Source organism: Molothrus ater, chromosome 33 (assembly GCF_012460135.2).
Source record: "Molothrus ater isolate BHLD 08-10-18 breed brown headed cowbird chromosome 33, BPBGC_Mater_1.1, whole genome shotgun sequence".
In the NCBI taxonomy this organism is placed as follows: domain Eukaryota; kingdom Metazoa; phylum Chordata; class Aves; order Passeriformes; family Icteridae; genus Molothrus; species Molothrus ater.
This window is the reverse complement of record NC_071660.1, coordinates 1,112,802-1,183,373: the sequence shown is the minus strand read 5'-3', so window position 1 is coordinate 1,183,373 and position 70,572 is coordinate 1,112,802. Positions and strand designations below refer to the sequence as shown.

Sequence of the window (70,572 nt, the reverse complement as noted above, 5' to 3'; positions counted from 1 at the left end):
CCTGTCCAGGGCTGGGTGTTCACCACCTCTGCCCCTGGGCACTTCCCATGGCCAGCAAAGCCCCCTCTGCTTTTGCCAATGGCTCGAGCCATTAACCTGGGACATTTCAGGCCCTCACAGCTCTGCTCCCCAAAAGCGCAGAGGGATGGGTGGTGCCTCAAAACAACTCCATCCCACTGAAAATGGCTCAACTCCACCTCCAAACAACTCAATCCCACCTCAAAATTTTGGGGTATCTCCTGAGCCCCAATTACTCCCAGTTGTGGATGTTCCTTGTCCACAAACTTCACCCAGTTGCTGCCATCGGGGAAGTGACAGTGGGCTTTTCCCCAAAAATGGAACGCACCTGTGTGGGAAAGGAGACAGGTGAGGGGGTGCCTCCCCTCACCCCCCAACAGACCCCATCACCCTACAGCAGGCTGAGGGCTCAAGGGACCACCCTGGATCCCCCATTCCCACTCCCCTGTGCCCCACGGCCACCACAGCACTGGCTGCTGGGTGGGGACACCCCTACTGTCAGCCCCCCAGGGAGGGATGGGGGAGGTTGGGGACCCCCCCCAGCAAGGTTCTGCTTACACTCACCCCACCCCCCCTCCAGAACCCCAAGAACAGCTCAGGAGATCCAGTGATGGGGACAGGAAGGGACTCCCAAGGGAACTCCTTTGCCTCTGTCCCCCCTCCTCTTACCCCCCTCTCAAACACTTCTCCCATCTTCTCTGTGCTGCTCCCCCTCTCACCCAAGAGCTCCTCACCCACAGCCAGGGTGGGGTCCCAGCACCCAGTGTGGGGTGACACACAGGGGACTCACAGGTGTCCCCATTCCTGATCCATCTCGGGGCCAATTCTGCCCCCTCCCATCACAGTACCCCTGTGGGTTCCCCCAAAATTCCTCCACATCCAAACAGCTCCCCCTTAAATGGGATCAGGGTGAACTGGGAAGCTTTATTGGGAGCACTGGGAGCAGGCACTGGGCGGGGGCAGAGCGCCAGCGGGGCTGGGGGGGACACGGGACCCCCCCAAAATCAGCGGAGCGGGGACGGAGCGGGGGGTCCCAGCTGGGCCCGGGCCCATGGGGAGGGGCTGCGGCCGCCGCCGGCTCAGGAGCTCTGTGGGCAGAGAAAAGGGGGTGACACCGGGCTGGGGGCCCCGGCGGGAGCACACACGCTCCGGGGGAGGGGGGACACGACCACCGGCACCCCCCTCACCTTCTTGCACAGGTAGAAGCCGAGCCCCAGCACCAGGAAGACAAAGCCCAACACGGAGCCCCCAATCCCCATCAGCATCTTGCTGCGGGCGGCGTCCGGTGGTATCTCTGGGGAGTCCGCAGGGGTCAGGACCCCCCAAAACCTCTCACAGACACCCCAAGCCCCTCCAAGCACCTCATACCCCTCCAGCCCACCTCAGACCACAAGACCTCTTTCCTATCCCCCTCCAACCTCCCTAGTACCACCCAAGTCCCCTCCCCATCCCTTCAGGACCCCAAACCCCCTCCCAATTGACACCCATCTTCCAATGATCCCCCAAACCTTTTCCCAGTCCCATCAGGACTCACCAACGTCACTGCCAGTAGATTGAAGCACACTCAACTCCCACCCCAGCCCCATTTTTACCTCCCCAACCTGCTTCCAGCCCCTCCAGCTCCATCAGACTCCCTTCCAGTTACATCCAGCACTACCAGGATGTTCCCTCTCAGAAGCCACCAGGAAACCCTTAACCGCATCCCAGTCTTCCCAGCATCCTCCAAAACTCTTATCTGCCCTCCCAGGCCATCCAAACCCTTCTCCCAGTTACCCTCTGCCTCCCTCAAACTCCCTCCCAATTACTCCCAGCTACCACCAACTCCCCTCTCAGTCCCTCCAGTCTCACTCCCCCTCCCTCGGTGCTGTGGGGGCCGGGCCGTACCCCAGTGCCGGCTCAGGGGCTGCTCCAGGCTGACGTGCTCCACATGGCAGCTGTAGGTGAGCCCGCGCTGGGGGGGGGTTTCCAGCAGCACCAGGAGCTGGTAGGTCCAGTCCCCATTGGGGACCACATCGGTGGCCAACACAGAGAGCTCCTGCTGGCCCTGGAACCACCTCACCTGGATGGCAGCAGGGTAGAAATCCATCACGGAGCAGAGCAGGTGGCCGGGGCCGGGCTGGGAGCTCGAGGGCACCAGCGAGATGGACACGCTGGGGGGCACTGGGAGAGAGCGGGGACACTCCGAGATAAAATGCAGGTGAAATGGGAGACACGGGGAAGGACTCAGGTAACACTGAGAGGGACTGGGGAGAGACTGGGAGGGGGTTGGAGAACGCTGGGAGGGCACTGGGAGAGAGGATGGAAGTCTGAGAGTGGACCGAGAAGGACTGGGAATGGAATGGAATGAACTGAGAGGGACTGAGAATGAAGTTCCTGGCACTGAGAGCGATTTCTCTGGCATTGGGAGGGCCTGAGGCGGCACTGGGAGGAACTGGGAATGAAGAGTGCGGCACTGGGAGGCCGAGTCCAGCGCGGGGCACTCGGCGCTGAGGGTCTGCCTGGCAACTGATGAGTCATCAGAGAGACGCGCTCTGATTGGCTGGAGCAGCTCCACGAGCCGTCGAGATGGACATGCGGGGGGCACTGGGAGAGGCTGAGACGGACTGGGAGAGACTGGGATGGACTGGGAGAGATAGGGAGAGCTCCGGGACACTGCGGGTTGGGCAAGAGCCCACGGGAATGGGCACAGGAAGGGCTGCATGTCTGGGATTATTCCCAAGGAAGGTTTGAGGGGCTCCAGGGTCACTGCCAGGGCAGGGGCCGAGGGGGGACACGCTCTGCCCCTCGCTCACCTCGGCGCTCCACGAGGAACGGGGTGGACAACTCGTAGTTGTGTCGGCAGTGCCTGTCCACCGCACCCCGTCTGTGCTCCATCCATTCGGGGTCGCTGTTCCAGTGCCTGGCAACCTCCTCCCCATATGGGGTGTCCCCCACAAAGTGCCCCACATCGCTGTCGAAGTGCACGTACTGCTCCCGGTTGTAGATGAATCTCTTCACGAACCTCACCCGCTCGGTGCCGTTAATGAAGTGACACTCGGACTGAACCATCTCCTGGAACAGCCCTGTGTGTGCAGGTCACAGGTCAGAGGGTGCCCCTTCAGCAGCCCCCGGCACCCCACAGCAAACCAAGATCTCAGAGGCAACCCCGGATCCACACTGTGCAACCCGTATGCCCCACGTGCCACCCCTTGTAGGCCCTTTCTTCCCGCGGCCGCTCTTCGTCTTTTCCATTCTTCTCCGTATTTTCCTCCCCCTTTTCCATAACTCCTCGGTCGCCAGCACCACCCCCCACATCAATTCGAGGGTCCCACCTCCCCCTTTTCCCTCCACGCCCCACCGTTCCCACCCTCCCAACACTTCCCTTCCCCCTCCCCCGCTCACCCGAGAGCTCCGCGCCCGCAGCCGGGGGGGCTCCCAGCACCCCCAGTGCCACCAGCAGGGCCCCAGCTGCCGCCCCTCGCCCCATGGCCGGGGCCGGGCAGGCTCTGACACTTCCCCCCTACCCAAATTCCCCTGGCGGTAGAGTCTGGAGGCGAGGGCGGAGCACGGGTGGAGTCCAGGTGAGGAGCTCTGGGCGCTGTGGGACCGCCTGGCAACTGGGGAGTCATCAGCGCCGCGCACTCTGATTAGCTCTCTAAATGACTGAGGAGAGGCCCAGGAGCTGGAAGAAAAATCGGGAGAGAACCGGCACAGGCGCAACAGACCCAGCCTGGGCACAGGGAGTAAATTTATTATCAACCAAATCACAGAAGGACAAGGAGAAGAGAAAGAAATCTTTCCAACACCTTCCCCACACCCAACGGGGATCACCAGGACCACGGATCACCAGGGCTCTGCACAGCGGGGGTCACTCGGGGATCCCACACTCGGGGCACTCGCAGGGCCTCTCCCCAGTGTGGATGCACTGGCGGGTGACGAGCTTGGAGCTCGGGCTGAAGCCCTTCCCACACTCCCCACACTCGCAGCGCCATTGCCCGGTGTGGATCTTGCTGACCTTGATGCAGTGGGAGCTCTTACTGGAAGCTCTCCCTGAATTCCAAGAACTTGTAGGGCCATTCCCTGAGGTGAATCCTATGATGGGTAATCACGTCAGATTTCCATGTGAAGCTCTTCCCACATTCCAAGCCCCAGCAGGGATGTTCCTTGGTTTGGATCTCCTGGTGCCAGATCAGGTGGGAGCTCTGGCTGTAGCTCATTCCACATTGCAAGCACTTGTAGGGTGTCTCAGCTTGAGAGACGATTTAAAAGAGGACACTCTGGAGTGAGTGTTGTCCCCTCTACAGGGTTCCAATTATCCCTTTCCACCAACAGGATATGAATGCTAATAAGTGAAATTTAAAAAAACAAAAAAAAACAACCAAAAAAAAAAAAAAAAAACAAAAACAAAAACAAAAAAACAACTCCAACAGTTTATTAACAAACAGAATGCCCACAAGGCAAGAATATTAATTTTTAAAAGTAAACAACTGCTAGATATTAAATTGTCAGCCCTTAGTCCCCCCACACACTCTGGGATGAAAGACCCAAAATGCCAGAGAAATCACCGCTCGCGACACGGGGTACAGGCGGCACCGGCTTCTCCCGCAGGGGAAAAGCCGACCAGGGGCCGTCCCGAAGGAGATGAAAGCCCGGGGCTCGCCCGGCGTTGGGCTCCTCCCCAGCCGGGCTCCGCGGGCACGGTCCCGGCAGCTGAAGCAGCGGCGCTGCAGCCTCGGGCTGTTTTCTCTCCCGGCTCGGCCCGGCTCGCAGCGGCTTTGGGCGGCAGCGGCGCCGCTCCGCTCCTGCCCGCGCGGAGCCCCCGGGCTGCGGCACAGCCGCTGCTCAGTTCCTCCAGGCACTCCGAGGCTCGCGCTGCAGCCTCTCCCAACCAAGGAAAGGGAAAATCCTTTCTTTGCCTGGCCCAAAAAAGCTTTTCAGCCACACAGAAAACCACGGGGCACAGAGAGAGCCGCGGAAAACTCGAGCAGCTAGATGCCAGCGCAGCCGTTGGGGATTTTTTTTTTTTTCTTTTCTTTCCTTGTTACTTGTGGAACAATTTTTTCCCATTGAGTTGCTAAGAAGCACTAATGGCTATGTGCTTAAGATAGTGGGAGGGGGAACTCCTCCAGTTCTTTTGGGAGTTTCTCTGGGGGTGGGGGGTGAACGACAGAGATAGAAGCAGGAGAAAAGATTGGGTGGTTTGGGACGCTCTCTCTCTCCTGGGCTTCGGAGGAGGAGAGTCACACCTGCCGCTTGGAGAAAGGAATTTGCTGCCACCACCACAACCCAGCAGGGAACCTTTCTTCTGCTGCTGGGCCCCACATCCCCCTGCCCTGCCAGGACACCCCGCAGGTTCCAGCTATTGCCGTCTGGTTAATGGGATGTATTTCAAAGTGACAAATGCTTTACTTTATATCTAAACAAATATCTTTATCATCACTTACATTGCCTTCACATATACACCCCAGTTGTCCCCTCATTGAGCAAGGTTCTAAGTTAATAGTTCACCACCTTTCTTCAACCTTTAGTGCCCACATTCTGTGTTCAAAAGGATATAGCACGGTCCCCTCGTGATTTAGCCCTAAAGGTACAATTGGATTTATCAAGCTCACTGACGCATCATATATGGTTAAAACAAAAACTGTTACCATATTTGTCATGGAATCATAAGTAAAACTAACTAAAACCCACAGGATTGAAGTTCTTTTTTCTAAATCTGAGGCATTATCCCAAACAACTTTACAAATTTTGGCAAGGAATATGCCTTCTCCCTGTCCCTAATGACTGAGGCCACCACTGATTGCATCCACAATTGTGCCTGTGTACACCCAAGGGCCAAAGAAAATTTCTCGCTAGGTGTGCCTAAGGTATTAATTATCAGTTGATTATCTCGTTCATCCACATTTTCCCATTCTGGTAACATTTTGGACAATTTCCACTGGCTGGTACCTAATGCCAACAAGGAGGATTGTAAGAGTTGTAATTTAACCATATCACTGCCAAGTTCTATCAATTTGTTCATTAATACTTCTGAGTCCATTGTATTTAGAACCCCTAGTCCTGTTCTCAATAATCCAGTAAGGTCATTCTTCTGTCTGCACATATAAGGCTTACGCTTCTGCAGCCAGGTGGTCCAGTCCATAAAAGAGGTCCTTAAAAATGGAGCACACTCAGACTGAATGGCAGAGGCATCCACCTGCATTGCCATCTCTACCTGTTTCAATGACCACTTTGGATTAATTAGCAATTTTTGAATTCCAGTCTTCTTAACAGCATATGTTCCAATTTTGGTAATTATGGGAAAACCATGGGTTCTAAAGTGATTTGAGTAGCCATGGTTTCTCTCAGTGTTGGCACTGGTTGAGTTATTTTAACCTTATCCATTTGGGAAACAGTACAAAATTGAGTTAAATTATAATCAATCTTAAAATCCTTGATTGCACAGCCTTCTATTTTGAGTCTAAACTCTGGACAATTGGTTAAGCATTTGTCACAGCATTCATCACAGCATTCAGGAACAATTAGAATAAGTTTCATGGGTTTTTGATAAAATTTATGAAACCCATCCCAGACAAACACATATACACATCCCCAAATATCTTTCCCTTCCCACACAGATGCATTTGTCACTCTTAGCATCTGATCCAGAGACTTACAGGGGTTGGAGTCATAGGTTTTCCCTTGGCACTTACATATACCAGTCACATTATATATCAGCAGTGCTGCATTAGCTGTGGCTATAGTGGTAATCACAAATGCCACAACTCACCAGGCTACACCTATTTGATTATCCGTTACAACTAGAAACTTTTCCATTCTTCTATGCTCATCATTTCACCCACACCCTATTTATTTTCCCAAAAAAGTTTTAATTTTGGTTTGTTGTCACTTGGTACAGCTTTCCAGAGTCCCTCAGGAGCCTTCTTCACTCAGGAATGATGGATCCAGGCACTTTGTTCCTTAATCTTGATTGCAGTAAAAGTTGTGAGGAGCACTTGGAATGGTCCCTCCTACTGTGGTTCCAGAGTCTTTTCTGCAAAAGACTTAACATATACATAATCCCCAGGCTGTACATAATGTACGGGTCCATCTAATTCTCTGCTTCGAGCCCCATCCACATGTTTCTCAATTTCTCTAAGTTGTTTGTTTAGGGCCATCACATATCTGTGTAGGGTTTCTTCTCCTACTTGAGTGGGTGCTGTACCTTGTTGATATCCATATGGCCTTCCATGCAGTATTTCAAAGGGACTCAGTTTTTCCTTTACTCTTGGTTTGGTCCGGATTTGTAATAATGCTAATGGAAGAGCCTGAGGCCAAGGCAACTTCACCTCTTGTCCCAGTCTTATTACTTGCTGCTTAATCAAATGATTCATTTTCTCCACTTGACCACTTGACTGAGGATGATACGGAGTATGAAGTTCCTAATATGCTTAAATGGAGGCTAATTTGCTGCACAATTTTTGAAATAAAATGTGGCCCCCTATCTGAAGACATGGTGGCTGGGACTCCAAAACACGGTATTATTTCTTGTGACAATGCTTTGGTTACCTCCCCTGCTTTGGCAGTTCTAGTAGGGAAAGCTTCTGGCCACCCTGAAAAGGTATCTGTTAACACCAACAGGTATCAGTATCCCCCTCTCCTGGGTAGTTCTGAAAAATCAATTTGCCATTGTTGCCCAGGTCCATATCCTTTTCCAATTTGCCCAAGCTTTGGTTTAGGAATATTTTTGGGATTAATTTGGTGGCAAAGGCTACATTGGTGAGTCACCTGAATCACTGCACTTTGCAAGTTTCTGGCGAGGATTCTGTCTTTCAAGTAATTATACAAAGCATCTATCCCCCAATGTGTTTTCTCATGTTCCTCTTTCACTAATGACCACAGCATATAAGAGAGGATCACAAGCCTTCCTTTCCCTTCATCTGTAATAGTTCACCCCTCTTGATTATAACTTCAGTTTTCTTTCTCAATAAGCGTCTTGTCCTTTTTACTGTACCTTGGCTTACATTCAATAGAAATTTATCCATCTGGGATGGAGGCTGCCTCAACTCTCTCAGCAATTACCTTATCTTTAGCTGGTTCTTTTGCCTCTCTGTCTGCCAGCTCATTTCCTTCCTCCAATTCAGAGCTCACTTTTTTGTGTGCCTTGATGTGCATGATGGTTACCTTTTCAGGTTGCTGGACTGCCTCCAACAGTTTTATTATCTCTTATGCATGTTTAATGCTTTTTCCTTGTGAGTTCAACAGTCCTTTTTCCTTCCTTGTGCTCCATGCCCAAGGACTACCCCAAATGCATACCTTGAATCTGTGTAAATATTGATTTTCTCTCCTTTTGCCAGCTCTAAAGCCTGGGTTAAGGCAATTACTCCAGCCTCCTGTGCCAAGGTGTTGGTTGGTAATAATCCAGACTCTATTACCTCTCAGCTTGTGGTAACTGCATACCCAGCTTGCCTTTTTCCACTGATGACGCAGCTGCTTCCATCAGTGAACCAGGTCTCAGTGTCCTCGAGAGGAGTGTCCTTCAGATCCGGGTCTCTGGAGTAGGTAGCTTTGATAGTCCCCAGGCAGTCATGGATCACCATTTCTCCCAAACTACCACTGAGGAAAGAAGCTGGGTTCCCAATGTTAGTTACCACAATTTCTACATCATCTTGTTCCACCATTCTGGCTTGGTATTTCAAGAATCTCTGTGGGGAGAGCCAATGTCCCCCCTTTACTTCCAGCACTGCAGACACTGTGTGGGACACCAGCACAGTCATCCTCTGGCCCAGGGTGAACTTGTGTGCTTCCTGGATGTTCACTGCCACTGCCACAACCGCTCTGGGGCACCCTGGCCATCCCTTAGCTGCTGCATCCAGCTGCTTAGAGAGGAAGGTGACTGCCCTGCAGTACGAGCCCAGATCTTGTGCTGGTATTCCCAAAGCAATTCCTGCTTTTCGTGAGAAAACAAGAAGAATGGATTACTCACATCTGGAAGTCCCAGGGCTGGAGCTGACACGAGGGCCTTATTCAGTTGGCTGAAGGCTCATGTTGCTTCTTTCGTCCATTGGAGATCTCTGTTCCCTTCTGTAATCAAGGCATATACGGGTTTGACTAACAGTCTGTAATTATAAACCCACAGCCTGCACCACCCAGTTATGCCCAAAAAGGTTCTCAGTTCTTTTACTGTCTGGGGCATTGGGGTCTGGCATATTGCCTCCTTGAGATCCCGTCCTAAAGTTCTTTGTCCAGCACTAACCTCGTAGCCCAAATAAACAACTGTTTGCTTCACCATCTGGGCTTTCTTCTGGGATACTTGATACCTCTGTAGGCCCAAAAAGTTGAAGAGACTTACCATCCACTCTATACATGCCTCTTGAGTTTTGGTAGCTACCAGAAGGTTGTCCACATACTGTAACAGCTGTCCTTCTGATGGATCTTCCCAGGATTCCATATCTTTTGCTAGTTATTCTTCAAATATGGGAGAGTTCTTAAAAACCTTGAGGTAGAACTGACCGTGTTAGCTGGGTTTTTCATCCAGTTTTGGGGTTTTTCCACTCAAATGCAAAAATTTTCTGGTTGGCTTCATGGAGAGGAAGGCAAAAGAAAGCATCTTTTAAATCCAAAACAGTAAACCATGTTAAACCATGTAGTGCAGATGAGTTAAATGAGTTAACAGAGTGTTGGGGTTGGCAACCACTGTGTATAAATCCTCAATTATCTTATTAAAAGCTCTTTAATCTTGTACTATTTGGTATGATTCATCAGGCTTTTTAACAGGTAAAATAGGAGTACTGAACTCAGACTGATAGTCCTTTATTAGCCCTATCTGTAAAAATTTTCAATTACTGGGCTAATCCCTTCTCTTGTCTTCCTTTCTCAAAGGGTACTGCTTGACCATAACTGATTGTTTTCCTTATTCAAGCCTAATTTGCACTGGGGGGGCATTCTTTGTTCTCCCTGGTATGTTAGAAGCCCACACCCCAGGAAATATCTGATCCACTATTTTCCTGTGAGTCTCCTCTTCACCTTCAACTTTAGCCTCATTGGTTATTAACATCAGGCTTAACGATTCCACATATTGCTGGTCCTTAACCTCCAAAGTAATCTCTCTGTTTTTGAATATTATTTTTGCTTCTAATTGTTCCAATAAATCTCTACCCAAAAGTGCTGATGGAGCACTGGGCATATATAAAAACTTGTGAGTTTCCCACTGTTTCCCAAGTTTATATTTCAATGGCCTACAAAAATACTCTCTTTCAGATTGGCCAGTTGCCCCCTTTACCATGACATAATCATCTATTATCAGTATTAAAGCGTTATTTAACACCAAATGTGTTGCCCTTGTGTCTATCAGGAATTCCATTTCCTTTTCTTTGTTGCCCGGTATCATCATAACCAGAGGGTCTCTTAGGGTAGGATCCTCCAGTCCACCTCAATCTTCCTTAACATGGGCAACCACCATCCCTCTTTTTGATCTCTTCTTTGATCATTGCCTTTTCTTCGTTCCGGGCACTGGTTCTTCCAGTGTCCACCTCTCTTGCAAAATGCACATTGATCTCTCCTTAGCCAGGTGCTCCCTACCTTAGTGGCACTTGTCCACGTTTCCCTTTTTTTCTTCTCTTACTACTGCTAATAATAATTCATCCCTTCTTTGCACTTTTCTTCCTGGTTACTAAATACTCTCCATGCCTCTTCTAGCAAAGTCTCTAAATCCCATGCTGTCGCACCCTGTATCTTCTGAAGTTTGCAGCTAATGTCCCCTGTAGATTGTCCTAAAAATAAACCCACTAGATGTTGGGTATATCCTCAGATTCAGGATCTAAGCTTGTATGATGACACATTGCATCCAGCCAATGTTCTAGAAATCCAGAAGGTGTTTTGGAGGGACCTTGCTAAGTTGCATATAGGGACAACCAATTTATTGGTTTAGGAACTGGTCTTTCCAACCCCTGCACTATATATTCTGACAATTCTCTAGCTTTTGCACATCACTATCATTATTAGGATCCCAGTATGGATCCTGAAGAGGAAAAACATCTCTCAATCTGCTCTGTGTTATTCTCTAATCATCTTCTGCTAAATCCCTAGCTTCTTTTAAAACCAGTTGTTTTCCTGTCTCAGTTAAGGCATCCAATGACAGCTGGAGGTCTGTCCAGTCAGGTTGATGCTGTTTAATCATAAACTTTAATTTCTTTGCAACATCTATTGGGTCACTTCAATAACGTTTAGCAATCTTTTCCCAAGCCTCTAAATCCATTGTAGAAAAAGGAATTTTAACTCACATTGTTTTCCCATCAGGACTTACTGCCCTCTCAAGGGTGCTTGCATAATTTCCCTAGTTTGTTTCTGAGTCCAGGATGCTGTAGGACCCTTTGGAGAGGGCTTCTCTTCCTCGCTGTTGCTGCTGGGCAGTGGGAGAGATTTAGGAGTAAGTAGAGTAATCAAGATGGGGAATAGAGTAGAAGCTGGAGCTGAATTTGAAATAGAAACTGGAGTTGATTCAGTTGAACTTAAAACTGGAGCTGGAGTTGAAACAGAAATAGCTTTGTTTAAAGCTGGAGCTGGGGTTGAAAAAGTAATAGCCTTAATTGGAGTGGGGGATGGAATATGAGCTGGAGTTTGGACAGAGATGTCAGGAGGTGGAATAAGAGCTGGAACTGGAGTTGAGGTTGTTAACTGTAGGAAAGACAGTCTGTGCTGTTCTTGTGAGCCAGCGAAGGCCTCCTGAAGATAAAGGAAAGCCCCATATCTCTCCTGAGGAAGACACAAAGGCTGTCACCATGGAGACATGATGAAGGAGAAAAAGTAAAAAGGTACGGACTCTAGCTGGCTCACAGAATGGTGTGGCTACTTGGTCACCCACTGAGAACTTTGTTTCTTTCTTGTAACCAATGGGCAATGAATGTGTATGTTGAGTGAATGTAAATATCTTGAAAAAGTGTAAAAGCAACATGTTGCTATAATAAATCTCTCTTGCACCCTTCTGATGGAGTCGTGGCACTTTGTGCTGTGTCGTGCTCTATAACGACAGTTAACCATCCCGAATTTGCTGTCCCTCTCTGCCCCCCTTGCATTCTAGGGGATGGTTCAAACAGACTCCCCAGCTGTTGCTCCAGTGACTCAGCTGGGTATACCTTGTCTGGGTGAGTGCAGCGTTGATTTATGGAGCATGCATTACAACACCATTTCATCCTCCCTCTACTAGTCTCATTATCTTTTTCCAGGGCCAATGCAAAGGGGTCAGAGGGAGCTCTGAGTCCACAATCTCTCTGCCACTCAGGGTGGTTCTGGAGGGAGAAAAACATGTCAGCATATGTCACCTCTTCCCATTTTTCCTCCCGTCTCAAAAAAAACATAAGCTGTAACAAAGTCTCATAATGTAGCGTTCCAGTTGGGGGCCAGCTGACCCCCTCTTCAAGCCTATAGAGTGGCCACCACTGTGTGGAAAATTTCACTAGGGTCCTTTTATTTTCTATCCCTCCATACCCTACTAGTTCCTTCCAGTGTGTCAAAATACACCCTAAAGAACTACTTTTGGGGATCTCTTTACTCTGGGTGCTTCCCATCACTCCCCTTCTCCTTAACAAAACCAACACCCTATTCCAATCCTTATTACCTCCTCCTTTGCTTCTTGTCTCACTTCCACCCGAACCTGGCTTCACAGATTTTTACAGTCCTTTCCCAATCTTCTTCTCGCACAGCCCACAGCTTAGGTACTAAATTTCCACACACCAGCTTTAAAATCTTTGGTTCTAAATCAACTCGATCAGGGAGCTGTTGACATTGGGCACATTCTCTGTACCAGTTAGCAGAAGAACAATAGTAACATCCTGCACAGATCTTACACTGCAGTAACACCCACGCACAATGCCAACCTCAAGATGCACCAAAAGCTGCAGGAAAATTTCCACAAATGCAAGCTATTCCATTCACTCTTCCTTGGCTTTCTAGATTCTCCACAGCCAGTTGCTCCCAATCCAAAGCCACTAGTCTCTCAGCAGATATCTGATATAAACCTTCTAAATAAATGCTCTAATTTCCCCTGTCTGTCCACCAGTTTACTGGGTTCACAAACTTCCACGAGTTGAGCTAAAACCACTGAAGCAAAGGAGTTCCTTCTATCTGTCTGGCCAGATTGGATTCTCTGACCAAAACTACCCCTATTATGATTCTAGCAATCAGCATCTACAAACACAACCCCCGTACCTAAAACCACAAGTAAACTCTTATCAAAGGCTTCTACTTTTTCTTGGCAAACTGGCCCTGTCCTTTGTCTGTCCCCAATTTGCTTAAAAATGTTCACGTCTCAGCTCTCAAAAATTAATAAACTCTTTCAAACGAACCAGTTTTACCACTTCACACTCAACCTGTGCTGCACTTAAAACTTTTGACACAAGATGAAAGTGTTGCCTCAAAAATACGTCACAGCTCCAAACACAACTGCAACATAAACTCACAAATAATTAACAAAATCTCTTTCATGCAATCTAACAATATCACAATCTTATTATTCCCACAGGAAACACAAACACACTACACTAAAGCACTCAACCTCTGTACTTCAAATTCCACAAACATATACACCTGAACAGCAGAGCACTGCCTGTGAGATGCAAAGCTGTGTTTCATGTCAGGTACAAACAGGCGAAGTGTGTACTTGCGAATGCGAAATGTGTAGACATCGACAATGGGATAGTTGTGAATTCTAATAATAACTGAGGAAAATAAAGCATAGAAAAAGGCCTTTGAACCTATCTTTTGTTTGAAATTAACCCTGGTTGATTTAGGAGCATTGAAATTAAGGTGTTAAGGATGTTGCTTCTTGCTTGCATTTAATCCATATAAAAAAGCTCTGCAATAATAACCTTTTGATGTATAATTTTAGAATATTACTTGTATCCTTGAAACTATAGCTTTGGAAGATATATAGGAAATATGCTTATCTCACGCCTTATTGAAGCAGAGAAAAACAGTTTGAGAAAGGAAGATGAACATCACCTCAAGGACTTATGGTTTCGACCAAGGGAAGCTGGACATCACTGTTATGAGATTTTATAGTCTCTGCAATTAAAAAGTAGACACATCTGGGGAGCTGGACTCCACCAGATGGGATTCGTCTTTCTTCTTTTGGAAACTGGACCATCACCATCTGGGGATACTCCTTTGAAAATACATCCTGAGAAATTCAAATCACAATAGTGTATAGAATTGTGATGTAATGATTTAGAATAAAAATTGCTGATGAGTAAAAATTAGAAATAGAAACTGTTAAAAAAAAAAAAAAAACAACCTGATGAGTACCCCTATAAATACCTGTAACCATCAAGTATCGGTGTGCAGTTGGAGGGAAAACTTCCCCCACTGTACCCAGCGCTGTATTGCTCACACCTTACCATATTAAATAATAAATTGATTGCTGCTTGAATATTGGCCTAGTCAAGCTTCTTATTCATAACATGCCCTATAATTTTTCAGAGTCCAAACCCTTTTAACATGAAAACTGGGTGTTATAGTAAATTCTGTTCCCGTAACCAAAACACCGATACACAGACAGACAGACAGACACGTACACACGCACGCGCACACACACACACACACACACACACAGAGTCGGGAGGAAATTTATTAAGTATCATGCACCCCACACACTTTGTTTTTCTCTGGCCATTTCAGTTGCCCAAAAACAGAACTGCGGGTCCAAACTCCCACTTGCATCGTGCTAACAGCACATCTCAACAAATGCTCTCACAATCGTTCTCACAGTCAGGACATATTCACAATAACGTAACAACTTTAGACCAGGATTTGCCCTTATGACTGCTAGCACCAGTTGGTAGCAAACGGAGCCCTCTATGCTGAAATAAATGGCAAAATCCCTTACTGTCAGCAACAAAAGCCCAAGCTTGGTACAACAGTTCAACAATTCTTTCTGCTGGCAACCAGATTAACCAGATTTCAACTGCAACTTCAGCCTGCAAGCACAGTACAGAGGCACAAGTTGCAAGTGGAACATCTCCCACGACTTACGAAAGAGCCTTTCCTGACCATGCATACGCCGTACAGGTCACTGTTTAAGACTGTTTTAATTTTTAAAGATACGGTTTTGTCTGGAGTTTTAGTAGTCAGGGGTTCTTGTCTGCTGCTGGATGAACAGTCCAGGCAGCAGAGCCCACTCTTCCAGGAATATCCCGGGGGTGCCCCAAGGGGGTCCATGACCTGAGCTGGTCTCATAGCCCAGCAGAGTCTCCTCCTGGCTGGCTCACCAATTGAATCATTAAAACTGAAGATCACGGACAAAGACTCTCTAACTAGATAAAGTTAGAAAGTGGTGTGTTTATTACACCAGCGGGCAGCACGGGGGAGGGGGGGGTCGTTCATCCCTGAAATGTGTGACCACACACAAGGCTCTTTGCCATCTATTTATTTCCCAAAATAATACATATGCATAACTCCAGCACCTCCCATACCTACTTTGTATTAGAGTGAGGCTATTAGTCCTTCACACGTGCACAATTCTTCCTTGATTTGGGTTGGTGGTCTTGAATTGGGTCAGTGGTCCCAGGGATGAAGTCAGGAAAGTCTTTGTCAGATCTCTGTGACCCGCTGTCATGATCCAAGGCCCCCTGCTTCATGATTGATTAACATGGAGTCCAGGTGCTGGGCATTGTTCTACTGGTTTTTGTTGGATCGGCAGAAGAAATGCAGCACTCAATATGAGTGATCAGCAAGTCTCAAACTTTATTGATAGTTCACACATATTTTATATTGGTGTTAATGAAGCTTATACATATTGCAAAGCTGAGCTCATTATTGGTTAATTACTTCTCGGTCAACCACGCCTACTTCTATATGGTTATTTTGTTACTACTTCTACATTCTTGTGGTTATTTTGCTGAAACTATCCTCATATTTTTGGCAAAAGATCCTCTCCTCTATCCTGTTGTTGCACCAAGGGCACAATGTCCTTGTCAGTGGTTGGACACTGACTGCTGAATCCTAGACTTGCCTCCTTCTAACTTAACCGACGGTATTATGTCGACGTGACCTTTCTCAGCTAGCCAACTGTCCACAAAGCTCTCCACAGGTTTCAATATGTTCCTAAAATGGTTTACTTGCTCCACTTCTTTCTACAAATGAGTTCATAATATAATAATTACTTTTAGCTTAAACATCTAATAATCATTAACCTATCGTCAGTGTATCTAACTTCAATATTGGTTCTGACCCTCAGCTAAAATCTTAACCCTTTAAAATCATGATTCAAGGTCACGAGTTAGGGGGAGAGGGCAGGAGACAAAGACTGCTCACCCTCGAGTTCATGCGGTAACAGAGAACATTTATTCCCAAGCCCCCTTATACAGTGCATTTGAAAGACCCGGTCTGGATGCTCTCAGTGGTTTGAACTCCACACCCCTTCAGGTCCTGGCCACTGAGATGGCTACATAATTATCTGGGAGATAATTAATTGGACAATACCCTTTTCAATCAGGGTAACATTAAGCAACAAAGCACAACAATTTCATTGGCAAGATTAACTCTACTGCCTACAGGACAGCTAAGGCACAACAAAAGAAAACAAGCAACAACAAAACCAAACAAATTCCAGACAGCCAAAACAGAAATGAACTGACAACTATCTAGGGGATGATGGCGGGGTGTGTGTGTTGTGTTTAGGTGCGTGGGACAAAACACAGTGTGGGCAAGGATTAAAAGAAACTTGGCCTAAAACGATAACACTAAGCAGCACTTTAATTTCTACCTTAATTTGTAACTTAACTTATACCTTAGGCCTAGCAATTCAACAGAGGAATAACACTTAACAGAATTTAACCTAACTTACAGCTATAACTTCCACATTCTACTTAGCAACTTGACAGAAAAACAACACTTAGCAACACTTAGCTTATAACTTACATTTACAACTTAGCAAAGGAACTACACTCGTTTCTCACACACCTCATGTCCATTGGACCTCTGTGGCTCCAGGCATGGTTTCAGAGTTTTTGGTACACTTGGTTTCCCACCCCGGGTGTGCTCACGTCTGCTGTTCCAGCCTCCTGCTACGAGGTTCTTGATACAGTCCATTTCACAACCTGAAGGGGCACTGGGACTGGCTGCTCCTTGTGAGTCTGCAACAGGGAGCCCCTTCTTGCTCTCTCTCTCCCGGGTCCCCATCTCGTTGGGTCCCCAACCTCCCCCATCCCTCCCTGGGGGGCTGACAGTAGGGGTGTCCCCACCCAGCAGCCAGTGCTGTGGTGGCCGTGGGGCACAGGGGAGTGGGAATGGGGGATCCAGGGTGGTCCCTTGAGCCCTCAGCCTGCTGTAGGGTGATGGGGTCTGTTGGGGGGTGAGGGGAGGCACCCCCTCACCTGTCTCCTTTCCCACACAGGTGCGTTCCATTTTTGGGGAAAAGCCCACTGTCACTTCCCCGATGGCAGCAACTGGGTGAAGTTTGTGGACAAGGAACATCCACAACTGGGAGTAATTGGGGCTCAGGAGATACCCCAAAATTTTGAGGTGGGATTGAGTTGTTTGGAGGTGGAGTTGAGCCATTTTCAGTGGGATGGAGTTGTTTTGAGGCACCACCCATCCCTCTGCGCTTTTGGGGAGCAGAGCTGTGAGGGCCTGAAATGTCCCAGGTTAATGGCTCGAGCCATTGGCAAAAGCAGAGGGGGCTTTGCTGGCCATGGGAAGTGCCCAGGGGCAGAGGTGGTGAACACCCAGCCCTGGACAGGAAGAGCTGGACTGGGAGCCAGGGAAGGGAAGAGGCCGATCAGAAGCAGATGCTGCCAGGCAGGACAGTGTTGGTGATGGAGAGAGACAGGGAAGACTGATTCAGTGATCAGAATCCAATTTTATTGTGGGATTCAAACGCTTATATACTATTTCAGGGAGACTAGTAATGTGTTCTACAACGATTAGGTTAAAATCACATACACAAACTTATGCATATAAAAACATCTCTTGCTTGCAGAGTTTAATGGGATTTTCTTTTTCCGGTAAACCCGTTGGATTGAATCTTCTTGCAATCCAGGTCTAATTTTCAAAGTTCCATTTGTTTTTCCCAAGGCAGCCTGTTATCAAATCTCTTCTGTTAGCCAAATCCAAAGTCCATCATCTGTCTTGTGTCCCCCAACATTCCAACAGGACAGGGCTTTGGACCAGGGCAATGCCCTCCCTGACACAACTGGCTCAGCTCTGGGAACTCCCCTGGGGAAGGCCCGGGACATTCACACAGAGGGCTGGAGGTTTTCATCCCTTCCCATGGGCCATACCTGGCTCAGCTGCACTGCTGGAAGAGGCAGGGCCACATCTCAGAAGGGCCATAAACCATCAGAGCCCTGGGATCCACAGTGTGACATCAGACAGTGTAGAACTCGTGCCAGAGGAGATACCTGGGCATTCACCCAAACCTGAACCCATACTGACCCACAGAACTTGGTGTTTCTGGGGCTTTCCCAACCCCCAAGGGATCCATCCTGGGACCATCACTTAGACCAAGGACAAGGGACATTGTAATAATCAAAACCAAAACTTTTGTTGCGGGATCCAGGGCTGGTGCCTGTGTATCTTTCTACTCTGATGCTTGCTTTCTTTTCCTTTACATAATTTCTCTTGTGTTACTTTAACGAGCCCCCCTAACTTCCAAAACCTGGCCACACAAACCCAATACACTGGATCAAAACATGGATCACTCAGAATGAGGGTCACCAGGTCTCTGTCCATCATGGTCACTCTGGTGGGTGATAAAGCTGGAGCAGGGGACAAAGCCCTTCCCATAGTCGGGGCACTTGCAGGGCTTCCCGGATCTGTGGGTCCATTTGTGTGAGGCCAAGGCAGAGCTGTAGGAGAAGCTTTTCCCACACTCAGGACCCTCTTAGGGCCTCTACCCAGTGCAGATGTGCAGGTGCATGACGAGGTGGGAGTTGCATTTGTAGCTCTTCCCACAGCTGGGGCAGTGAATGGTCCTCTCCCCTGTGTGTGTTTTCAGCCCAGGGGGTCAGAGTGGGGAAACTGCTGGCAGCACCTTCAGGACACAGTCAAGGGCTGGGGGTCTCCTTCCCCGACTTCATTTTCTCTCCCCAGTTCAAATCATCCCCTCCCAGCACATTTTCTCCCCACAGTCCTCACCCCAATTAAACTTCTCCACAATTATAAGCCCTGATCTCTCTCCCTGCCCCCAGGTCCTCCTGGCAGGACCTCACCAGGACCTCCTGGAAACAGAAGAAAGGGTTAAAAATTTCATCACTATTTCCATTTATTTCCTTGGTTTCTGGGGGATTTTCCTGCAGCTGCTCCGGGTGAAGGCTGAGGGGTCCTCTCAAACTCCACTCCCTTTCCAGTCCCTTTTCCAGCTCTTTTCCTCAACTGACCCAAATCTGCAGATTTTGGGGACTGGGAGGGGTCGCTCTGCTCGGGAGTCTTGGAGGTGTCCCCAGGGAGACCCCGAGGCCCCAGCGCAGTTCCCTCCGGCCCCTTGGAGCATTTGGAATCTCCAACTCTCAGCCAGTACTCCCCCTGGGATTCAATCCCCCCTGCAGGGTTTTCCCGCAGACCAGCTTTATTTCCAGAGGGTTTTGTGGTTTCCCTTGGAGCCAGGCCCTGGTGGCACCGGAGCAGCCATGGGTGCCAGGGCAGGAAGGGCTGTGGGACAGCACCTCCCCACAAACCTCCGGGAGGGGACAAGGGTTGGGGGGGAAATAGAGAATAAACACGGGATTATAGAAGAAGAAAAAAATATAGACTATATATGATACCTAAAATGAAATTAAATGAAATAAAACTATGAAAAAAAAAGTGACAGCAGAGCTTTTTCTGTTGGGACTTCGTGTTTCTTGTCCCAGTTGTGAGCTGAGTCTGAGACAGAATCCAGTGGCTGGAAGAGACATTGCTGCTGAAGGGCCTCATATTGCCAAAACTAAAGTGTCAAGTATCAAGTAACACTTTGAAGTTACAGAAGTCCCAGAACCCACATTGGATTCCCTCATTTGAAGCTGAAAGCGGAGCTCCCCTTGCAACTCTGCTTTGTAACAATGAATGTAAAAATTCAACAGCACTGTCCGTTCCCTTCCTCCTCTGCCCAGCGGTGCAGGGGGATGTGATGGAAATTATGGTCAGTTCATGCCACTGCTTCCCCCTCAGGGACAGGAATCCTTGCCCTGCTCCAGGGCATGGGATCTGTCCATGGGTCGGTCCCTGCCCTGTCCAGCTAGGGTCCCTTCCCACCCGTGCAGTCACTCCTCAGCTCGGCCCTGAGGTGTGGGGCAGTCGTGCTCCAGCCCTGTTGGTAGCAGCGCCAGTTCGTGCCAGGCCATCGGATCCATACTGTCCAAAAGACCTCATTTCCCCATGGCTCTACCTGGCTAGAGGCAGGGCCTCTCTAGCCCTGGTTATCATTCCCTCCCTCAACATAAATCCGACAGGTTCCTTCAAGGGGATGTGACGTATCATCTTCCCTTCTGTAGCACCCAGCAGCTCAGTCATGGGAGGGTGAGGCCAACGTCACTTTAGCAGAACTCCCTCGGTTAGTGTTTGCCTCTTTGAGCTGACATCCCTGCTGCCAGGACATAAGTGAGTTTGCCATCCCACCTTCTCATGTCTTCCCCATGTTCACCAAGGAAGAACCACAGCTCAGCTCATTGGGTGTACCCCCTCTCTCTAGCTGGGGGACATTAGACTTTGATGTTAGGGGCTGTGACTTGCACTGGCGCCACATGGGAGCTGTTCTTTCTCACCTCCTCTCTCACCTTCCTAATTTCCTCTTACAACTCCTCTTTGGTCCTTAACCAAAGCAGAGACATGAGTGTGCATCAGGCCATTGACCATACTCTCAAAATACTTGAGCCTGTTGGCTACAGAACCTACTGTCTTTCACTTGTCTTCAGCATTCATCATTGCAGTGAAGATGGTGTATTGAGATGGCCCCAGATTTACCATGTTCCACAACATTCGCCCTGTGCACCTGACCTTGTTGGAGTCATTATGGTGCTGTTGGCCCCTTCCAAAGAGTTCCTCTAGTACTGCCACTTCTCTCAGATGCTGAATCTTTTCCTCAATGGTCTTCCAATGGTCTTAGGATGGCAATCCTGCATTCTGTCTCTGTGAACAAACCTCTTTCTTACACTCGTTAAAAGCCGCTCACAGAGGGAGGTAAAGGGGCCATGGCTCCCTCACAAACACCTGACCAATACCCATGTCCTGGTCAAGGATTCCAAATTCCTTGCTTTGCCACCATCCAGTTGCACTCCTGGGCCCATAAGGACCCAAACCCAGAGTAACCAGTTTGAGTAAGCCTCACAGCCTTGCTATACAATGTTTTTTTGCAGATTACAGAGACTGTGGTATGACAGGGACTCAGTTGATGATTTCAACTTCTGGCTTCCTTGCTGGTTGTGAGGGCCCTGGTTCCTCATAATTATTAGCTGGGCACACTGTTAATGATGTCTTATACTTCCCCCTCTGCACAGGGGTGACTGCTGCTGGCTGTGACTGCCCATGTGGTTCAGCTGGAACCTGGACAGTTGTAATATCCATGGGCTCCAGTGCTGCATCATCAGACTCTCCCTCTTTGAGGCATGGAGAGGGTTACCCACCAGCTGGAGAAGTATACTCCCTGAGCACATATTGTATCTTCTCCATTACCCCCATCCAGTCTGGGTGGTTTATTTGAGGTGGGCTGTTGGGCAGTGTCAGGCTGTGGGGCAGCATCCCTAGTCACTGAGGTAGAGTGACTAGATGTTAGAGTGGTAACTCAAGGCAGTCTCACCTTATCTCTAAATGCTAAATAGAACAGGAATATCAGCAACACCAGCCACTCTATGATATGGTTGGCATCTAGAGAATATTTGATCCCTTAGAAAGCTCTTGGGATAGGGCCAAAGAAATGGGTGAAGGGTTGGGAGAAAACTTCCCCCAGTGTTACTTCCTCACAATGGGTGCCATTATCAATGAAACCCCAAAAACATACACTTAGTGTGTGGTAACCATGTATCCATGTGCCCGCTTTCAAGAAGTAAAAAATCCATTAATTCCTCACCTTATTGACCCATTGTGCAAACACTGCATAACAGCAACAGTAGCCTTAGTCACAGAACCCATGTTTAGATAAGGAGCTGCAAACAGGAAAAATACAGCCACAATAATGCACTCATCGAACTGGGGTAGGCTACACCACATGGTGCTGCCTAACAAAGTTTTCATATCCAGCACACAAAAATGTAGGTTACCCAGGAACTGTTATTCCTTTGTCACTCTTTCCTCTCAATCCCCTCAGGCCCCACACTGGGTGCCAAAATCTGTCTTGGTTTCAAAGACAGGTGCCTATAAAGGAAGGTGGGAACCTCTCTTGGAATGGAAAATATGACCCTCTCCCCTCTGAATTATTATAAATTTGAAACTAAGGGGCTGATGGGGCTTTCAGGCAAAGATATGAAAAAAGAAGTAACAGTTCTTTACTAGTATGTATGTGTATGTATGTACGTATGTATGTATGTATGTATGTATGTACGTTTACAGAAACTCTGGGGTCCTGCCCAAAGCCGCTGGGCGTCTGGATGTTGGGTTAGAGTGTACCAGGAAGCCTTGAAGCAGAGGCAGAGAAGAGCAGGGCTGAGTGGGAAATTGCTCCCTTGGGTAGCTCATCTGAGATGGCTGGTCCCTGGGTCAGGCTGTGCAAAGCGGGCAGACTCTGGCAGGGGACTGGGGGGTGTGCTCCTGGTCCCAGGTCCTGGTGTGGTACACACTGGCTTTGGGCTCCCAAGCAGCAGAGAACCACAGAAGGAAGCCAATAAGCGCAGCCACAGTGCTGAAGGAAAAGAAACAGGCAAAACCCACAAGGCAACTATTTCTGGTCAGAGGCAGGAGGCAACAGGGCCATTGCGCAGATTGGCTGCTCTCACAGGAAATTCTGGGCTGGGTCTCACCCATCCCGATACTCCCAGAGTCGGGGGAGATGAGGGGGGACCAATGACCACCATAGAAACAAAAAACTACAAAAATGGTATGGGATAAAAAAACAGTCCCAAGACAATGCCTGTGGGCCAGAGAGAATTAGAATTGTGGAATCATTTATGTTAGAAAAGATGTCAAATCAGTATTCCCTGATGCCACCAGAAAAAATAATTGAAAACCAAAGGTGACATTTTATGGGGCTGAAAGTCAGTCTGCTCTTCCCAATGAGTTGCTGAAGTCAATCAGCATCCCGATGGATGTTCCTCTCCATGTTCATCCAGGTACCTGTGGGAAGCCAAGAAGATGTGGAACCCACCAGCCAGGTGTCTCTCCAACATTGTTTACCAGGACCATAAATCACCAGGGCTCTGCCCAAAGGGGGTCACTGGGGATCATCCAACGCAGATCTCCCATGGGGGATGGAGCTGGAGCAGTGCACGATGCTCTTCCCACACTCGGGGCACTCACAGGGCTTCCCTTACTGGTGCATCCATTGGTGTTATGTCAAGTGAGAGCCTCTGGAGAAGCTCTTCCCACACTCAGGACACTCGTAGGGCCTCTCCCTGGTGTGGATGCACCGGTGGGTGACAACATGGGAGTTTTGCTTGAAGCCCTTCCTGCAGTCAGGGCAGCGGAAGGGCCTCTCCTCAGTGTGTATTGGCTGATGTAGAAGGAGATGGGAGCTGGTATAAAACCTCTTCCCACACTCCCCACACTCGTAGGGCCTCTCCCCGGTGTGAATGCACCGGTGGATGATGAGGTATGAGTTTTGCTTGAAGCGCTTCCCACAGTCGGGGCAGCAGAAGGGCCTCTCCCCTGTGTGTACTGGCTGATGCAGGAAGAGCTGTGAGCTGGTCCGAAACCTCTTCCCACACTCGACGCACTCATAGGGCTTCTCCCCAGTGTGGATGAGCTGGTGGCTGGAGAGGGTGAAGTTGTGCTTGAAGTGCTTCCCACAGTCATGGCAGCAGAAGGCCCTCTCCTCTGTGTGTATTGGCTGATGTTTGAGGAGATGGGCGCTGCTCCAAAACCTCTTCCCACACTCAGCACACTCATAGGGCCTCTCCCTAGTGTGGATGCACTGGTGGATGATAAGCTGGGAGCTCCAGGAGAAGTTCTTCCCACATTCCAAGCACTCATAAGGCTGTTCCCGTTCCCTGGTGTGGATCTTACAGTGCTTGATCAGGGTGGAGCTCCGGCTGAAGCTCTTCCCACATCCAAGCATTTGTAGGGCCGTTCTCCAGAGTGGATCTTCAGGTGGCTGTGCAGGTGGGAGCTCCGGCTAAAGCTCTTCCTACATTGCCCACACTCATAGGGACGTTCCCCAGTGTGGATCCTCTGGTGCTGGGTCAGGTCAGAGCTCTGGCTAAAGCTCTTCTCACATTCCCCACACTTATATGGACGTTCCCCAGTGTGAATCATCTGGTGATGGATTAGGTAGGAGCTCCGGCTTAAGCTCTTCCACATTCCCCACACTCATATGGACGTTCCCCAGTGTGGAACATGGTGCTGGATCAGGTTCGAGCTCCGGCTGAAGCCCTTCCCACATTCCAAGCATTTGTGGAGCTTCTCCCAAGCTTCAGGCTTCTCTACCAGCTCTGAACTGTGTCTGGATCTCTGGCCTTCCCAGCACAGGGGGAGTCTTTCTTCCTTGCAGCTCCCTGGGCTGGATTTGCAGCCTCTCCTTGTGGTGGATCTGTGGCACTTTTCTGTGACTGTGGTCACAAGGGTTTTCAGGATGAAGAAGAGAATGTTGATTCTATGATCAGAAGGCTTGATTTATTATTTTATGATATATGTTACATTAAGATTATACTAAAAAGAAATAGAAAGGAAAAGGTTTCTTCAGAAGCTAGCTAAACTAAGAATAGAAAAGAATGAATAACAAAGATCTGTGTCTCAGACAGAGCAAGAGCCAGCTCTGCCATGAGTGGTCAAGAAATCTAAACACTCACAGGAGACCAATCATGGGTCTACCTGTTGCATTCTACAGCAGCAGATAGCCATTTTTTACTTTTGGTTGCTGAAACTGCAGCTTCTCACAAGGAAAAATCCTAAGAAAGGATTTTTCATGAAAGATGTCTGCGACACTTTTCCTCTTCCTCTATCTGGCCAAGGCTTGAGAATGACAAATCCTGGTTTGAAGCAACAAACAAGGGGGTGAGCACCCTGGGATGGGGTTCCTCCTGAACAAGTCCATCTCAGGAAGTCACCAGATGCTTTGTGTCCATAAAACTCTCCAAAGCACCAAGACTCAGCCCCCAAAAAACCCCTCATAAGAGATCTGCCTCTCTCGTCTCTCCATTTTCGGGTTCTGCAGGTTTCCCTTCACTGGGCTGATAGGGGGCCTGTGGCTTCTGGCATGGCTCGTTCGAGGATCTTGTTTATGGATGATCCAGGGGCTTTTGATGGTCCCTTTTCCCCTGACTCTCTGCTCCAGGGTTCCACAGATCCCAGGGGTCCCCACACTCCAGGCCCTTCTGCTCTGGCCTTCAGGTTGCCAAGGGTTCTCCAGCTCTGGGTGAGCTATCCTCTCTTCCCACTCCAGGGGTCTCAGGGTTCCCCTCCACTGCTCTCCTGGGGCATCACAAAGACCCATATCCTCTCCCCACCAGTACCTGGTGATTGTCACATGGACCCCAAATAACACCCAAAGGGGGAACTGCAACTCAGCATTGGGGTCCTGCAAGATACAAAGTTCCCCCAAAAAAACCAAGCCCTTGCAGTGATCCACAAAGTTATTTGGGTCTCAAGTATGCAATCTGTAAACTCCAAACATTCCGCATAAAAAAACTCTTGAGAACTCTCTGATATATCTAGGGCAACCTCCTCCTCCCTGGCCACCTGCAGGATAGAACCTCGTACTTTTCCTGTCTCCCTTCTCGTGCTCCCATGCCTCCTCCTTCCCAACCCTGGACCTCTCCTTCGTACTCCCCTCTGCCCCACATCTGCTGCAGCACTAGCTGGTGGATTGGGAGAATAACCCCCAAAAATCCCCCAGGAATGGACAAGAGGATTGGGGATCCCCCCAGTGCAGATCCATCCCCTCCCAGAGCCCTGGAGAATCACTCAAGGGATGATGTGATGGGGACACAAAGAGACCCCCTACACGATGTCCTTTCCCGCTGTGCCCCCTCCCCTAATCTCCCTCTCCTACCCCTTTCCATCATGTACCCTAATCCCAGCTCTGCCCAGCTCAGTTTGGGGCTGACCCACCCCCTTCTTTCATTCAGTCAAAGTATCCTAAATGTCCTTTTATGACTTCTCTCCCCCTTTCAAATTGTGTTGAAAGGAATAAGTGATGTGTCTTTACAAACAGATGGTGTGAATATGCTGGGAGATAGGGCCAGCAACTTGTAGATGAGGAACTGACAGGAGAAACCACCAGTTTCAGAAAATGGTTTTTAATTCACACAGAGACTTCGACTCAGCCAAAGTCCTGATAAATTCCGGAACTTCAAGAAGAACAAAGATTTAAGAGAGCCATGAATATCATGTGTAATACAAAAGGAGAGAATGTTCAAGAAGTTTGCACATTTTCCCACAGCTAATTAAGGATGTAGATACCTAGGGGGAGACACATTGGCAGGACAGGGACCAGATCTGGGATACCAGGTGTGGAGGGGATGGTGAGCACAAGGAGGAGGATGAAGGAACATCTGGGAAAGGCAGATTAAGGGAAAGTGTCAGAATTTTCTTTTATGGCTTTTATTTCAGAGACTGCAAAACGAACTGGTTTTGCAGAAAGCTCAGCAGCTGTGAGAGGATGAGCACCCACAGACACTGAGGGGGGCTGCAGGAGGGACAGAAGAAGGCCCTGCACCACTTGGGCACAAAGGCCCAGCAGGTGAGTGCAATAAGAGAGCAGAAAAAGGCCAAGCTGAAGGCAAAGGCCAGGGCAGAGTTCCTACAGCCCCTGAGGGATCAACCCCAGGGCCCAAGGGGGCCCCAGCACCCAGGGCACGGGCTCGGCCACAAGCACCCGGCAGAGGCATTGCCCTCCTCGGCAGGGGACAGCCCACCCAAACAGCCCCTGGCAAGGAATCAGGGCTCCAGCTGCAGGGCACAAGGACACTGCAAGCACAGACAGCAGCACCCTCAGGACCAGCAAGTCCACCCCTTGATGGACATGGATTGGCAGGGCTGTCACAGCTCCCATCACACCAGGAACCCTCCACACTGGAGCCCTTGAGAACATTCAGGTGGGTCTGCATTGAGAGGAGGCCTCCCCTGATGGACACAGGGGCCTCTCAATCCACTCTGAATCTCAGATGCAAGGGGGGAAAATTGTCAAAAAGTTGTTTGATCATTCAGGTGCTAAGTGGGAAAGATGAGCAGGTGTGTTTTCTTCAACCACTATCAGTAGATGTGGGAGATAGATTTGAAATGCATGGGTTTCTACTTCCTCCTAATTGTGATTATCATTTACTGGGAAGGGATTCAATGGCTAATGTGGAAATACAGATTTGTATTCTAAAAGGTAAAACAGAGGCTAATGATGTATCTTGGTGTCAGATGAGTGGCAAGGCCTGTGCTAAACTGAGCCCTGAAGTGTGGGCAGCCCCAGGAAAACACAGACCATTTAATATGGAGCCTCTCCAAATTACTTTGAAGCAACCAGGACAAGAAGTGTCTAAAAGCAACACCCTGTTCCAAGGGTGGGAAAGAAGGAAGGGCTCACAGCCTGGTGCTGAGTCCCTGTTCAAGGCAGGGCTTTTGGAGCCAGGGATGTCTCCCTACAACACTCCTATCCTGCCAGTCAACAACCTGGATGGATGGACAGGAGGAGGAAAACAGAATCTTCAAGTATTAAAGTGAAGATTAACTGAGGCTGCTGGCCTGGGCCTTCCAGACAGGGAATAAGAATTTGAATTGTATGTTAAACAGGGCCGTGCCAAAGGAATCCTTCTGCTAAAACGCTTAACCCAGTGGCCAGAGAGTGGCCTCATTGTCTGCACAATTGTGCAGCCCCGGCCCCACTGGGAACTGAGGCCTGAAAACTGATAACAGCAGGAACTCTCATTGTTCAAGTCTGGCATCAAGGTAAAGCTTGGATAACCAAAAGAGCCTCTAAATGGATGAGCAGGGCTCGGTTATTACAGTATGAAACTTGTTCAGTGGCACCAGGAGGATTTAGAACTGAGGACAGGGGAAGAGTTTAACCCAGCCTCCTGTTTGAACAGCCTGGAGAGGGGCTGGCAAGAAACCCAGGACTGCACTCAAGGGACAGAGCTCCCGACCCAGGCTGAGAGAGACTGATGAGACACATCCACCTTGGGACTTTGCTGTTGCCAACACCCAGCCAGGACATCGGCTCCTGCCTAAGGAGTGCAAAGCAGCACCACTGGTGGCCAAGGGGCCCATGCCAAGTGTCCCTGAGGCCAGAAACAGCCGCCAGCACAGCTGAACACGGGGGGACCCCTCAGCCTGGCCTCAGGGGCTCTGAAGCCCCGGAGATTTGCACTTCCCGCCTGCAGCAGGACCATGGGAGCCGCCCCCGAGCCTGCCCTGAAGGCAACGCAGCAGCAGCCAGGGCTCCACAGCGGGCCAAGCCCCTGGGCCTGCCCACAGATCCTCTGCTCAAACCCTGGGAAATCCTGGCCACCCTCCTCTGGCACCTCCAGCCACTGCGGCCAAGCCTTGCTGCCACTGCTGCAGCTTCAGCGCTGGCTGGGCCTGCACTGCCACAGCTGCTGGGGAGCACCACGGCACAATTCCACTCTGGGGCTCACTCACACCCACACTCTGGGCTGCCTGGAATAAGATTACACCATGGGAATGTTTTTTCTTAATAATGCTACTTTTATATTGTCACTTCGTTTGGGTCAGCAGTGTGACAATCAATTTTTATTCTTAGCTGAAGAAGTAGAAAAAAATCTTTATGGCTTTGGATTCTTTTTGGGCGTGTGTTTGTGTGGCTGTTAGTGATGGAAAAATTTTGTTGTGGTTTTTGTTATCTTTACCTATAGGTTGCAATTGCAAAACTAGAAGAGATTAAAATGTGGCCCTTTAATGCATAAACAGTTAATAGAATACTGTTAAAAAAAAAAATCTGGTCTTTGCTGGGGGCCACATGTGAGTCACAGAATGGCTTCCCTGGAAGAGAAGCTTCATTCCAGGCAGCCTGGAGAGGAGCTTTAGAAATGCAAATTAACACTCCTGGGGCAAAGCCTGGACAATGTACCTGGGTCTTCCTGCCTGGGGCAGGAATTGGGCTGATTCCCTCTGCCCCTCACCCCAAGCTCTGCCTGCTTGCCCTGATGGAATTTGCACAGCTCAAGGCAGAGCCCAGGGTGAGGATATCTGACCCTGAAACAGGTGAAGCTGCAAAGGGAAACAGCAAAAGGAGAAAGTTGTGAAAACTTCACTAAGTGCGGGAGAAATCATCCCTCTGCCCACTCCAACATGTGCTGTCACTGTCTGTGTTATATAGGGTGTATTAGAGCACTGGGGTGTTTCTGCTACTACAACATCAGAGAAATCAGTTAGGAATCCAAGTATTTGATAATTTAATTAGAGAAAAGCAGTCAATTGATGCAGCTGTGGCTGGAAGGAGCACCCAAAAATGGGGAAAAGATGAACGGCCAGCAGAACAAATCCTACAACACCGTGGACCAGCCCCTGGGAACCCAAACCAATTCATGTCAGGAGCCACAGAACCCATTTCTCATTTCAATGGCATCATTAGATTACAAGCTGCCCTGGGAATAACCAACCAGACAGCTCCAGCTCCTGACATTCCTGCTGACCAATCCACTGAAATGAGGAACACAACATTTCACCATGGGATGGGATCAGATCATCTGTTAGCAGAAAAAGGAAGAGTTAATGAAAAATTAAATGACTCAAACTGCTGTTGGCAAATACATGACAACCAAAAAGTGGAGAAACAGAAAACAAAGGAAATAAGAAAGCAGCTCATGTACTGGTACAAACGTGAAAAGGATGGGAATGGGACACGGTTTTGTGGTTCCCTGGCAGACCATGTGTTTAACGAATGCTGTTTCTCCTCTGATGTGCTACAGCAACTCTCATCTTTTTACCATGCTCCACACCGTGAGAGTGCAGCTCATTCAGCAGCTGAGCGAGGGGATGCAGGTGGCAGCCAGGCCTCCTGATCCAGAAACAGCTACAGAAGGACAGGGAATGAGGGCACTGAGAATAATCCCAAAAGCAAAGAGGACCCAGTAAGAAAAATCAGACGCAATGAGTGAATCTGCTTGGAGAAAGGGTCAGGGACTTGTAGACAGGAAGGCAATGGAAGAAACCATAAGCTTCAGAAAATGTTGCTAATTGACACAGACTCGTGCTTCAAGTCCTGCTAAATTCCTGAACTTCGAGGAAAAGAACAAAGAGTTAACAGAGCCAGGAATATCGGCTGTTCTACAAAAGTGGGAGTGCACATTAACGAGGACATGCAGTTGGCGGATCGGGAAGTCTGAACCTTCCAAGTACCTCAGCCAGTGGGCAAAGGGAAAGGGAGATGAGGCCGGGAAAATGAGGATAAAAAGGAGGCTGCGAACTACAACAATGGCAGAGAGCGCACGGCAAATGCCCCACGGCCTCTCCCTCTGCTCAGCAATAAAGTCACTTGTACAGGACTCCTCTGTCTCCTCGGGGCACAGAAACCTCCGGCCACGTCAATTTCCCCGCACAGCCCCGGGCACGGGGCAGCCGCCTCTGTCCCAGCCACAGCAACCGGGCCGAGCCAGCGCTGCTCCGGCAGCGGCTCCTGCCGAGGCAGCGGCCGCAAGGAGACCGCGGGCAGCCGCTCCCGCAGCGCCCTCACGCCAGCGGCAACACGCGCCGGACACGGCACAACGAACCCGCCTGAGCCCCCTGCCGCCCCCGAGGCCCGCAGCGAGCCCCGAGCCCCCGCACAACCCAGCGCGCCTCCCACCTGCGCTGCGGCCGCCTCCCAGCTCCGCCGCCGCCTCAGCGCGCGAGCCACGGCCGCCCTCAGGCCGCCACCGGGGCCCTGCCCCCCCCGCTCCCACCAATCAGCGCGCCAGAACCACGACTGACGGCACCGTCGCCCAATCGCAGCCAGGGGCGGGCTCTGCACACGGCACAGCCTCGCCCCGCGCTCTCAGGGCCCCCCGGGCTGCGTGAGGGCAGAGCCGGAGATGAGGAGCAGCCCTGGAACGGGCCCGAGCCCGAGGGGGATTGAGCTGAAAACACAAACAAACTTCTCCGCACCTTCCGCTACGGCTTTCCCAGCACGGCGGCTTCGGTGGCTCCAGCTCAGCGGGAAGCCCTGGAGCCTCACTTCTCCTACCCCTAATTAGGAGCATCAGGGCATCTGATCAGCATCTTCATCAGTGCGATACTAACCAAACTGAACTGATGTGGAGCCCCCAGCAGCGCCTCTCTGCCGTCCCAGCTGCAGCCCTCGCTGGCTGCTCCAGCCTCAAGGGCAGACCGGGAGCTCTGGGAAGGGGTCTCGGCTCGGGGGGCAGCCCCCGGGGCAGCCCCATGGCCCCCACGGCAGCTCCAAGGCTCCTCCAGCCGGGATGGAACGTGGCACGGGGAGCAGGGGAAGGGACGGGGCTGCCGGCGCCAGGGGAACACGAGGGACACCGGGGGCACTTCACAAGCATTTAATGCAAAAGATAAAATCATAAGGAAGGCAAAAGGAACAGCACCTGCGTCACCATAGCACAGGGCCACATGAGGACATGTCCCACTGGAGTGCGGTGATGCTGGCCGGATGCTGGGCACCCACCAAAGCCGCTCTCTCACTGCCCTCCACAGCCGGACAGAGGAGACAAAATGTAACCAAGGGTTCAGGAGTTGAGATAAGGACCGGGAGAGATCCCGCATCAAACATCATCATGGGCAGAACAGGCTCAAAACTGGAGATATGAGTTGAATTTATTGGTTACAAACTGGGGACTAATAGAAGTAGTAGACTAGTAGAAGTAGATGAAAACCCCTTCAAAACACCTTCCCCCACCATTCCCTCCTTCCAGCTCTACCTCCTACTTCTACAGTCCAGGGAGACAGGGAATGGGGCCATGCTCAGTTCATGCCCCGTGGCTTCTCCCTCTGCTCAGGGACAGGAATCATTGCCCTGCTCACTACTGGAGTGCCTCCCATAGGAAAGTTCCACAGGAACTTCTCCAACCTGAGTCCATCCCATGGGGCACAGCCCCCCTCAAACTGCTACACTGTGGGTTACTCTGCCACGGGGTCAGTCCTTCCAGGACAGGCTGCTCCAGTGGGGCCCTTCTGGCCACGGGTCTCCCATGGAGTCACAGCCTCCTCTCAGACATCCTGGTGCTTGGGCATGGGCTCCTGGTATGTGGGAACTCAGCACATCACTCCGGACGTCCAGAGTTACCGAGAGAACCCTTGGGGGGCTTGGAAATCCTACAATGTTGCCAGGAGCGTCTGGTGGCTTGACTTCGATCCCTCTAGGGATGTGCCACCTGTTTGAGGACATGAGAGTCACTTGAGAATGAATGGTGCAAGAATGATGTATTTGCAAGGTGAAATACAGATTTGGGTTTTGGTACAGGGGGGTTATGGAGACAAGATGGAGGGATCAGGGCGTGTCTTGTCCTTCTTCTTTCTTCTTCTTGTCATCCATTTTCTGTGGTGATGTTGGCACTTGGGGATTTGTCCATGGTGAAGGTGTACTTGCTAATATGGGTGAAAGGTATTGGGGAATAAAGGTAAATATGATGTACGTAGTTTTTAGTATAAAAAGACATGACCGCCCTATGGGTGGTCAGAGTGCCCTTGGCTGCCTTGCAGGTCAGACCTCTGCTGGGCAGAAAGAAAATTCTGTAGATAAGAAATAATAAACAATATGAAGACTGAAAACCTGAAGAGTCCAGACTTGTCCTTTGAAGCGCGGGCTGCCCCAAAACCATCCTACACGTGTCTGGGCAGAGACAGACAGCCGACCAGACACTGGTGGATCTCTGCATCCCCGTGAATCTCCAAGGGCCATCAGTCTGCAATTCCCACGGTTGGTCTCTGTCCCCATGAATGTTCCTGCCCCTACATTCATCAAGGTGTTCAGAGGGAACCGGGAAGATGTGGAGCCTCCCAGCCAGGTTTCTTCCCAACACGGATCACCCAGACCATGGATCACCAGGGATCTGCCCAATGGAGGTCACTGGGGATCATCCAATGCAGATCCTCCCTTGGGGGATGGAGCTGGAGCAGCGCATGAAACTCTTCCCACACTTGGGGCACTCGCAGGATTTCCCTTTACAGGTACCTCAGTGAGTGTCAGGTCAAGGTTGAGCTCCTGGAGAAGCTCTTCCCACTCTCAGGACACTCATAGGGCCTCTCCCTGGTGTGTCCTCAGGTGTGAGCTCTGGCTGGGGTAGCACGGGGCTCTTGCCTGCTCCCACCCACTGAGCGGGAAGCAGGAAGGGGAAAGGAAGGAAAAGTGATGGGTGGAGATAAAAATTTGGGGGTTGTGGTCACCCTGGGTGGGAGCTTCCAATCCTTTGGTCTGGAGATCTTGAAAGGGGGGCACGCAGAGATGGATGGGGGATCCCCAGGGATTTTGGGGGCAGGATGAGGGATTGTGTGAGTCCCTTGCTGGGGGGAAGAGGGTCTGGCTGGAGCCCCCTGGTGCTCCTGGGGCCCTCGGCTGGAGAGTTGGCATAGGCTCAAAATAGCTCGATCCCACTTCAAAATCCTCAATCCCACCCCAAAATACACAATCCCACAGAATCCCCAAAACCCACAGAAGTGGTGGGGATGGAGATTGGGACTAGTGGGATGAGGGAGAGATTCTGCTTCCTAGAACAGAGGAGTATATAGAGCAATAGGCAGAACTGGAGGGGTTTCCCTCCTGGCATTCTCCAGCCCTTGGCATTCCCGGTTGCCAGGTCCCTTGAGGGAATCCAACCCCTCCTCACCATCCCCCTGTGTTTAGCCCTTTCCTTCCCACAACCTCCACTGGCTTCTTCTCTGGAGAAAACTTGGATCCACTGACTCCTTGCTCTCCCCTCTGTACATGCAGATACTTCTCCATTGATAAATATTGTCCTCATGTACTCTGTGAGCCTGTAAATAATGGACAAGGCTTGGCAACCTCAGGACTGGATTTTTTGGGTGTGTGTTGTTGGGATTTTTTAAATATTGATGTCTCTTCTCCATTCCCTTTCCAGGTTGGGAGGATTTAAACACAGCTCCAGTCTTTCAGTGTCTGAGGTGTGAGCATTTAGCACCAGACTGTGCCAGGCATGGAGCCACAGGGACACTGGAGGGACATTTACCTGCCTGACACAGCCTCAGCTGAGCAACTACAGCCTGTGCTGAAACAGCCACTGGCAGAGATGATTTCTGATGAATCTTGTCTGCCTCCCAGGAACCAGTTTGAAAAGAAAAACCTCTCAATTTGCTGAGGCAAAGAAAAAGAAAGATAGTATTGAATAAAATAAAAGCAAGGCCTCTTGGGACAATGGTTGTCTTTAAAAAGCCAAAGCCAACAACACTCTGTATTGATTAAAAATCTAGCTTTTGATTTCTCTGTTTTTCATATCTGTTGTCTTCTGGAAAATTGTGGTAGTGGAGTTTGGTTTTTTTGGTTTTTTTTTGTTTTTTTTTTTTTTAAGCAGACATGCTGAAATACTTCTAGGTAAAGAAAATAAATAGGAAATTTTCCCCTTCTCCTAATCAAATTGTGTGGTTTGTCAACAGAAGTATTGAGACTGTATGTCCAGCAAGCCTGTGCCATTCCAAAGTGCTTTCCTTTGAAATGACAGCTCTTTTACTTTGTGGATAGGAATAAATCAAAGCTATCCTGGAAACAGAAACTGTCCCTCCTTTTTTCCCTTCTTACAGGAATACAAACATGTTTTGTTCTGGTGAATGCTTTCCACATGAGGGCAGCCCATGTCCAGCCCAAATTCCTCTCTTGCAGGAAAGTCTCTCCTGCAGATGCAGAGCTTGAGCTGACAGAGAAAAATGGGACCTCACAAGAGAAGAAAAGTCTTCTAAGGAGAATAGAATTGTTCAGGTTGGAAAAGAGCTCTGAGCTCATCAAGTCCAACCATCAACCCAGCACTGCCAAGGCCACCACAACCATGTCCCCAAGTGCCATATCTACAGGTGCTTGAAATGCCTTCATGGATGTGACTCACCCTTAGCCCTTACAGCCTGTTCCAGTGCTTGACCATGCTTTCAGGGAAAAAATTGTTCCTCTGTCCTATCTAAACCTTCTCTGGCACAACTTATGTGTGACCTTGTTCACAGGAGTGTTAGGATGAGGGAAGAGACGAGGATCAACTCCATGTTTCAGAAGGCTTGATTTATTATTTTATGATATATATTTTATTAAAACTGTACTAAAAGAATAGAAGAAAGGTTTTCATCAGAAGGCTAGCTAAGAATAGAATAAGAAGGAATAAATAACAAAGGCTTGTGTCTCGGACAGAGAGTCTGAGCCAGCTGACTGTGATTGGCCATTAATTAGAAACAACCACATGAGACCAATCACAGATCCACCTGTTGCATTCCACAGCAGCAGATAATCATTGTTTACATTTTGTTCCTGAGGTCTCTTGTTGAGGCTTCCAGTCTCTCAGCTTCTCAGGAGGAAAAATCCTAAGGAAAGGATTTTTCATAAAACATGTCTGTGACACTTGTGGCCATTTCCTCTCGTCCCATCGCTTTTCTGTGGGGGAAGAGACTGATTCCCCCCTTGCTGCAGGTGCCTTTCAGGGAGCTGTGCCCTGCTGTCTCCTGCTCAGCTGCTCTCGCCCAGCACCCCAGGGCCCTTTCCAGCCCCTGTGCCCCAGGCTCTGCAGGGGCTCCTGTGACCCCAGCGCAGGATCCGCAGCATCCGACACTGGGCCCTGGGGAACTTCCGACCCTTGGCCTCAGCCCATCCCTCCAGGCTGCTCAGATCCCCCTGCAGAGCCTTCCTGCCCTCCAGCACACCAACACCACCCACTGAAGCCAAGACTCCAATTGCACCATACTTTTTTTTTTCTATTGAATTCCTTGAATAGAGCCACAATCACCCACAAACCTCCTGACTGCTCAGGACCTGGCTGTGCTGCCCTGACCCAACCTTCAGAGAAAGAAAGGATCGGGTTCCAGCCCTGTTCTCAGCACTGTTTTACTCCTGGTGAGGTGACAGCAGGAGGGTTTTGTTGTCTTTGCCTTGGGAATTGTAGATCATGGCTGCTGTTGCCACTCTTCTGGCTGCCACCTGAATTTTATCAGTACAACTGCAATTGCCTCTTTCAATCAGTGCTACCCACGGCGCTTTCATGATGGGGAACTCAGTATTTTTGTCACAGAACTCATGCTTAGCAGATTTTTAAATACTCACAAGTGCCTGAGCACTAAGCTGAGGACAATTAAAGCCACACAGGCCACATTTACAGCACTCACATTCACAGCCCTGTTGCTGGTGCTGGTGAAATAGAATCAATTTACAGAAGCCATCACAGAAATTGCCTCTGGGGTGTCAAAAAAATGAAAAAATCCACCAGGAGAAGGAAAAAAACAGAACTTATTGACCAACTTCATTGCTTCTTCTGAGCAGCAGAAAATAGAGATGACACCAAACTGGGTGTGAGTGTGGATCTGTTGGAGGGTAGGAGGCTCTGCAGAGGAACCTGGACAGGCTGGATCCCAGGGGTGAATCCAACGATGTGAGGTTTAACAAGATCAAGTGCTGGGTCCCGCACTTTGGCTACAACAACCCCTGCAGCACTACAGGCTGGGGACAGAGGGGCTGGACAGCAGCCAGGCAGAAAGGGACCTGGGAGCACTGATGGACAGCAGCTGGACATGAGGCAGCAGTGTGCCCAAGTGGGCAAGAAGGCCAATGGCTCCTGGCCTGGATTGGGAATGGTGTGGCCAGCAGGAGCAGGGCAGGGATTCTTCCCCTGCACTCGGCACTGGTGAGGCCACACCTTGAGTCCTGTGTCCAGTCCTGGGCCCCCAATTTAGGAAGGATCTTGAGCTGCTGGAACATGTCCAGAGAAGGGCAGCAAGGCTGGTGAAGGGTCTGGAACACAAGTCCTGTGAGGACCAGCTGAGAGAGCTGGGAGTGTTTATCCTGGAGAACAGGAGGCTCAGGAGAGACCTCATCATTGCCTGCAAGTCCCTAACAGGAGGGGGCAGCCAGGTGGGGTTGGGCTCTGTTCCCAGGGAACAGTGACAGGACAGGAAGACACTGCCTGGAGCTGCACTGGGGAGGTCCAGGCTGGACATTGGGAAGTTCTTCATAGAAAATGTGATTGGGAATTGGGATGGGCTGCCCAGGGAGGTGGTAGAGTGACTGTCCCTGGAGCAGTTTAAAACTGGAAGTGACACCTAGTGCCATGGTCAGGGTGACAGGGTGGCGTTGGGTCATAGGCTGGACTTGATCTCAAAGGTCTTTTCCAAGCTGGTTAATTCTGTGATTCTGTGATCTAGGCCTGCATGGCCCCAGTTTTAGGGGAAACTCCTCTCCAATTGCTATAGATACCCCCAAATCCTCTCAAGCCCTACATTTTCCTCCCAAATGACAGTAAAATCACTGGGTTTAGAGGTCTTTGTTCAATTTCTTTATTTTTATGACAATTTCATGTTTTTGTAGCGAATAAAAATAGATGAAATAAAATCAAGCTCAAAAAAGGAGTTACTTGTCAGCATCATGAGAATATCTGTAGGGTTGGGTTCAGTGCAGGGAAGAGCCTTTGTTGGAGGGGTTTCCACCCCAGATCTTGGTCTTTGCCCAAATCCATCACCATTTGGCTATGGAAGACACCTGTGGGCCATAGAGAATCAGAATAATGGAACCACTGAGGCTTGAAAAGACCTCAAAGACGATCCAACATTGCTTGATGCCACAGGAAAAAAGGATTGGATGAAGAGCTGAGACTTTTAGGGTTGAAAGCCAACAAATCCACTCTTTCTAATGAATCCTTGATGCCATTCTGAGTCCCGATGGATGTTCCTGCCCCTGCCTTCATTCAGGTGCCCACAGGGAATCAGGATGATGTGGAGACCACCAGCCAGGTGTCTTCTCAAAAGAGTTCACCCAGAATAGGGGTCACCAGGACACTGTCCAACAGGGGTCACTGGGGATAACCCAAAGCAGATCCTCCCATGGAGGATGGAGCTGGAGCAGTGCACAAAGCTCTTCTTGCACTTGGGGCACTTACAGGGCTTCCTTTACAGGTGGGTCCATTTGTGTGATGTCAAGGCAGAGCTCTGTCCCTTCCCACGCTCCCCACACTCGTAGGGCCTCTCCCCACTGTGGATGCCCTGGTGCATGGTGAGGGTGAAGTTGTACTTGAAGCCCTTCCCGCAGTCAGGGCAGCAGAAGGGCCTCTACTCCGTGTGTGTTTGATGATGCATGAGGAGATTTGACCTGGTCTGAAACCCCTTCCCACACTTGGAACACTCGTAGGGCTGTTCCTCACTGTGGGTCTTCTTGTGGCCGATCAGGCTAGATCTATGGCAGAAGCTCTTCCCACATCTGAAGCATTTGTAGGGTCGTTCTCCCGAGTGGATCTTCTGGTGCTGGACTAGGACTGAGCTCAGGCTGAAGCTCTTCCCACATTCCCCACACTTGTAGGGCCGTTCCCCCGTGTGCTGGCGCATGTGGGGGATGAGCTGGGAGCTGCAGTTGAAGTTCTTCCCACATTCCAAGCACTTGTAGGGCCATTCCCCTGTGTGCACTTGGTGGTGGATGAAGAGGTGGGAGGTGTGGCTGAAGCTCTTCCCACATTCTAAGCACATGTAGGGCTTTTCCCTGTCATCAAGCTGCTCATGGACCACCAGAGTGGATTTTTGGATGAAGCAATGGGGGGGTCTTTGCTCCTCAGAGCACCCTGGGCTGGGTTTGGAGCCCTTCCTTGTGGGGGATTCCTTTGGTTTTTCCTCCTTGTTGGATTCCTGCCCCTTGGAGCCACTCAAAATGGCCTCTTCCACGAGATTCTGCTGTGGGGATTTGTCCATCCTGGTCTCCATCTGCAGCTCAGTGCCTGGGGGAGGAAGGACAAGGAGAGAATGGGAGGAGAAGAAGGGAAAAGGCAGAAGGAGAAGAAGGAAGGAGATCCCCCCATCCATCCCTGGCAGGATGGTGTTAGCAGCAGGGCTGTCCTGCAGCCAGAGGCCGTGCTGGGCTGGGAGATGGAACAGGAGAGAGGGGGAAAGGGGCAGTGACTTCCTCCTCACCTGCCTGGCTGTCCTGGAGCATCTTCCTCACTGCCCCCTCCTCCTCCATTTGGCCAAGCCTTGGGAATAAGAAGTCGGGTTTTGAGGGAAAAACAAGGGGTGAACACATTGGCCTGAGAGTTCCTCCTGCCTGAGTCCATCTCTAGAAGTCACCAAGTATCTTGTGTCCATGAAAATCTCCAGAACATCAAGACTCAAAGGAAAAAAATCCCTCCCTGGGTTTTCCCCTTGTGGATGCTGCGGGTCCTGCATATATTGGAGGTCTGCTCCAGGTTTCCAGGAACCCCAGGGATTCCCCTCACGTTGGGGTTCTGGGAGTCCCCCTTCTCTGGGCTGCTGAGGGTCCCATGGGTCCCCCTCTCTGGAGCTGCACTAAGGGATGCCGAGGGTTTTGGGGTCCCTCCTCCCCATGACTCTCTGGTCCGGGGTGCAGGGGGTCTCAGGGGTCTCCTCCGTCTGGGGTCCCCACTTCGGTGTCCCACGGTGTCCCCCACTCCAAGCTCATCCCTTCTCTGCTGCCTCTTCTCCAGGTTCCCCTCACTCCCGGCTGTCGGGGTCCCCCTCTCCAGGCCCCCATTTCAGGGTCAGGGACTCCCGGGGCTCCCCCATTTTCGCGTTCCCCCTCTCAAAGCTGCTCCTCTCCCCCCGCCGGTACCGGGCGAGCCTCACGTGGCTCCGGGGACCTTCCATCCCCCACCCACCCGGCAGCCGCACCGGGAAACTCCAAAAACAAAACTTCCCAGGACCCCCGCAGAATCCGCCCAAAGAGGGCTTCCAGTCAGCTTTGGACTCCTGTAAGATCCAAACATCGCTCCGCCCGCCCCGTCCCGAAAAAAAGAAACAGAAACCGCCAAAGATACTTCGGGTGAGCTCCAAATATCCCTCCCTCCTTCAAAAAACTCCTGCCGGGATCGCCCAAGATATTCGGGGCGAGGTCTCCCTCCCCGCTCACCTGCGGGATGCTGCCGGCGATGCTCCCGACGCGAAGGGGCTGCAGAGCCAGAGAGCGATGGACACTCGTGCTGCCTCCTCTGGCTGCTCCTCTTCTTGCTCCTCCTCTACCCCTCCTCTTCCTCTCGCCCCTCCTCCTCCTCCTCCTCTTCCTCCTCCTCCTCCCATCCCTCGGCTGCAGGCGAGGAGCTCTCGGGTGAGCGGAGCGGGGACGGGACCCGGTGGAAAGGGGTGGGAGAGGGGGATAGGGGGAGGTGGGACAGGGGGAAGAGGGTTCTCGATGACGGGCTCACAGTTAAACCCAGGACCCCCAAATCCCCTCCCTGTCCTCCCAGCCCTTCCCGGCGCTGTGGGGGCCGGGCCGTACCCCAGTGCCGGCTCAGGGGCTGCTCCAGGCTGACGTGCAGCCTGGCAGCTGGAGGTGACCCCACACTGAGGGGGGTTTCCAGCAGCACCAGGAGCTCGTGAGTCCAGTCCCCATTGGGGACCACATCAGTAGCCAACACAGAGCTCCTGCTGGCCCTGGAACCACCTCACCTGGATGGCAGCAGGGTAGAAATCCATCACGGAGCAGAGCAGGCAGCCGGGGCCGGGCTGGGAGCTCGAGGGCACCAGCGAGATGGATACGGTGGGATGAGCAGAGGGCTTGGGGACCCCCCAGTGCGAATCTGCGTCTCTCCCCCACCCCCCCCAAGCTGCAAGGAATCGCTCCAGGGAACGAGTGCTGCAGGACAGAGATCCATCCTTTCTCTCACCCCCTTTCTCATTCCCCAAATCTAAAGACCCCTTCCAACACAATTGGGATTTCCCAGCCTCGTGCCCCAGTCTTTGGAGATCCCAGCCCCTTCTTTTCCCCCATTCTTTTGCCCCTTCCATACCATCCCACCAATCCCAAACCCCCCCTGCCCCGTGTTTGGTTTTGGGGGATGCAGGCCAGGCCCCTCCTCCTCAGTCTGGGGGTCACGTTCCCCCTTTCCCTCTATTCTGGCAGCTCCTGGCAGCTTTTTCTCTAGGAGGAATCCCTGAGTTTTGGGATTTTTGGGGTGCAGTTTTGGAGGGAGAGAGCTCACTCTGGCTTTCCCCTCCCTGTTGTGGCCTCTCAGCTGCCCCTGACACCCTGAGGGTGCTGGGATTTCCCTCCTGGGGACAAGGATGTTCATTCCCTTCCAGGAGCCCAATGCCCGGCTGGGGCTCCAGTTCAGGGGGTCCTTGAGCAGCTGCCCCAGAACCTCCCCCAGGGTCTCCCAGCAGAGCCAAAGCCACTTGGCCTGGGGTCCCCAAAGGCCTCAGTAAGCCCCAAATCCCTCCCAGGAACCCTCAACCCCCTCAAACCCAGCATCCCCCACATCCCCTGCAAGTTCCCCCCATGGCACCAGCCATGGCCATGTCCCCACATGTCACTGGCCATGTCCCACCATGTCCTCACCCACGGCTGTCTCCCCACCATGTTTCCATCCCTGTCATTGTCCCCCACATCTCCATCCATGCCCGTGTCCCCCTGTGTCCCATGGTAAAAAGATGAGAGTTGCTGTAGCACATCAGAGGAGAAACAGCATTCGTTAAACCCATGGTCTGCCAGGGAACCACAAAACCGTGTCCCATTCCCATCCTTTCCACATTTGTACCAGTACATGAGCTGCTTTCTTGTTTCCTTTTTCTTCTGTTTCTCTACTTTTCCATTGTCATCTATTTGCCAACAGAGTTTGAGTCATTTAATTTTCCAGAAACTCCTCCTTTGTCTGCTAACAGATGATCTGATCCCATCCCATGGTGAAATGTTGTGTTCCTCATTTCAGTGGATTGGTCAGCAGGAAGGTCAGGAGCTGGAGCTGTCTGGTTGGTTATTCCGAGGGCAGCTTGTAATCTAATGATGCCATTGAAATGAGAAATGGGTTCTGTGGCTCCTGATATGAATTGGTTTGGGTTCCCAGGGGCTGGTCCACGGTGTTGTAGGATTTGTTCTGCTGGCCGTTCATCTTTTCTCCATTTTTGAGGGCTCTCTCCAGCCACAGCTGCATCAATTGACTGCTTTTCTCTAACTGAATCATCAAAAACTTGGATTCCCAGCTGATTTCTCTGAAGTTGTGTTAGCAAAAAATCCCCAGTGCTCTAATACACCCTATATAACATAGACAGTGACAGCACATGTTGGAGTGGGCAGAGGGATGATTCCCCCCCCCATTTATTTATAGTGAAGTTTTCACAGCATTCTCCATTTGCTGTTTCCCTTTGCAGCTTCGCCCGTTTCTGTTGCAGGGTCAGATATCCTCACCCTGGGCTCTGCCTTGAGCTGTGCAAATTCCATCAGTGCAAGCAGGCAGAGCTTGGGGTGAGGGGCAGAGGGAATCAGCCCAATTCCTGCCCCAGGCAGGAAGACCCAGGTACATTGTCCAGGCTTTGCCCCAGGAGTGTTCATTTGCATTTCTAAAGCTCCTCTCCAGGATGCCTGGAATGAAGCTTCTCTTCCAGGGAAGCCATTCTGTGACTCACATGTGGTCCCCCTAAAAGCTACTTTTTTTTTTTTAACAATACAATATTAACTTTTTACCAGTTTAAGGGTCACCTTTAAAGCTCTTCTGGTTTTTAAAAATGAGGCCTAAATTTGAATATCGAAGAACCCTACCAAAATTTTTCCATCACAACAGCCACACACACACATATGCAAAAAAAATGCAAAGCCATAAAGATTTTTTCTACTTCTTCTCCTACGACTAAAAACTGACTCTCACACCCCTGGCCCAACACCCCTAATCTAACTGGCAATATAAAAGTGGGATTATTAAGAAAAAACATTCTAATCGTGTAATCTTGTCACCAAAACTGCAAGAAGAACCAAAATTCTTCAACAATATTTCTAGTGTTAGAGAATCAAGGCAATAATTGATTCTGTCCAGGGTGTGCAACAGAAATCATTTCATTCACACATAGCCCAGGTGTGCAGAGAAAAATCTTTCCATGACACGTGGGTTTTACTAGATTTATCCTTAACTTTTTACCATCCAAAAGCCATTCTAATTGTTTATTGTTCATTGCTTCCAAGTTGCCGGGATCTTAGAAGCATTTGGTTTCCTATAGGACCCGAATTTCTTTGCTTCTGATGTTAATTAGCTCCACACTCCTGGATTTCCTTCTCAGCCTTTTCCAGACCAGGTGTCTCCAGCTGTGCGGGGGCAGTGTCTGGGGTAGCTGTTGGTTGCTGTTTGCTGCTGGGCGTTGATGTTTTGTTGCTGGTCGTTATCTCTGTGGGTGTCTTTTGGGCTATTCCCAGTCTGTGGAGATGTTGAACTCATCTCCATTGAGTGGTGTAACACCCCTTAAATAAAACCTTTAAAATTTCTTTCCCCAAGGCAAAGACAAACCAAGCCTGAGTAGAGAAATAAGATTTAGAAGACATAAACTTGCTATATTTTGCAGCAATGCAGTCGCAGTCAGCCCAGAGTGTGGGTGTGAGTGAGCCCCAGAGTGGAATTGTGCCGTGGTGCTCCCCAGCAGCTGTGGCAGTGCAGGCCCAGCCAGCGCTGAAGCTGCAGCAGTGGCAGCAAGGCTTGGCCGCAGTGGCTGGAGGTGCCAGAGGAGGGTGGCCAGGATTTCCCAGGGTTTGAGCAGAGGATCTGTGGGCAGGCCCAGGGGCTTGGCCCGCTGTGGAGCCCTGGCTGCTGCTGCGTTGCCTTCAGGGCAGGCTCGGGGGCGGCTCCCATGGTCCTGCTGCAGGCGGGAAGTGCAAATCTCCGGGGCTTCAGAGCCCCTGAGGCCAGGCTGAGGGGTCCCCCCGTGTTCAGCTGTGCTGGCGGCTGTTTCTGGCCTCAGGGACACTTGGCATGGGCCCCTTGGCCACCAGTGGTGCTGCTTTGCACTCCTTAGGCAGGAGCCGATGTCCTGGCTGGGTGTTGGCAACAGCAAAGTCCCAAGGTGGATGTGTCTCATCAGTCTCTCTCAGCCTGGGTCGGGAGCTCTGTCCCTTGAGTGCAGTCCTGGGTTTCTTGCCAGCCCCTCTCCAGGCTGTTCAAACAGGAGGCTGGGTTAAACTCTTCCCCTGTCCTCCGTTCTAAATCCTCCTGGTGCCACTGAACAAGTTTCATACTGTAATAACCGTGCCCTGCTCATCCATTTAGAGGCTCTTTTGGTTATCCAAGCTTTACCTTGATGCCAGACTTGAACAATGAGAGTTCCTGCTGTTATCAGTTTTCAGGCCTCAGTTCCCAGTGGGGCCGGGGCTGCACAATTGTGCAGACAATGAGGCCACTCTCTGGCCACTGGGTTAAGCGTTTTAGCAGAAGGATTCCTTTGGCACGGCCCTGTTTAACATACAATTCAAATTCTTATTCCCTGTCTGGAAGGCCCAGGCCAGCAGCCTCAGTTAATCTTCACTTTAATACTTGAAGATTCTGTTTTCCTCCTCCTGTCCATCCATCCAGGTTGTTGACTGGCAGGATAGGAGTGTTGTAGGGAGACATCCCTGGCTCCAAAAGCCCTGCCTTGAACAGGGACTCAGTACCAGGCTGTGAGCCCTTCCTTCTTTCCCACCCTTGGAACAGGGTGTTGCTTTTAGACACTTCTTGTCCTGGTTGCTTCAAAGTAATTTGGAGAGGCTCCATATTAAATTGTCTGTGTTTTCCTGGGGCTGCCCACACTTCAGGGCTCAGTTTAGCACAGGCCTTGCCACTCATCTGATACCAAGATACATCATTAGCCTCTGTTTTACCTTTTAGAATACAAATCTGTATTTCCACATTAGCCATTGAATCCCTTCCCAGTAAATGATAATCACAATTAGGAGGAAGTAGAAACCCATGCATTTCAAATCTATCTCCCACATCTACTGATAGTGGTTGAAGAAAACACACCTGCTCATCTTTCCCACTTAGCCCCTGAATGATCAAACAACTTTTTGACAATTTTCCCCCCTTGCATCTGAGATTCAGAGTGGATTGAGAGGCCCCTGTGTCCATCAGGGGAGGCCTCCTCTCAATGCAGACCGAGCTGAATGTTCTCAAGGGCTCCAGTGTGGAGGGTCCCTAGTGTGATGGGAGCTGTGACAGCCCTGCCAATCCATGTCCATCAAGGGGTGGACTTGCTGGTCCTGAGGGTGCTGCTGTCTGTGCTTGCAGTGTCCTTGTGCCCTGCAGCTGGAGCCCTGATTCCTTGCCAGGGGCTGTTTGGGTGGGCTGTCCCCTGCCGAGGAGGGCAATGCCTCTGCCGGGTGCTTGTGGCCGAGCCCGTGCCCTGGGTGCTGGGGCCCCCTTGGGCCCTGGGGTTGATCCCTCAGGGGCTGTAGGAGCTCTGCCCTGGCCTTTGCCTTCAGCTTGGCCTTTTGCTGCTCCCTTCTTGCATTCACCTGCTGGGCCTTTGTGCCCAAGTGCTGCAGGGCCTTCTTCTGCCCCTCCTGCAGCCCCCCTCAGTGCCTGTGGGTGCTCATCCTCTGAGAGCTGCTGAGCTTTCTGCAAAATCATTCGTTTCTCCAGTGATCCCAACAAAATCCTTAAAAGAAAATCTCGATCCTTCCATGTATAATGCACATTTCCCAGGTGTTCCTTGCTCCTCGTCCCTGTGCTCAGGGTGCCCTCCCCAGCCCGTATCCCAGAGCCGCTCCCTGTCCTGCCGCAGTGTCCAAAGGCGCCCCCCCGGCGGGCAGGGCCGGCAGCTCCACGGGGCCGGGCAGCGGCCGGGGCGTCCCGCAGCCTCCTGGGGGCCGGGGGCCACTGCCGGCCCTGCCCGGGGCTGGTGGGGTCAGGCAGCGCCCGGCGCTGAGCCCCGGCTGCCCCACAGCCCCGGCCCGGCCCCGCAGCTCCCCCCAGGCCCCCAGCCCGTGCTCCCGGTCCCGCACCTCTGCGCCCGGTGCTGCCGCTGCCCCCCACAGAGAAACCCCCTGAAACCCTGACCTCCTTGTTTTCCTCTCCGGGAAACCGGGGATACAAATGATCAGCTGGCAAATGTTGAGGATAAGACTCTGCTGAAAAACATCCCTGTCCTCAGTATTTTTCTCTTCCTCCTCTTTTTCGTCATCATTTTTCTTACCACATAGATTCCTCCTGCAGCTTTTCGCCTTAACCATATTCCTGCACACTCCCCTTCACCCAATCCCTTCCCAGCACACCAACACCATCCATCCCCTGTTGTCCAAATCCCTTCTCCACTTCCCTCATTGCCCCCCTGGGTGTCCGTGTCCCGAATTACCTCTGGGAGAATGTGCAAACCACCTCAACGATCTCCCCTTTTGTATAAAATACAATATTCACAGTTCTGCTAAATCTTTGTTCTCCTCCACAAAGTTCAGGAATTTAGCAGGACCTTGGCTGAGCAGCATTTCCTGTTGATTAATAACAATTTCTGAAACTGATGGTTTCTCCTGTCACTTCCTTATCTACCTCAAAGGAGATTCACACCATATGTTTGTAAAGACACTTTCATTTCATTCTGTTCAACACGATGGGAAAATGGGGGAGAAGCCATAAAAGGGCATTTAGGACACCAGAACTTTGAGGGACAGGGGAGGGTCAGCCCTAAACTGAGCCAGAGGGGAGCTGGGATTTAGAGGGGATGATAGACAAAGGATAGGAGTGGTGGATAGCGGGAGGGGAAACAGCAGAAAAGGGGTTCCTGTGGTGGTCCCTTTGTGTCCCCATCACTCAATCCCTGGAGCAATTCCCCAGGGCTGTGGGAGGGGATGGATCCACACTGGGGGGTTCCCCAAACTCCCTGTCCATCTTTTGGGAGCTCCTTGGGCTGGTTCCCCCCACCCAGCAGCCGGTGATGCTTTTTCAGTGTGGGGCAGAGGGAGGTGGGAAAGGGGGATCTGGGTTGGTCACAGAGGAGGAGGGGAGGGGGAGAGGAGAAGGAGGAGCAGAAGGAGAAGCACAAGTTTCCATCCTGCTGGTGACTAAGGAGGGGGAGCTCACCCCAAATGTATCAGGGAGTCCTCCAGAAGAGAGGTTGTTCTAAGGGAAGTGTTTGGAGTTGGCAGATTCCAGAATCAAGACCCAAATATCTTGGTGGTCCCTGAGAGGGTTTGGTTTTTTGTGGGTATATATGGATCTTGCAGGACCCCAAAGCTGATCCTCCTTTTGGGGATAATTAGGGGTCCTCATGGCAATCACCAGGTACTGGTAGGGAGAGGACATCGGTCTTGGGACCCCCCCAGAAGATCAGTGGAGTGGAACCTCAAGACCTCTGGAGTGGGAAAAGGTGAGAGGGGTGGTTCCAGACTCGGGTGAGACCCAGCAGCCTGAAGGGGGGAGGGAGGGGCCTGGGGTGTGGGGACCCCTGGGATCTGTGGAATCCTGGAGCAGAGAATCAGGGGAGAACGGAGCCCTGGGACCCTCAAAATCCCCTGAGTCATCTGTATGCAAGACTCCAGAGAGGGGGAGCTCCAGGAGCCACGGGACTCCCATCAGCTCAAGGAAGAGAAACCACCAAACCCCAGACTGAAGAGACAAGAGGGGCAGATCTCCTATGAGGGTCATTTTGGGAGCTATATCTTGGTGCTTTGCAGATTTTTTTGAACTCAGAATCCCTGGAGACTTCCAGAGGTGGTCCTCTGCAGGAGGAACCCCCAGCCCAAGGCTCTCACCCCTTGTTTTTTCCCCCCAAACCAGGATTTGTCATTCCCAAGCTGTGGACAGATGGAGAAGAAAAAGCCCCAGAGATCCCGCACGAGGAGGGGCTGCAAACCCAGCCCAGCGAGGTTTGAGGAGGAAGGAGCCCCCCTGAGCCAGGAAGGCGGCCGGAGATCCAGCCAGAGCTCAGAGCTGGTGGAGAAGCCTCAGGCTGGAGAGAGGCCCCACAAGTGCTTGTAATGTGGGAAGGGTTTCAGGTACAGCTCCCATCTGAGGGAGCACCAGGTGATCCACACAGGGGAAAAGCCCTACAAGTGTGGGGAATGTGGGAAGGGCTTCAGCAAGAGCTGCAACCTCATCAGCCACAGCAAGATCCATACTGGGGAACGGCCTCACACCTGCCTGGAATGTGGGAAGAGCTTCGTGCGGAGCTCCAGCCTGAGGGAGCACCAGATGCTGCACGCTGGGGAGAGGCCCTTCGAGTGTCCCCAGTGTGGGAAGAGGTTTCTGAGGCCATCCCGTCTCCTCCTGCACCAGCGCATTCACAGAGAGGAGAGGCCCTTCTGCTGCCCTGACTGTGGGAAGGGCTTCAAGCACAACTCCACCCTCCTGAACTGGCGCCTGCACACTGGGGAGAGGCCCTGGGAGTGCCCCGAGTGTGGGAAGAGCTTAGTGCGCTGTTCCAGCTCCACCCCCCATGGAGCATCCACGGTTGATGATCCCCAGTGACCCCATTTGGGCAGAGCCCTGGTGATCCATGATCCTGATGATCCCTGCTGGGTGTGGGGAAGGTGTTAGAGAGATTTCTTTCCCTTCTCCTTGTGCTGCTGTGATTTGGTTGGTAATAAATTCCCTCCGTGTGCCCAGGCTGGGTCTGTTGTGCCCATGCTGGTGCTCAGGGCAGAATCCCTCCCGTTCCCTCTCAGCCTCCCCAGTGCCCACTTTGGGGCCGGGCCGTGCCCCAGTGCCGGCTCAGGGGCTGCTCCAGGCTGACGTGCAGCCTGGCAGCTGGAGGTGACCCCACACTGAGGGGGGTTTCCAGCAGCACCAGGAGCTGGTAGGTCCAGTCCCCATTGGGGACCACATCAGTAGCCAACACAGAGCTCCTGCTGGCCCTGGAACCACCTCACCTGGATGGCAGCAGGGTAGAAATCCATCACGGAGCAGAGCAGGCAGCCGGGACCGGGCTGGGAGCTCGAAGGGGGCACCAGCGAGATGGACACGCTGGGGGGCACTGGGAGAGAGCGGGGACACACTGGGATCAGCTGGGGGAAACTGGGAGAGAGAGGGGAGGGGTGGAATGGCCTTGAGAGGGACTGGGAGTGCACTTCGAGAACTGTGGAGCACTGAGAGAATGGGTGAAGGTCTCGGAGGGAAATTAGAAGTACTGGGAATGGACTGGTATTGAACTGGGAAAGAGATGAAAGTGACTGGGAGGGAGTTTGTGGACACTGAGGGGGCGGCACTGGGAGGAACTGGGAATGGCGTGCGCGGCACTGGGAGGCCGAGTCCAGAGCGGGGCACTGGGGGCTGCGGGTGTGCCCGGCAACTGATGAGTCATCAGAGATCCGCGCTCTGATTGGCTGAGGCGCGGCAGCACAACGCGCGGCTGAGACGGACACGCGGGGGGGCACTGGGAGTGACTGGGAATGGACTGGGAGAGCCACGGGAGCCACTGGAACGGAGAGGAGGCCGCGGGGACGGTCACAAGGAAGGCTGAGGGCTCTGGGGTGATTCCCAGGGAGGTTATGAGGGGACATGCTCGGGCCCCTCTCTATGCCCCAGGAGCTGCGGGCAGGAAAATCCAGGAGTGAAGCACCCGACACCCCAGACTGCCGGAGCCCTGCACCCCTGCGCTTCCTAAACGATTTCAGGGCTGTGCCAGAGCCAGCAGCCAGCCCTTTGTCATCTCAGTCACCCTTGGCTGTCACCCCCTGAGAAACCCAAACCCCATCAGTGCCCGGCTCTGATGTGAGTCCATCCCATGGGCAGCACCCCCCTCACCCGACTGCAGCCCCGGGGCCACTGTGCCACAGGGTCAGTCCTGCCAGGACAGGCAGCTCCAGCGGGAGCCCCTCCGGCCACGGGGTTCCCACGGGGTCACAGCCACCTCTCAGGCACCCCCCTGCACCAGGGGGCTGGTCCAGGGACTGTGGGGAGAACTCTGCATCCAGCACCTCCGTCTTTAGAACCACCAGGGAATTGCTCTGCTGGACACTGAGGACACTTCCAGCAGCTTCTCTCAGAGCCCGCCCCACTACCACAACCAGTTCATACAAACGCAATACATTCCAAAAAATGGAGTCCCAGATATCCAAGAACTCGGATGCGCCCCAGAATGGGGATGGAGATGTCCAGGGACTCAGGTGTGCCCATAAATGAGGCCCCAGCTGAGGGCATTCTCTGCTTGGCTGAGTGCTGCCTGAGGGCTGGGGCTGCAGAAGGGGGGACGCCCTCCTCCTGCGGGGGAAGCCCCACAAGCCCCTCGGAACCCCGGAGCTGGGCTGGTCCTGCCAGAATGCCGGGAGCCACCAAAACTGCTCCATCCCTGCCCTCTGCAGCTGCACAGGGAGAGGAAATACAAGGAAAGGCCCAGAAGCTGAGAAGGAATGGGAGAGATCCTGCCCTGAGCACCAGCATGGGCACAAGAGACCCGGCCTGGGCACAGAGAGTGAGTTTATTACCAACCATATCACAGCAGCACAAGGAGAAGGGAAAGATATCTCTCCAACACCTTCTTCCCACTGAACACAGATCCCCAGGATCACAGAACACCAGGGCTCTGCCCAAATGGGGTCACTGGGGATCATCCGACACGGATCCTCCCATGGGGGATGGAGCTGGAGCAGCGCACAAAGCTCTTCCTGCACTCGAGGCACTCACAGGGCTTCCCTTAGTGGCGCCTCCGTTGGTGTTGGGTCAAGTGAGAGCTCTGTGAGAAGCCCTTCCCGCACTCCCCAAGCCTGTAGGGCCTCTCCCCAGTGTGGATCTTGTGGTCCTTAATGCGGTGGGAGTTCTTGCTGAAGCTCTTCCCACATTCCAAGCCCCAGCAGGGATGTTCCTTGGTTTGGATCTCCTGATGCCAGACCAGGTGGGAGCTCTGGCTGTAGCTCATTCCACATTGCAAGCACTTGTAGGGTGTCTCAGCTTGAGAGACGATTTAAAAGAGGACACTCTGGAGTGAGTGTTGTCCCCTCTACAGGGTTCCAATTATCCCTTTCCACCAACAGGATATGAATGCTAATAAGTGAAATTTAAAAAAACAACAACAAAAAAAAAAAAACAACTCCGACAGTTTATTAACAAACAGAATGCCCACAAGGCAAGAATATTAATTTTTAAAAGTAAACAACTGCTAGATATTAAATTGTCAGCCCTTAGTCCCCCCACACACTCTGGGATGAAAGACCCAAAATGCCAGAGAAATCACCGCTCGCGACACGGGGTACAGGCGGCACCGGCTTCTCCCGCAGGGGAAAAGCCGACCAGGGGCCGTCCCGAAGGAGATGAAAGCCCGGGGCTCGCCCGGCGTTGGGCTCCTCCCCAGCCGGGCTCCGCGGGCACGGTCCCGGCAGCTGAAGCAGCGGCGCTGCAGCCTCGGGCTGTTTTCTCTCCCGGCTCGGCCCGGCTCGCAGCGGCTTTGGGCGGCAGCGGCGCCGCTCCGCTCCTGCCCGCGCGGAGCCCCCGGGCTGCGGCACAGCCGCTGCTCAGTTCCTCCAGGCACTCCGAGGCTCGCGCTGCAGCCTCTCCCAACCAAGGAAAGGGAAAATCCTTTCTTTGCCTGGCCCAAAAAAGCTTTTCAGCCACACAGAAAACCACGGGGCACAGAGAGAGCCGCGGAAAACCCGAGCAGCGAGGCTTCAAAACGCCCGCGCAGCGAACAAGGAGCCGCTCCCGCCCCGGCCCCACACACGGCCCGTCCCGGCTCCCGGGGGTTAAAGACACAATAACCATTCTTTGGGCACAAAGCATGGAATGTGCCATCACAGCAACTCACTCCGAGACAATTGCATATACAATAATTACAGTTCTCTATCTATCTATCTATCTATAAAAGCACGTACTGAACTCTGGATACAGCAATGTGCACCAGGACAGGAGTGGAGAGGCTGAACGGACACCAGGGGAGATGGGGAATGTACGGACAGAGCAAACCCTCCAAGGGCTTTAACCTGACTCCCAGCTTTTCCGTGTTTCAAGGGCTTTGACTGCTGGATTTGAAAGAACTGGGATCTCACCGTGAAAAGCAGAGCAGTCTGGAACCAGACACTGCTGTTGGAGTCAAAGTCTGGACTTGTGACATCTCAGTTTTGAAAATACATTGAATAAAAAACTCCATTACCCACAACCTTTCCCAGCCCATCCCTCCGGATATATAACAAAAAGTGATTAATCTCATTTTAAAGGGAGAAAATATTGTAAAATGGATGTAAAAAATGTTCCCTCATAAAAACTCACATTGAGAAAATACAGAATAATGAAGTGTGTCTAGAAAAACGTGCTGTCATTTCTCAGGTGTTCTCAGGCTCAGAGTCAGCTCAGAGCCGGGCTCTGTCTCCCAGGTGCCCGAGTCCCCGGGCCAGCTCTGAGCAGCCTCTCTCGGCTCTCCAGCCCGGCTCTCCCCGGCTGTGCCCCGGGCAGGCACTCGGTGTTTCCGTGCTGCCCCTGCCCCGCTCAGCTCCCCGTGCCCTGCCAAGGCGCCCAGGCTGCGCTCGGTGCCCCCGGGTGTCCCTGAGCGAGGCAGGGCCGAGCGCCGGTGCCCCGGCAGAGCCCTGAGGGACCCCCCTCGGCCCCGGCCTCCCGCGGGACACGGAGCCACTGCCCGCACGGCCCCGGCACGTCCGGCCGGCCAATTCCTGCTCCCCCAACAGCCCGGGCTGCAGCCCCGGGGCTCTGCAGGGCGGGGCTGCGGCTGTCGCTGGCACCGTGGCCAAAGCCTGCCAGGACTCTGGGCACCGCAGGGGCTGCAAGGCCACAAGGCCGGGGCTGCTCCGTGCCCCTTCCAGTCTGTCCCTCTGCTGCTGGGTGCCGGGTGTGGCCCTTTGTGACACGGGCCCGTGTCAGGGCCCTCGGTGATGTGAGACATGGTGGGGCAGTCATGAATCAGAGTTGTAGGAGCGTTGGGGGGTAGGATGGTCAGGACGGATGGAGACGAGAGATCTCTGCAGCCAGGTTGTGGAACTTGTGGTTTATTGCAAAGGGCCTGGGGGCAGGGCCCTGCTTGGAGCTGCCAGCCACAGATCAGAGCAGGCCTGAGAGAAGAGAGGGGTAGAGAGGATGAGACGGTAAGAGAGTAAGAGAGGCAAAAGAGTAAAAGGGGTAAGAGAGTGAGGTTCCTGTTACAATACAATAAATCTTCTTCTGTGTTGAATATTCTGATTCTCACTAACCAATCTAGTACAATATACAAATCCTAGAGCATTTACATACAGCCGATAAGAATCATTACATTACCATAATGTGTTTCCTTTTAAACCCTAAAACTCCTCTTTGGACCCCTTCTGCCAAGCTGGCAGGGTCTGCTCCGACCCTTGGACCTGTCTGCAAGCAGAGGGTATTGTTTTATCAAAAGGGGATTACCTTCAGCTGGCCACAGCATTGTTTTCCCGTTATTCAGTAACTAAGGGATCTCAAAGCTTGCTTTCATTTCAATCTTGCTTACAGTTTCTATATTCTCAAAATCTTTTGCCAGACAATCATATTTATAAGGCTTTCCTGTTTCATCTTCCCCAACTAGAGTGTTTGAGATTGCTTAAAAATCAGTGGCAAGGGCATGAGCAAAAGTCAGATTTCATGTTTAGCAACAAAGCACAATAAATTTATTGGCAAGATTCACTCTACTGCCTACAGGACAGCTAAGGCACAAGGGAAAACAAGTAACAACAAAACCAAACAAAATCCAGTCAATCAAAACAGAAATGCACTGAGAACTCTCTAAGAGAGTATGAGTGGATGTGTGTTGTGTTTAGGTGCATGGGACAAAAGACAGTTTGGGCAGGGATTAAAAGGAACAAGGCCTAAAAGTTAACAACACTGAGCAGCACTTCAAATTCTACCTTAATTTATAACCTAACTTATACCTTACGGCTAGCAATTCAACAGAGCAATAACACTCAGCATTTAACCTAACTTACAGCTATAACTTCCACATTCTATTTAGAAACGTAACAGAAAAACAACACTTAACTTATAACTTACATTTAACAACTGAGCAAAAGAACAATACTTAGCAGCATTTAAGTAAGTTCATAACTATAACTGAACCTTGCTTACAGGCCTAACTTAGATATCCAAGGTACTTACACATCTAAGAAAGCATTATTTCTCCCAGATTTCCTATGGCATATGTGCAGGAGCACACACACAAACAGAAACAGTCAGTGCAAGCAAGGTATCTGTGAAAAATTCCCCTCGGAGGTCATGGAAATCCTCCCTTCAGATGCTTTTGCATCTCCTGCTGTGTGAAGGTTGGGGCCTTGAGGAGTGAGGGTGTCAGCCCAGGACACGTTTCAGTGATCTTGCAGGCAGAGCAAACCCAAGGGTTTGCTGGCTCTGAGAGGCCCCCTCAGAGGGAGACTGAGGGTCACAGCCCACAGTGGCCCAGGAGAGCTCAAAGGGTCTCCTTTTGGACCTCTATTGATAGGGCCACAAGAGAGTGGGCTTCAGTCACAAGGATGTTTCATCCCAGCCACAGTTTGGCTTGGCACTTCCTCTAAAAGTGTGAGAAAGGAATGTTGTGCCATTCAGGCAAGAGGAATATTTTCCAAGGCTGGCCATAATAAAACAGGAGCCTTTTAGCAGTTCCTGGGAGCGGACAATATTTCTGATAAGCTTGGAAAGAGCAAAACCCAGGTGCTGTTTCCAAGGACAAGACCTAACAAGCATTTCTCAGATCACACTGCAGCCTGGAAAGGAGGAGGGGGCAATGCACCACCACACTGGGATCTCAGGGGTGCCCATGGCCTGGGTGATGCTGCCTGATGTCAGCCACCCACCAAAGCCACTCTGTCCCTGCCTCCCACAGCTGCACAAGGCAGAGAATATTTAACCAAGAGTTCCTGTTTAAGACGGGGAGAGATCCCTTACTAAATACCAAAATGGGCATCAGAGACCCAGCCTGGGCACAGGGAGGGAATTTATTACCAACCAAATCACACCAGGACAAGGAGAGGGGAAAGAAATTTCTCCAACACCTTCCCTCCGCACAACAGGATCTTGAGGACCATGAATAACCAGAGCTCTGCCCAACGGGGGTCACTGGGCATCATCCAATGCTGATCCTTCCATGGAGAATGGAGCTGGTGCAGTGCACGAAGCTCTTCCCACACTCAGGGCCTCTCCCTGGCGTGGATGTGCTGGTGCCTCATGAGGTGGAAGTTGCGGTTAAAGCCCTTCCCACATTCCAAGCACCTGTAGGGCCGTTCCCCAGTGTGGGTTGTCTGGTGGTGGATGTGGTCTGGAGCTGTGGCTGAAGCTTTTCCCACATTCCCCACATTCATAGGGTCAATCCCCAGTGTGGATCCTCTGGTGCTTAATGAGGTCGGAGCTCCAGCTTCAGCTCTTCCCACATTCCAAGCACTCATAGGGCTTTTCCCCACTGTGAATCATCTGGTGCTGTGTCAGGTGGGAGCTCTGGATGAAACCCTTCCCACATTCCAAGCACTTGTGTGGCTTCTCCCTGCCATGAGGCTTCTCCACCAGCTCTGAGCTCTGGCTGGATCTCCGGCCGCCTTCCTGGCTCAGGGGGGCTCTTTCCTCCCTGCAGCTTCCTGGGCTGGGTTTGCAGCCACTCCTTGTGCGGGATCTCTGGGGCTTTTCCTCCTCCTCCATCCGGCTACAGTTTGGGATTGACAAATCCTAATTTGAGAGGAAAAACAAGGGGTTAGCACCTTGGGATGGGGACTCCTCCTCCGCCGTCTCCTCCCGCTTCCCCTCCTTCCCAATTCCACCTCCTTCTCTTCTTTCTGGTCCTTCTCCCGTTCCTTCCTCTGCCTTCCTCCTCCTCCTCCATCCCTTCCCCTGCTCCCGCCGGGCCTTGCCCCCTCCTTATCTCAACGCCGTCGCTTCCCCCGGGAGGAGGCGGGATGGAGCTGGGGCAGGTCGGGCTGGGGCAGCGCTGGGCTCTGGGGCCCGGCCTGTCATCTGGGGAGTCATCAGCGCCCAGCGCCCTGTTTTAATAAAAAAATGTTCAACGCCTTCTCTGACTGACTGCTTTCCGCAGATTTTTTTTTCGGTAGAATTTTTCTGTGGGGTTTGGGGGTCCTTGGGGCCTGTGGGGCGACTTAGGAGGGTCTTGGCGCCTTTCGGGGTTCGCTGGGTGCCCTGCTGGGGTTCCTATCAAGGCCCCCCACAGCGGGGATACACAGGGGGACACACGGGGGTCCCCATTCCCGATCCATCCCGGTGTCGGTTCTGCCCCCTCCTAATCTCGAGTCCCCGCGGGGTCCCCCGAGTCCCCCCAAAAAACTGGACTGGGTTTAACTGGGAAGTTTTATTGGGAACACTGGGAGCAGCCGGGTGGGGGCAGAGCTCCAGCTGGCCTGAGGGGACACACGAACGCCCCAAAATCAGAGCGGGGACGGAGCGGGGGCTCCCGGCCGGGCCCGAGCCCACGGGGAGGGGCTGCGGCCGCCGCCGGCTCAGGAGCTCTGTGGGCAGAGAAAAGGGGGTGACACCGGGCTGGGGGCCCCGGCGGGAGCGCACACGCTCCGGGGAGGGGGGACACGACCCCCGGGAACCAAACCCCCGTCACCTTCTTGCACAGGTGGAAGCCGACATGAGGACAAAGCGCGGGCGCTGGGCCCAGGGGGAGCACGAGAAGAGATGGAGGAGAAGGAGGCGGGAAGACAAAGGAGCTTGAGAAGGGCCGGGATTAGAGGAAGAGGAGAAGGAGGCGGGATTAGCAAGAGGAGGACGAATGGGAGGAAAGATGGAGGAGGAGCGGGGAGAAGAGGAGGGAGAGAGGAAGAGGAGGAGCAGGAAGAGGAGGAGGAAGAAGAAGAACGTTCGAGGTGTGCTCCCCGTTGAGTGTGCGGCCCTGCAGGCCCCGGGAGCGCCTACTCTCCCTCCCCCTCTTCATCTCGCAGGTGAGCTGGGAGGGGGGGCTTGCCCCAAATATATCGGGGAGTTCCTGGCGGGCTTTTTTGGGGGGTGGATATTTAGAGGAGAATTCCAAAGGTAAACCGCAAATGCCCGTTGGTGGATAATGAGGGCCCACGACCGGTTGGGGGTTTTTGGAAGGAAGGGGGCGCAGGTGGTCGCTGCCGGCAGAGCGCGGGCAGGGGCCTGTGGGATCGCCGGATCATCCCTAAGCGAGACCCTAGAGAGGGGGGACAGCAGGAGCCAGGGGATCCCCATCAGCACGGGAAAGGGGACCCGCGAAACATCAAAGTGTGAAGATCACAGGGGGGGGGGGGAACTCCTGGGAGGGGTTTTTGGGCTGAATCTTGGTAGTTTGAAGACTTCTATGAACACAAAACACCCAGTGACTTCCTGAGATGTTCTTGGGCAGTAGAAACCCCCATCCCAAGGCACTCTCATCTTGTTTTTTCACCTAAACCAGGATTTTTTATTCCCAAGCTGTGGCCAGATGCAGGAGGAGGAAAAGCCCTGGAGATTCCGCACGAGGAGGAGCTGCAAACCCAGCCTAGGGAGCTGTGAGGAGGAAAGAGTCCCCCTGAGCCAGGAAGGCGGCCGGAGATCCAGCCAGAGCTCAGAGCTGGTGGAGAAGCCTCATGGTGGGGAGAAGCCCCACAAGTGCTTGGAATGTGGGAAGAGCTACAGCTACAACTCCTGTCTGAAGAAACACCAGGTGATCCATACAAGCGAATGGCCCCACAAGTGTGGGGAATGTGGGAAGAGCTTCAAGTGTAGCTCCAGCCTGTTCCAGCACCAGAGGATCCACACTGGGGAAAAGCCCTATGAGTGCTTGGAGTGTGGGAAGAGCTTCAAGTGTAGCTCCAGCCTGTTCCAGCACCAGAGGATCCACACTGGGGAAAAGCCCTATGAGTGCTTGGAGTGTGGGCAGAGCTTCAGCTGGAGCTCCAATCTGACCAAGCACCGGAGGATCCATAGAGGGGAAAAGCCCTATGAGTGCTTGGAGTGTGGGAAAAGCTTCAATGAGAGGTTTGCCCTGATTCACCACCAGAGAATTCACACTGGAGAGCAACCTTATGAATGTTTGGAATGTGGGAAGAGCTTCAGCCACAAGTCCAGCCTGCTCAGCCACCAGAAGGTCCATACTGGGGAACGGCCCTATAAATGCTTGGAATGTGAGAAGAGCTTCAGCGATAGCTTTTGTCTGATTCGCCACCGGATAATTCACACAGGGGAACGGCCCTACACGTGCAGAAAATGTCTGAAGAGCTTCAGTGACTACTCCAACCTCATCAACCACCAGCGCCTGCACTCTGAGGAACGGCCCTACCAGTGTGAGGACTGTGGGAAGAGGTTCAAGCTCATGTCCTACCTCAGCCGCCACCAGAGGATCCACACCGGGCAGAGGCCCCATGAGTGTCCTGAGTGTGGGAAGAGATTTCGGCTCCGGGCCCATCTCCTCCATCATCAGCCAATACACACTGAGGAGAGGCCCTTCTGCTGCCCCGACTGTGGGAAGAGTTTCAAACGCAGCTCCTCCCTCACCATCCACCGGCGCATCCACACTGGGGAGAAGCCCCACAAGTGTGGGGAGTGTGGGAAGAGCTTCACCAAGAGCTCTTACTTGACCAAACACCAACAGAGGCACCACTAAGGGAAGCCCTGCGAGTGCCCCACGTGCAGGAAGAGCTTCGTGCGCTGCTCCAGCTCCATCCCCCAAGGGAGGATCCGCGTTGGATGATCCCCGGTGATCCCTGTTGGGCAGAGCCCTGGTGATCTGTGGTCCAGGCTGGGGGTGCTCCACATTTTCCTGTCTCCTCATGGGCATCTGGATGAACGTAGGGGCAGAAACATCCGTTGGGATGCAGACTGAGAGTGGGAATTGCAGACTGATGGCCCCTGCAGATCCATGGGGATGCAGAGATCCCCCTGCAGCCCTTGGAGCAGCCCCCTGGAGCACCAGGATGTCTGAGAGGAGGCTGTGACCCCGTGGCCAGAGGGGCCCCGCTGGAGCAGCCTGTCCTGGAAGGACTGACCCTGTGGCAGAGTAACCCACAGTGTAGCAGTTTGAGGGGGGCTGTGCCCCATGGGATGGACTCAGGTTGGAGAAGTTCCTGTGGAACTTTCCTATGGGAGGCACTCCAGTAGTGAGCAGGGAAATGATTCCTGTCCCTGAGCAGAGGGAGAAGCCACGGGGCATGAACTGAGCATGGCCCCATTCCCTGTCTCCCTGGACTGTTGAAGTAGGAGGTAGAGCTGGAAGGAGGGAATGGTGGGGGAAGGTGTTTTGAAGGGGTTTTCATCTACTTCTACTAGTCTACTACTTCTATTAGTCCCCAGTTTGTAACCAATAAATTCAACTCATAAATCCAGTTTTGAGCCTGTTCTGCCCATGATGATGTTTGATGCGGGATCTCTCCCGGTCCTTATCTCAACTCCTGAACCCTTGGTTACATTTTGTCTCCTCTGTCCGGCTGTGGAGGGCAGTGAGAGAGCGGCTTTGGTGGGTGCCCAGCATCCGGCCAGCGTCACCGCACTCCAGTGGGACATGTCCTCGTGTGGCCCTGTGCTATGGTGACGCAGGTGCTGTTCCTTTTGCCTTCCTTATGATTTTATCTTTTGCATTAAATGCTTGTGAAGTGCCCCCGGTGTCCCTCGTGTTCCCCTGGCGCCGGCAGCCCCGTCCCTTCCCCTGCTCCCCGTGCCACGTTCCATCCCGGCTGGAGGAGCCTTGGAGCTGCCGTGGGGGCCATGGGGCTGCCCCGGGCGTGGATGACAGAGCCCATTTTGGGGGTACTATCCATGGCCCATCAGTGTCACCACTTCTTCCTCTCCCCCAGGAACTCCTGAATGAAACCCTGCAGAAGCCCTGCGCTACCTCTGGATCGGGCTCTCAGTGCCCGCGGCCGGACGGGCCGGGCGTGGCTGAACGGCTCCCGCCTGGACCGGCCCCGGCGAGCACCGGAGGCAGCTCTGGGGCCAATGGGGGCACCCTCCTGTCCCCCGAGGGACGCCCAGGGGTGACCCGGGCTCCCTCCTGCACCTGCAGGTTTCAGGTGGATCCCAGGGAGCAACCTGGCGATTGTGGGGCAGTTAGTGACAACAGAATCATTCCTCAGGACTGCGGCTCGGCTTCGCACTGGATCTGTCAGAGGGAAGCCATCAAATTCTGACCTGGGGGCCGGGAGAGATGCTCAGGTGGGGGATGCGGGAGCCTGCGGGGGCGGATGTGGAAGCCACTGTCGCTGCACAACAACCGCCTGCACAAATGGGCGGCGACGTTTCCTGGCTCTGCTCTCTGCTGCGCTCAAACCACGTCATGAACAGAGAGCAAAACTCTCCCAAATGGGATTTCCTGGGCTGCAAAGCTCAGCAGGGCTCGTGCCTTTTATAAACATTTCTGGTTTTATACAAACCAGTCCTTCTAAGTCCTTTCACTGGAATCCGCCCCAAGGCATCAAGCGCAAGACCCTGAGTCAGCACCTCAGGGCGGGGCTGTGACAGGAAATTGGCATCAAAGGGCCCCGCCCGCCGCTGTTCCACGGCGATCGGACACCGCAGGCGGCCCCAGCCCCTTCTTCTTCCTCTTCTTCCTCTTCTTCCTCCGGACGGGATTGAGCCCCTGCCACCGCTCCTTGTGCCGCTCCTGCCCCGCACGAACCTCAGGGCCGAGCCCAGGAGGGACCGCACGGGTTGGGGGGACCCCGCTGGACAGAGCAGGGACCGGCCCCATGTGGAGCTGAGCTTTCATCTTGAAACGAGGAAATCCAAGGTGGATGCTGAGACTTTCGTAATCTCAAGGTGTTACTTGATACTCGGCACTTTAGTTTTGGCAATATCAGGCCCTTCAGCAGCAATGTCTCTCCCAGTCACTGGTTTCTGGCTCAGAACCAGCTTGAAACGTGGACAAAAAACCCAAAGTCCCAGCAGAAAAAGCTCTGCCGTTACTTTTTATTTTTCGGAGTTTATTTTATTTTATTTTATTTTATTTTATTTTATTTTATTTTATTTTATTTTATTTTAGATACGTTTAACTTCTTTGCTTTTTCTTTTTTTTTTTTTCTATAATCCCGTGTTTATTGTCTATTTACCCTCTCACCCGTGGCCGCTCCGGTGCCACCAGGGCCTGGCTCCAAGGGAAACCACAAAACCCTCTGGAAATAAAGCTGGTCTGCGGGAAAACCCTGCAGGGGGGATTGAATCCCAGGGGGAGTACTGGCTGAGAGTTGGAGATTCCAAATGCTCCAAGGGGCCGGAGGGAACTGCGCTGGGGCCTCGGGGTCTCCCTGGGGACACCTCCAAGACTCCCGAGCAGAGCGACCCCTCCCAGTCCCCAAAATCTGCAGATTTGGGTCAGTTGAGGAAAAGAGCTGGAAAAGGGACTGGAAAGGGAGTGGAGCCTGAGGGGATCCCTTAGTCTTCACCCGGAAAGGAAGGGCTTTTTGCAGGAAAGCCACAGGAAAATCCCCCAGAAACCAAGAAAATAATAATGAATTTTTTAACTCTTTCCACTCTTTCCAGAAGGTCCCAGCCGGGTCCTGCTGGGAGGAGCCGGGGGTGGGGAGGGGGCTCAGAGCCTAATTAGGCAGAAAAGTTTAACTGGGGTGAGGAAACTTTTATTGTGGGGAGAAAATGTAAATGGAGGGGATTTGAATGGGAGGGGATGATTTGAATTGGGGAGAGAAAATGAAGTCAGGGGAGGAGCCCCCCAGCCCTCAGCTGTGTCCTGAAGGTGCTGCCAGAAGTTCCCCCTGCTCTGACCCCCCAGGCTGGGGGCGTGGAGCTGCCACTGCTCCCCAGGAATGTCACGGGATAGAAACTCCATTCAAGCTTTTATGTTTCCAGTCACTCCTAATAAGATCCCAGTTGTCCCAAACATGGTCCCAGTTTCTCCCAGTTCGGCCCTGTATAGTTCCTTCCAATCTCAGTCCCTCCCAGTAGGAGTCCAGTATGGCCCCAGTCACTTCCAGTATGAGCCCAGTCAGTCCCAGTCACTCCTAGAATGTCATTTGCCCACATCATGGCCCCAGTTCCTCCTAGCATGATCCCAGTGTGAGTCCAGTCAGCCCCAGTATGATCCCAGTCACACCCAGATAATCACAGATACATTATTTCAGTCACTCCAAGTATGACACTGTCAGTCCCGCTATTACAACATGGACCAGTTGCTCCCAGTGTGATCCCAGTTGCCTCCTGCATTATTCCAATTGTGCTTTTTCACCACTACTATGGTTCCAGACACTCTCAGTACTACACCAGTCACTCCAAGTATGACCCTGTCAGTCCCAGTATGACTCCAGCATGGGCCAGCTGCTCCCAATAGGATCCCAGCTGCCTCCTGCATTACTCCAATTGTGCCTTTTCACCACTACTATGGCTCCAGTCAGTCCCAGTATGATCCCAATCATGCCCACTATATCCCAGAAACACCCAGTTGCCCTCAGCATGTTTGCAGTAGCCCTCAATTTTGGTCCCAGTATATCCCAGTATGATCCCTGGTGCCCAAAATCTGGTCCCGCTGGTATACCCTGGTGTCCTGGCCCAGGTATATCCTGGTGTCCCAGTCTGCCCCAGTCCATCCCAGCCTGTCACATTCCGTCCCGGACCCTTCGGGGCAGCCGCCGCCGTTTCGGGATCCTGCCCACGAGCAGTCACCGAAAGCTCCCCCAAGATGCTGACGGGGATCGGGGTCTCCGTGTTGGGCTTCGTCTTCCTGGCGCTGGGGCTCAGCTTCCACTTGTGCAAGCAGGTGAGGGGGGGTTCTGGGGGTCGTGTCCCCCATCCCCCAGAGTGTGTGTGCTCCCCCCAGCCCGGTGTCACCCCCTTTTCTCTGCCCACAGAGCTCCTGAGCCGGCGGCGGCCGCAGCCCCTCCCCGTAGGCTCGGGCCCGGCCGGGACCCCCCGCTCCGTCCCCGCTCCGCTGACTTTGGGGGGGTCCCGTGTCCCCCCAGCCCCGCTGAGGCGGCGTTACGAACGAGGAGGAGCGGGAGGAGCAGTGGAGAAAGAGACGGGAGAGCAGCGGGAGGAAGAAGAGGGAGAGAAGAAGAGGAGGAGCAGAAAACGGAAAAGGAAGAGCCGGGAATTCTCGGTCCCAGAGCCCGCTGCGTCCGCAGCAGCTTCGGCCCCTGGAGCATGTCCCCACTCCCCCCGTATGCTGCGGGCGAGTTGGGAGGGGAAGTTCGCCCCAGATATAGCGGGGGGTTCTTGGCGGGTTTTCTGGGGGTTGTGGCTATTTGGACCTTGGAGGAGCCCCAGGCTAAACCGCAAATGCCCCTTGGTGGATAATGGGGGTCCACAGCGGCTTGGGGTTTTTTCCTGGGGGATGGGGAGGGGCGCAGGTGGTCGCTGCAGGCAGAGCGAGGGCAGGGGCCTGTGGGATCGCCGGATCATCCCTAAGCGAGACCCTGGAGAGGGAGGACAGCAAGAGTCACAGGACCCCCATCAGCACAGGAAGGGGGACCCATGAAACATCAAAGTGTGAAGATCACAGAGGGGGAACTCCTGGGAGGATTTTTTGGGCTGAATCTTGGTAGTTTAAAGAGTTTTAGGGACACAACATGCCCAGTGACTTCCTGAGATGGACTTGGGCAGTAGAAACTCCCATGCCAAGGCACTCAGCCCTTGTTTTTCCTCTCAAACCAGGATTTGTCATTCCCAAGCTGTGGCCGGCTGGAAGAGGAGGAAAAGCCCTGGAGATTCCACATGAGGAGGGGCTGCAAACCCAGCCCAGGGAGCTGTGAGGAGGAAAGAGCCTCCCTGAGCCAGGAAGGCGGCCGGAGATCCAGCCAGAGCTCAGAGCTGGTGGAGAAGCCTCATGGTGGGGAGAAGCCTTACAGGTGCTTGGAATGTGGGAAGGGTTTCATCCAGAGCTCCAACCTGATCCGGCACCAGGTGATCCACACTGAAGAACGACCCTACACCTGCTTGGATTGTGGGAAGAGCTTCAGACAGAGCTCCCACCTGACTCGGCACCGGGTGATCCACAGTAGGGAAAAGCCCTATGAGTGCATGGAACGTGGGAAGAGCTTCAGGTGGAGCTCGGACCTCAACAAGCACCACAAGATCCACACTGGGGAACGGCCCTATGAGTGTAGGGAATGTGGGAAAAGCTTCAGCCTGAGCTCCAGACTCATCCGGCACCAAACAACCCACACTGGGGAAAGGCCCTACGAGTGCTTGAAATGTGGGAAGCATTTTAATTGCAACTTCCACCTCATCAGGCACCTGTGCTGCCACACCGGGGAATGGCCCTACAAGGGCTTGGAGTGTGGGAAGAGCTTTAGACGGAGCTCCAGCCTAAATGTCCACTGGCGCATCCACACTGGGGAGAAGCCCTACGAGTGTCCCGAGTGTGGGAAGAGGTTTCGGACCACCAAGAAACTCCTGCAACATCAGCCAACACATACAGGGGAGAGGCCTTTCCACTGCCCCGACTGCGGGAAGGGCTTCAGCTGCAGCTCCCACCTGGTCAGCCATCGTGGCATCCACACCGGGGAGAAGCCCTACAAGTGTGGGGAGTGTGGGAAGAGCTTAAGCACGAGCTCCGACCTGATCCAGCACCAGAACATTCACACTGGGAAATGGCCCGGTAAGTGTGAGGAATGTGGGAAGAGCTTCAACCGGAACTCCAACCTCAACAAACACCTCAAGACCCACACTGGGGAACGGCCCTACAAATGTGAGGAATGTGGGAAGAGCTTCAGACAGAGCTCTCACATTATCAACCACCAAAAGATCCACACCGGCAAACGTGAATGGCCGTATGAATGCTTGGAATGTGGGAAGAGCTTCAGCTGGAGCCCCGACCTCATTAAGCACCAGAGAATCCACACTGGGGATTGACCCTATGAATGTGGGGAATGTGGGAAGAGCTTCAGTCATAGCTCCAGACCACATCCACCACCAGACAACCCACACTGGGGAACGGCCCTACAGGTGCTTGGAATGTGGGAAGGGCTTTAACCGCAACTTCCACCTCATGAGGCACCAGCACATCCACGCCAGGGAGAGGCCCTGAGTGTGGGAAGAGCTTCGTGCACTGCACCAGCTCCATTCTCCATGGAAGGAGCAGCATTGGATGATGCCCAGTGACCCCCGTTGGGCAGAGCTCTGGTTATTCATGGTCCTCAAGATCCTGTTGTGCGGAGGGAAGGTGTTGGAGAAATTTCTTTCCCCTCTCCTTGTCCTGGTGTGATTTGGTTGGTAATAAATTCCCTCCCTGTGCCCAGGCTGGGTCTCTGATGCCCATTTTGGTATTTAGTAAGGGATCTCTCCCCGTCTTAAACAGGAACTCTTGGTTAAATATTCTCTGCCTTGTGCAGCTGTGGGAGGCAGGGACAGAGTGGCTTTGGTGGGTGGCTGACATCAGGCAGCATCACCCAGGCCATGGGCACCCCTGAGATCCCAGTGTGGTGGTGCATTGCCCCCTCCTCCTTTCCAGGCTGCAGTGTGATCTGAGAAATGCTTGTTAGGTCTTGTCCTTGGAAACAGCACCTGGGTTTTGCTCTTTCCAAGCTTATCAGAAATATTGTCCGCTCCCAGGAACTGCTAAAAGGCTCCTGTTTTCCTTATGGCCAGCCTTGGAAAATATTCCTCTTGCCTGAATGGTACAACATTCCTTTCTCACACTTTTAGAGGAAGTGCCAAGCCAAACTGTGGCTGGGATGAAACATCCTTGTGACTGAAGCCCACTCTCTTGTGGCCCTATCAATAGAGGTCCAAAAGGAGACCCTTTGAGCTCTCCTGGGCCACTGTGGGCTGTGACCCTCAGTCTCCCTCTGAGGGGGCCTCTCAGAGCCAGCAAACCCTTGGGTTTGCTCTGCCTGCAGGATCACTGAAACGTGTCCTGGGCTGACACCCTCACTCCTCAAGGCCCCAACCTTCACACAGCGGGAGATGCCAAAGCATCTGAAGGGAGGATCTCCGTGACCTCCGAGGGGAATTTTTCACAGATACCTTGCTTGCACTGACTGTTTCTGTTTGTGTGTGTGCTCCTGCACATATGCCATAGGAAATCTGGGAGAAATAATGCTTTCTTAGATGTGTAAGTACCTTGGATATCTAAGTTAGGCCTGTAAGCAAGGTTCAGTTATAGTTATGAACTTACTTAAATGCTGCTAAGTATTGTTCTTTTGCTCAGTTGTTAAATGTAAGTTATAAGTTAAGTGTTGTTTTTCTGTTACGTTTCTAAATAGAATGTGGAAGTTATAGCTGTAAGTTAGGTTAAATGCTGAGTGTTATTGCTCTGTTGAATTGCTAGCCGTAAGGTATAAGTTAGGTTATAAATTAAGGTAGAATTTGAAGTGCTGCTCAGTGTTGTTAACTTTTAGGCCTTGTTCCTTTTAATCCCTGCCCAAACTGTCTTTTGTCCCATGCACCTAAACACAACACACATCCACTCATACTCTCTTAGAGAGTTCTCAGTGCATTTCTGTTTTGATTGACTGGATTTTGTTTGGTTTTGTTGTTACTTGTTTTCCCTTGTGCCTTAGCTGTCCTGTAGGCAGTAGAGTGAATCTTGCCAATAAATTTATTGTGCTTTGTTGCTAAACATGAAATCTGACTTTTGCTCATGCCCTTGCCACTGATTTTTAAGCAATCTCAAACACTCTAGTTGGGGAAGATGAAACAGGAAAGCCTTATAAATATGATTGTCTGGCAAAAGATTTTGAGAATATAGAAACTGTAAGCAAGATTGAAATGAAAGCAAGCTTTGAGATCCCTTAGTTACTGAATAACGGGAAAACAATGCTGTGGCCAGCTGAAGGTAATCCCCTTTTGATAAAACAATACCCTCTGCTTGCAGACAGGTCCAAGGGTCGGAGCAGACCCTGCCAGCTTGGCAGAAGGGGTCCAAAGGGGAGTTTTAGGGTTTAAAAGGAAACACATTATGGTAATGTAATGATTCTTATCGGCTGTATGTAAATGCTCTAGGATTTGTATATTGTACTAGATTGGTTAGTGAGAATCAGAATATTCAACACAGAAGAAGATTTATTGTATTGTAACAGGAACCTCACTCTCTTACCCCTTTTACTCTTTTGCCTCTCTTACTCTCTTACCGTCTCATCCTCTCTACCCCTCTCTTCTCTCAGGCCTGCTCTGATCTGTGGCTGGCAGCTCCAAGCAGGGCCCTGCCCCCAGGCCCTTTGCAATAAACCACAAGTTCCACAACCTGGCTGCAGAGATCTCTCGTCTCCATCCGTCCTGACCATCCTACCCCCCAACGCTCCTACAACTCTGATTCATGACTGCCCCACCATGTCTCACATCACCGAGGGCCCTGACACGGGCCCGTGTCACAAAGGGCCACACCCGGCACCCAGCAGCAGAGGGACAGACTGGAAGGGGCACGGAGCAGCCCCGGCCTTGTGGCCTTGCAGCCCCTGCGGTGCCCAGAGTCCTGGCAGGCTTTGGCCACGGTGCCAGCGACAGCCGCAGCCCCGCCCTGCAGAGCCCCGGGGCTGCAGCCCGGGCTGTTGGGGGAGCAGGAATTGGCCGGCCGGACGTGCCGGGGCCGTGCGGGCAGTGGCTCCGTGTCCCGCGGGAGGCCGGGGCCGAGGGGGGTCCCTCAGGGCTCTGCCGGGGCACCGGCGCTCGGCCCTGCCTCGCTCAGGGACACCCGGGGGCACCGAGCGCAGCCTGGGCGCCTTGGCAGGGCACGGGGAGCTGAGCGGGGCAGGGGCAGCACGGAAACACCGAGTGCCTGCCCGGGGCACAGCCGGGGAGAGCCGGGCTGGAGAGCCGAGAGAGGCTGCTCAGAGCTGGCCCGGGGACTCGGGCACCTGGGAGACAGAGCCCGGCTCTGAGCTGACTCTGAGCCTGAGAACACCTGAGAAATGACAGCACGTTTTTCTAGACACACTTCATTATTCTGTATTTTCTCAATGTGAGTTTTTATGAGGGAACATTTTTTACATCCATTTTACAATATTTTCTCCCTTTAAAATGAGATTAATCACTTTTTGTTATATATCCGGAGGGATGGGCTGGGAAAGGTTGTGGGTAATGGAGTTTTTTATTCAATGTATTTTCAAAACTGAGATGTCACAAGTCCAGACTTTGACTCCAACAGCAGTGTCTGGTTCCAGACTGCTCTGCTTTTCACGGTGAGATCCCAGTTCTTTCAAATCCAGCAGTCAAAGCCCTTGAAACACGGAAAAGCTGGGAGTCAGGTTAAAGCCCTTGGAGGGTTTGCTCTGTCCGTACATTCCCCATCTCCCCTGGTGTCCGTTCAGCCTCTCCACTCCTGTCCTGGTGCACATTGCTGTATCCAGAGTTCAGTACGTGCTTTTATAGATAGATAGATAGATAGATAGATAGATAGAGAACTGTAATTATTGTATATGCAATTGTCTCGGAGTGAGTTGCTGTGATGGCACATTCCATGCTTTGTGCCCAAAGAATGGTTATTGTGTCTTTAACCCCCGGGAGCCGGGACGGGCCGTGTGTGGGGCCGGGGCGGGAGCGGCTCCTTGTTCGCTGCGCGGGCGTTTTGAAGCCTCGCTGCTCGGGTTTTCCGCGGCTCTCTCTGTGCCCCGTGGTTTTCTGTGTGGCTGAAAAGCTTTTTTGGGCCAGGCAAAGAAAGGATTTTCCCTTTCCTTGGTTGGGAGAGGCTGCAGCGCGAGCCTCGGAGTGCCTGGAGGAACTGAGCAGCGGCTGTGCCGCAGCCCGGGGGCTCCGCGCGGGCAGGAGCGGAGCGGCGCCGCTGCCGCCCAAAGCCGCTGCGAGCCGGGCCGAGCCGGGAGAGAAAACAGCCCGAGGCTGCAGCGCCGCTGCTTCAGCTGCCGGGACCGTGCCCGCGGAGCCCGGCTGGGGAGGAGCCCAACGCCGGGCGAGCCCCGGGCTTTCATCTCCTTCGGGACGGCCCCTGGTCGGCTTTTCCCCTGCGGGAGAAGCCGGTGCCGCCTGTACCCCGTGTCGCGAGCGGTGATTTCTCTGGCATTTTGGGTCTTTCATCCCAGAGTGTGTGGGGGGACTAAGGGCTGACAATTTAATATCTAGCAGTTGTTTACTTTTAAAAATTAATATTCTTGCCTTGTGGGCATTCTGTTTGTTAATAAACTGTCGGAGTTGTTTTTTTTTTTTGTTGTTGTTGTTTTTTTTTTTTTGTTTTTTAAATTTCACTTATTAGCATTCATATCCTGTTGGTGGAAAGGGATAATTGGAACCCTGTAGAGGGGACAACACTCACTCCAGAGTGTCCTCTTTTAAATCGTCTCTCAAGCTGAGACACCCTACAAGTGCTTGCAATGTGGAATGAGCTACAGCCAGAGCTCCCACCTGGTCTGGCATCAGGAGATCCAAACCAAGGAACATCCCTGCTGGGGCTTGGAATGTGGGAAGAGCTTCAGCAAGAACTCCCACCGCATTAAGGACCACAAGATCCACACTGGGGAGAGGCCCTACAGGCTTGGGGAGTGCGGGAAGGGCTTCTCACAGAGCTCTCACTTGACCCAACACCAACGGAGGCGCCACTAAGGGAAGCCCTGTGAGTGCCTCGAGTGCAGGAAGAGCTTTGTGCGCTGCTCCAGCTCCATCCCCCATGGGAGGATCCGTGTCGGATGATCCCCAGTGACCCCATTTGGGCAGAGCCCTGGTGTTCTGTGATCCTGGGGATCTGTGTTCAGTGGGAAGAAGGTGTTGGAGAGATATCTTTCCCTTCTCCTTGTGCTGCTGTGATATGGTTGGTAATAAACTCACTCTCTGTGCCCAGGCCGGGTCTCTTGTGCCCATGCTGGTGCTCAGGGCAGGATCTCTCCCATTCCTTCTCAGCTTCTGGGCCTTTCCTTGTATTTCCTCTCCCTGTGCAGCTGCAGAGGGCAGGGATGGAGCAGTTTTGGTGGCTCCCGGCATTCTGGCAGGACCAGCCCAGCTCCGGGGTTCCGAGGGGCTTGTGGGGCTTCCCCCGCAGGAGGAGGGCGTCCCCCCTTCTGCAGCCCCAGCCCTCAGGCAGCACTCAGCCAAGCAGAGAATGCCCTCAGCTGGGGCCTCATTTATGGGCACACCTGAGTCCCTGGACATCTCCATCCCCATTCTGGGGCGCATCCGAGTTCTTGGATATCTGGGACTCCATTTTTTGGAATGTATTGCGTTTGTATGAACTGGTTGTGGTAGTGGGGCGGGCTCTGAGAGAAGCTGCTGGAAGTGTCCTCAGTGTCCAGCAGAGCAATTCCCTGGTGGTTCTAAAGACGGAGGTGCTGGATGCAGAGTTCTCCCCACAGTCCCTGGACCAGCCCCCTGGTGCAGGGGGGTGCCTGAGAGGTGGCTGTGACCCCGTGGGAACCCCGTGGCCGGAGGGGCTCCCGCTGGAGCTGCCTGTCCTGGCAGGACTGACCCTGTGGCACAGTGGCCCCGGGGCTGCAGTCGGGTGAGGGGGGTGCTGCCCATGGGATGGACTCACATCAGAGCCGGGCACTGATGGGGTTTGGGTTTCTCAGGGGGTGACAGCCAAGGGTGACTGAGATGACAAAGGGCTGGCTGCTGGCTCTGGCACAGCCCTGAAATCGTTTAGGAAGCGCAGGGGTGCAGGGCTCCGGCAGTCTGGGGTGTCGGGTGCTTCACTCCTGGATTTTCCTGCCCGCAGCTCCTGGGGCATAGAGAGGGGCCCGAGCATGTCCCCTCATAACCTCCCTGGGAATCACCCCAGAGCCCTCAGCCTTCCTTGTGACCGTCCCCGCGGCCTCCTCTCCGTTCCAGTGGCTCCCGTGGCTCTCCCAGTCCATTCCCAGTCACTCCCAGTGCCCCCCCGCGTGTCCGTCTCAGCCGCGCGTTGTGCTGCCGCCCCTCAGCCAATCAGAGCGCGGATCTCTGATGACTCATCAGTTGCCGGGCACACCCGCAGCCCCCAGTGCCCCGCTCTGGACTCGGCCTCCCAGTGCCGCGCACGCCATTCCCA

At 52.4% G+C, this 70,572-nt stretch overlaps 1 protein-coding gene, 1 long non-coding RNA gene and 2 pseudogenes across 2 annotated transcripts in view; 1 reads left to right on the top strand and 3 right to left on the bottom strand.

Moving 5' to 3' along the window:
- LOC118700746 (class II histocompatibility antigen, B-L beta chain-like) overlaps positions 1-3,840 on the bottom strand; it is a gene marked incomplete at its 5' end in the record, with an annotated part of 8,151 nt that extends 4,311 nt beyond the window's left edge. Inside the window, 4 exons of the mRNA XM_036405336.2 lie at positions 1,206-1,312; positions 1,903-2,178; positions 2,811-3,080; positions 3,522-3,840. Of these exons, the coding sequence (XP_036261229.1) occupies positions 1,206-1,312; positions 1,903-2,178; positions 2,811-3,080; positions 3,522-3,840 (972 nt within the window). The remainder of the gene's footprint in view (positions 1-1,205; positions 1,313-1,902; positions 2,179-2,810; positions 3,081-3,521) is intronic.
- A 13,970-nt stretch (positions 3,841-17,810) lies between these two features.
- Positions 17,811-50,694, bottom strand: LOC118700747 (zinc finger protein 850-like; annotated as a pseudogene).
- A 2,681-nt stretch (positions 50,695-53,375) lies between these two features.
- LOC118700749 (uncharacterized) lies at positions 53,376-56,405 on the bottom strand. Its single transcript, XR_008509009.1, has 2 exons — positions 56,332-56,405; positions 53,376-55,436 (listed from the first exon to the last, which is right to left on the bottom strand). It is a non-coding gene; the product is annotated as an uncharacterized LOC118700749 (long non-coding RNA).
- A 173-nt stretch (positions 56,406-56,578) lies between these two features.
- On the top strand, positions 56,579-66,225 carry LOC118700777 (zinc finger protein 850-like; annotated as a pseudogene).
- Positions 66,226-70,572: the final 4,347 nt, after the last annotated feature.